The following is a 66,130-nucleotide window of genomic DNA, read 5'->3' as shown; positions in this document are numbered from 1 at the left end:
ATTACAGGCGTGAGCCACCATGCCCAGCCACAAACTCTCTCCTTTTGATCCTTGCCATTTTTGTTAGCTAGGAGTCTGTGCTTGGGGCAAATGGAAGTGATGATGACACTATTATATAATGCTGACGCTTACATAATAACTTAGTTGTGCAAGTTACCACAAAACTAGCAGCTTGAAACAACACAGACTTATTACCTCGTAATTCTGTGGAGTCAGAAATCCAGTGAGCTCAACTAGTTCCACACTCAGAGTCTTAAAAGTACAAAATCAAGTTGTCCATCTGCCTGGACTCTCCTCAGGAAGGCTTGGGGGGAAAATCCACTTCTAAGCTTCTTCAGGCCCGTTTCCTCACTGACTGCCAGACAGTGTTGCCTTTAGCTCCTGGGGACTCTCTAGTTCTCCTCCTCACACACAACAAGTAAGGCTTTTGTCACCATTAAAAGTCTGAATATTAAACAGGTTCTTGAACTGGAGGCTCATATCTCTCTGCTTGTTTAACTTCCCCGCCTGTCTCATCCCCAGTAGCTCTTCCAGGACTGCTCCCTTCACCATGAAGCTCCCTGAGTTTTCTCAATTCAAACTTGGGCTTCTTTTCTTTAGCATGTTTACTTTTCTTTTTTTCTTTTTCTTTTTTTTTGAGATGGAGTCTTGCTCCAGGCTGGAGTGCAGTGATGTGATCACTGCACTCTCTGCCTCCTGGGTTAAAGTGATTCTCCTGCCTCAGCCTCCCAAATAGCTGCGACTACAGGCACGTGCACCACACCCAACCAACTTTTTGTATTTTTAGTAGATACGGGGTTTCACCATGTTAGCCAGGATGGTCTCGATTACTTGACCTCATGATCTGCCCATCTTAGCCTCCCAAAGTGCTGAGGTTATAGGTGTGAGCCACTGCACCTGGCGCATGTTTACTTTTCTAATGAAGACATCATGAACAGGGTAACTAGACAGGAAAGGCTTTCTATGTCTTTTTGGTGCTGTCTAAAATCAATCAATTGATTGCACCTTTTAAGACATCTGTCTGCACCTCTGGGGTCATGATTGCCATAATCTTCCTCCGGGTTTGAAAAACCTGTTGGTGCTGAGCATAAGCATGATGCAAACCGATTGATGAGTCAACACAGAACAAATGAAGCAGATAACCACAGGTAGTCTGAACATCAACATGAGCTTCATTCATGAACTACCATGGAACACATTTTGTCCTGGATAAGATTCATGCCATGAAAGCTGGGCAGATGGTTTTTGCCCAGAACATTCTCAGTAGTTAGTTTGAATTTTCTAAATGCAGTTTCATCATTCTCCAACTCAGCAAGGCTTACCTCAATATCACAGCCCTTGAAGCCAACAGATGCAATTTTAGTTCCTTGTGTCCCTGGGACTAGAGTTTTACCAATATTTCTTAGGTTGAACATAGCTGGTGTTTCATATTGTACCAATCTTCTTAGAAAATGTTATCAACCTCTTTCTTCTTGCTGCCTTTTGTAAAGCATATTCTTGCCAACCACCATCGTGCTGCTCAGAGAGCCAAAAGCGGCCAGTCCTTGCACGTGGCTTCCTACATCTCAGGGCTAGCAGTGCTGACGCAAATGCTTCTCATGCTTGGAATCTGACTTCTCTTTCTGCTGCATCAAAAGTCTGGCTGGCAGCAAAAGTCTTCTGCTCTTAAGGGATCATATGATTAGACTGTGCCACCTGGACAATCTAGAGTAATATTCCCTGTCTTAAGGCCTACGACCTTGATTATAACTGCAAAGTCCCTTTTGCTGTGTAACATATATTCACAGACTCTAGGCTTAGGATGCAGGTGTCTTTGAGGGAACATCCTGTCCTGTCTACTATGCATAGTGTGTCCTGTGTTTGTGCCACATAGTCCTGGGTACTGTACATACGGCAACTGATTTAAACCTCACAAAAACCTTATGACTGGCACTTTGCATATCATAACCATCTTACAGATAGGGACCAAGGAAAAATGCTTAAATAACTTGCCCAAGGTCATGTAATTTTTAACTATCACTGGTGAGCTTCAAATGTAGGGTGAGAGAGGGAGACCCTGTCTCAAAAGTAAATAAACAAATAAATAATTAGCATACAGGCTTTTCCATCTATGTAGAAACAGGACACAGAACTTCAGTCAGCTGTATAGCATCTGTGCCCTTAAGAATGATGCATAATGGCTGGGTGTGGTGGCTCACACTTGTAATCCTACCACTTTGGGAGGCTAAGGAGAGCAGATTGCTCGAGTCCAAGAGTTTGAGACTAACCTGGGCAACACGACAAAACCCTATCTCTACAAAAAATAAAAAAATTAGCTAGTCATGGTGGTGCTGGCCTGTAGTGCCAGCTACTCAGGAGGCCGAGGTGGGAGGATCACCTGAGCCTGGGGAGGTCAAGGCTTCAGAAGGCCATGATCAGGCCACTGCACTACAGCCTAGGCAACAGAATGAGGCCCTGTGTCTAAATTTTTTTTTAAATAGAATGGTGCATGATTTTTTAATAATTTAAAAATTTTTGAATTTTTAAATTCAAGTTTAGAGACCAACCTGGGCAACATAGCAAAAAACTTTTAAAAATTAACTGGGCATGGTGGTACATACCTGCAGTCCTAGCTATTCAGGAGGCTGAGGTAGGAGGATTACTTGAGCCCAGGAGGTTAAGGCTGTGGTGACTCATGATCACATCATTGCACTTCAGCCTAGGTGACAGAGTGAAACCCCATCTCAAAAAAAAAAAAAAAAAGAAAAGAAAAGAAAGAAAAAAGAAAAAGAAAAAAAGGAGGAATCTCGGTTCCTGGTGACATGACTGAGTCATTGAATCTGACCAACCCTGAAGCCTGCCCTACCACTTACATAAGACAATAAATCTCCTTAGTCCATTTTCTGCTGCTATAACAGAATACTACTGACTGGGTAATTTATTTAAAAAAGAAGTCGGTCAAGCACAGTTGCTCATGCCTGTAATCTCAGTACTTTGGAAGGCTTGAGGTGGGAGGACTGCTTGAGCCCAGGAGTTTGAGAACAACCTGGGCAATGTGGTGAGACCCCAGTTCTACAAAATATTTTGTAAATAGTTGGGCACTGTGGCACATACATGTGGTCCCAGCTACTCAAGAGACTGAGATGGGAGAATCACTTGAGCCTAGAATGTTGAGGCTGCAGAGAGCCATGTTCACAGCACTGCACTCTAGCCTGGGTGACAGAACAAGACCCTGTCTAAATAAATAAATAAGAAGTTTATTTAGCTCACAATTCTGGAGACTGAGAAGTCCAAAAGCACAGCACCAGCATCTGGTGAGAGCCTTCTTGATGCATCATAAAATGACAGAAGACATCACATGGCAAGAGGGAAAATGCATGCATATCAAGCCAGATCTCCCTTCCTCTTATAAAGCCACCAGTCTCATTATGGGAGTCCTACCCTGACAGCCTTATCTAATTCTACACTCCTCCCAAAAGGCCTCACCTTCAATCAACCTATGAATTTTGAGATTAAGTTTCTAACACATGAAATTTGGCAGACACATTCAAATCATAACATTAATTAAGTCCATTTGAGTTGGGGTTTGTGTTACATTTGAACACATCCTAATACAAAAAGGAAAGGATATTTATTCTAGTTTAAAAAGAGCAAAGAGAGTAAAGGAAGAGAGTAACGAAACAGCATGACCCCTAGGTAGAGCTTCAATGCAATGACTTGCTTCAATTTTTATTTTAGACAGGTCACAAAAGTATTAGAATGGGTGAGAAATGACTGGGAGATGGGTTAGATCAGCAAAGAAATTGTGAAAACCTAAAAGACATTGAGAGTAGGAATAAAGAAAGGGGACAAATAGAAGAGACAGAGATTTCAGGAGGCTAAATCCACATGGCAAAGTCACATATCGAAAGTGAGGAGTGGAGTAGAGGAGGAGTCAGGGCTCATGCCCACCTTCCTAGCTTGGGTTCCTGGCAGTCTGTGGCACCACTTGCTGAAATAGGGACTACAGATGGAGTTCCATTTTCGACATGTGGAGTTTCAGGGGCTGTGGGATGTGCAAGGGTTGCTTGGCAGGTACAATAATGTCCCACATGGTGCTGTTAAACTTTTAAAATCAATTGCCAACATTTTATGATTAAGTTTTCACATAAATCTAATTTACCCCTTCTCTTGAAAAATCCAAAGATCAAACCAAGTAGGAACACCATCAAGTAGATTGTTTCCTTTGCTCACCTCCTTCAACTTCCGCCACCTTTCAATGGGTTTGTTATGAACGGTGTAAAAATGTGTCTTCACAGTCATCAGACCATATGGGCAATAATAAAAAATCGGTCAGGAAAACCTCATACACTGCTATCAAACAGTCTGGCACTATTTAGTGAAGATGAATATGTACATAACTTATGATCCAGCAATTCCACTCCTGGGTGTGTAATCCAGAGTAGTGGTTTATAACCTCCAGTACACAGATCCTGAGTGAATCTATGGATAGAATTCAGAGGGTCTAAGAAGTTGGATGGATAATAGTTCCATCCTCATTGGCACCAACTTCTAACTAAATTTAACCATTTCCTTTGTTTATGAAGGTAGGCAACAAACCACAATATTAGCAGGGCCTGTGACTTTGTAACCAATAAATATTATAGGTAATGTCAAATTCCATTTATAGTTGTTGCAAATACATAAAAATTTCTTCCACACTTATCACTACTTCAAAATTACATCTCTTACACCCTCCATTAGATATTGTTATTTAGTGCCCTAATAAAGAAGCATGTCTATTTCTTTATTTCTTTTTTAAAATGCTTTCTTTTATATTTAATTATTCTAGTTCAATTTTTCTTTCTTTTTTTTCCCCAAGACACCAACCAGGGATCTAGTTTAATTTTTTCATATTTGTTTTTTGTATTTTGATGATTCTAGTTAAATTTTTTCTCTGCATTTGTTTTCTTTGCAACCCTATGTATTTGCTTTAAAACATTTGGGGCCCATAGGCTCACAAGATTTTGAAAGGATTTTAAGATACAAAGAAAGGTTAGTAATTAGAGAAATTCTTCTGGCAGAACCAGGAGACATCTACAAATAAATTCAAACAGCTTTGTCTGTAATAGTCAGATGGACAAAAAAATCAAGGCATTTTCATGTAATAGAATAGCATACAAAAGGGAAGTGAATTGATTACTGCAACTGCATTAATGTGGGTGATTTTCAAAAACCTAAAGTTATAGCTAACAATTATGTAACAAAATAATAAAATTAGTTTAAAAAAAAAGAAAGGAAAAGAAAAATCAGAAGATCTGACAGCATTGGTTCAATATTCCCACATGGTGAATTTAAACTATGCCTGTGTTCTTCTCTTCACCACAATCATATCTCTCCTCACCTCCTACTCTGGCCCCCTTAGATCTGAACTTGCAGTCCCTCTGATGTATGCAATTGACATGTTAGAACTGAGCATCACCCCCTGAATCAAGTTCCCATCACTCACATATACCTTACTTCCTAGGTGCATTTCTAGTAGCATGTGGAGCTCCTGCCACCTGCCTACCAACACCAAAATCTCTAGTCACCATGCCACCACCAGGCCACAGTTCCCTTCTTCCATAGTTGGGCTTGCTTCTACAGCTCTGTCCCAAAAGGGGTCTCCAGTTTCCAGGTCTCATGCCTATAATACCTCAGACTTCATCTAGTATTTTTCTTCTCCTTTGTCTATTTTTCCTCTTCCTACTTCTAATAAGAGTAGGTCTATATTAAATGAGGAAATGAAGAGTCAGAAACAGAGCAGCCTAGACAAGTCCAACCAGGCTAAACCAGGGGAAGCTAAAGGTGACAGCCTTTGTCCAAGTGTCTGTGTGCACACAGGCTTGCGTGGCACCCTAACTGCAACTGTGATGGAGGCAGTTATGTCACACTTCTACTTTCTTTTCTTAGTCCCTGTTGCCTAGCACACCCACCAGCCCCTGTGGACCTCCCACATGCACACTCACGGCACGTGCTCACGTGCACAGTCCCCTCCTACTGACGAAAACCTTTCATCTACCAAAACCTCCTTCCCTTCTCCAAAATAACCTCTTCTCTCACCAACAATATTGCCAAATATTTTTCTTTTTCTATTTTTCCTTTCTTTTTTTGTGTTTTGCACCTTCAGCTGCACTAAACATCTATAGGAATATATGTTACTCATACAGGAGTTGAACTTGAAAATTCAGTAATTTGAATTAAGAAGTGAGTAAAATTGCCCGGACGCTGTGGTTCACAGCTGTAATCCCAGCACTTTGGGAGGCTGACGTGGGCAGATCACCTGAGACCAAGAGTTGGAGACCAGACTGACCAACATGGAGAAATCCCGTATCTACTAAAAATACAAAATTAGCCGGGCATGGTGGTGCATGCCTGTAATCCCAGCTACTGGGGAGGCTAAGGCAGGAGAATCACTTGAACCCGGGAGGCAGAGATTGCAGTGAGCCAAGATCATGCCATTGCACTCCAGCCTGGGCAACAAGGGTGAAACTCCATCTCAAGAAAAAAAAAAGTGAGCACAATTGAACCCCACTGTGTTAGTATGTATGGCCTAGTATGACAAGATACCATAGACTGGGTGGCTCAAGCAGTAGACATTTATTTCTCACAATTCTGGAGCTAGGAAGTCCAAGATCAAGGCACCAGCAAATTCAGTGTCTGTTGAAGTCCGACTGCCTCGTTCATAGACAGACAACTTCTCACTGCTGTGTCCTCATATGGTGGAAAGGAAAGGGCACTCTCTGAGGTCTCTTTTATAAGGCACTAATCCCATTCATAAAAGCTCCACCCTTACGACTTCATTACCACCGACAAAACACCAGCTCCTAATACCATCACAGTGGGGATTAGGATTGCAACATAGGAATTTGGGGGAAGTCACACAAATGAATTTGGGGATACATTCAGTCCATGGTACCTGCTAAAAATGTCAGCATCATGAAAGAGAAACATGCTAAACTAGACAATTACTAAGAAGTATATATGGATTGGAGGAACTACCTACCGTCAAATGCATCTCTGAGCAGCCACTGGACAATTTAAGAAGCTACTCTCAGTCTTTTATCTCATGCCCAAGTTACACCAAGAACAAAACGACTGAATTCTCTAGCACTAATCCTTGGTTGTCTGTACACCAAAGCCTGATGTGTACTTTTTTGCCTGAAAGCAGGCTGTTCTCATCAGCAGTTATATCCAGATCAGGCCAGCTTATGAACACTAAGGAAACAGAAGCTCTTCACTTCCCTTACCTTCAATTACTGCTTCCTCTCTTGGCTCTGAGAGTTAGAAATGAATCTTATACAGAAAAATGTGTCTTCCACCGATTGGCCATACTTCTGCTTATGTTTAGAACAATCCCATCTTCTTTCCTCCATTACCAATAGTATCTTACGGGTCTTAGATACTTTTTAACAGAGCATTGATAACAGGATTCGTGGTGGTAATTATGTTTTGGTAATGGTAATAGTGCTATAATTTCATTTAATTAGCAACAATATGAACGAGTTAAAAAAGAAATGCTAAAATGACAATAATAAAATTGAAAGCCCACCACCTTCACATACGATTTCCATTTTTCATATGCTTCATTAAGACAGTCCATATTAATTATTTTGTATTCTTTATATTCTTATTATTACAATATGATAATGATGAGCAAAACATCTGTACCTGGTGATGGATGGTGGAGTGGGTGGGTGGGTGGCTGTTATGGGTGAGGTGGCCATCATTCACACCACATCTTTTTTTTTTAATATTTTAATTTTTCCTTTTTTTTTTTTTTTTTTTTTTTGAGACAGAGTCTGGCTCTGTCACCCAGGCTGAAGTGCAGTGGTATGATCTCAGCTCACTGCAACTTCTGCCTCCCAGGTTCAAGCAATTCTCATGCCTCCGCCTCTTGAGTAGCTGGGATTACAGGCACCTGCCACCATGCCCAGCTAATTTTTGTATTTTTAGTAGAGACAGGGTTTCACCATGTTGGTCAGGCTGGTCTCGAACTCCTGACCTCAGGTGATCTGCCCGCCTCAGCCTTCCAAAGTGCTAGGATTACAGGCGTGAGCCACCACACCCAGCCGTACCTGATTTATTTAATTGCATTCATTTATTATTAGTTTATCAATACAATATTAATCTCTAGTGACTGCTAAAACTCATGGATATTCCATTAAAATAGCAACTTAAAATACCATCCTTCTAGATTCTAAACAGAGAATATAACATTTAAGTCTTTGCTTCCCAACTCTCATGGAAGGCTGAGGTTTGAGAAACAGCACTCATGCAGAATTGCATGAATGCCCTAATTCAAGTGTCTATTCCATGCCTCCGCAAGCAAGTTCCTGGGTGTGTTAGGCAAGTTCCTGCCTAACTTGGCCCTTTTTATTTGTTTGCTTGTTTTTGCTTTTTGCATCTTTTTTCCTTTGGCCCTTATTTTTTGACTGAAATCAGCTGCGTCAAGCTCTTCATGCACCTCAGGTGATGCTATCAGAAATTGTCACGTCAAATCTCAAAATGAGAAAAAAATAATAAAGACACGTGTGAAAATGTTTATCACTTGAAAACTCACCAAAGAAACGTAAGCAACAGCGAGATGACTGTTTTTGTTTACCGCGTTAGCAGCAATTTCTTTTTAATTGATAATGAATACATTGCTAGGCAATCACAAGTGGTGTGGTCGGGCTGGAGTGTCAAGCATGACAGGGATAGCAAGAGGTAGGGACCTGATCCGTTCACTCATGTATTCAACAAATATGTATTAAGGTCCTACTGTGTACCAGACACCAAAATAGATAGTAAGGAAATAATGGTGAGCAAAAATACATACGATTCCTGCTCTTGTGGAGATACAGTCTCGTGAAGTAGATGGCTGCTAATCAATAATTACACTAATTAATCTAAGCTGGGTGTTCTGCTCCAGGGACCACTAGGTGTCCTCATATCCATTCACTCTATCTACAATAACAGAGCTCAGGTACACAGCTAGGCAAAGGCAGCCAATATAAAGGCTACTTTTCTGAGCCTCCCTTACAGCTGAGTGTAGCCATGTGACCAAGTTCATTCATTCGTTCATTCTTTCTTTCCTTATTTTCCCTTTGCTTTCTCTCCTTTCCTTCTTTCCTTTGTTTCTCCTTCCTTCCTTCCGTTTCACAAATTTGCATGTCATCCTTGCACTAGGGCCATAGGTAATCTTCTCTGTATGATTCCAATTTTAGTATATGTGCTACAGAAGCTAGCACGAGACCAAGTTCTGATCAGTAAAGGGTGAGTAAAAGTAATGAGTTCAATTCCGGGGTCATGCTCCTATAAGAAGCGGCTGTTTCCTCCCTTTTCTCTTTCTTCTTTCCACTGGCTGAAATGTGGATGTGGCAGAGCATCCTCCCAAAGCCTGCTAGGGAGCCCAACAAGGCAGAAGGATCCTGGGTTCCCAACATCAGAGCCTCAGACAAGTCCTGGGCTGCTTAGGCCCACAGCGGATTGTGACAAAAACTAAATGTCTGTCATATTAAAGTCATCAGGTGCCTCTGTTTCAGCATCAGACCTATGTCCTAACAGATGTCCTGGAAAGAAGAGAGTTCTATGAGAAGGCACAGTGAAGGATCAGGGATGGGGTGAGCTTATCTGAAGAGTTGAGGCTAGAGCTCAGATTGATGGGTGGCTGTATTTAACTGGGCTGGAGTTTGCAGTGGGGTGGGGAGGAATGGCCTGGAGGAGGCTTGTTTAAAGAACTAAACGAAGAGGCCTGGAAGGGTGGCTCACACCTGTTTTCCCAGCACTTTGGGAGGCCGAGGCAGGTGGATCACTTGAGATCAGGAGTTCAAGATCAGCCTGGCCAACATGGCAAAACTCCATCTCTCCTAAAAATCCAAAAAATTAGCTGGTTGTGATGGCATGCACCTGTAGTCCCAGCTACTTGGGAGGTTGAGGCAGGAGAATCGCTTGAACCCAGGAGGCAGACGTTACAGTGACCTGAGATCACACCACTGCACTCCAGCCTGGGCAACAGAGCAAGACTCTGTCTCAAAAATAAATAAATAAATAAAAATTAATAAAAGTATAATACAAAATATAGTATTTAAAAAATATAGTACATTGCAGCAATGTTTGTAGCAGACAGCATGAACAAGCCGTAGCTGCTTGCCTCAATGAAGAGGATGCATGCCGTAAAGGAGAGAAGGATATGCCACCCCAAATATGCCAGTTTGGTATATTGATTATTTTGTTTGTCCTGCCATTTCCTCTCAAATTTGTTGTTCTTTGTCTAAAAAGTATAAAAGCATCTGGCTTTAGCCACCTGTTCAGACTTCAATCTCTTGTGAATGTCTCCATGTACATGTAAAGCTAACAAAATGTGTATGCATTTCTCTTGTTAATCTGCCTCATGTCAGTTTGGTTTCGAGAGCCAGCCAAAGAGCCACATAGAGCTAAAGGGGAATTGAAGGTGATCTGACTCCTCTACAGTCACAAACATGTTGACTAAAAAGAAGACAGATGTAAAAGAACACATACAGTGTACCTTTATTTATAAGGTTCAAAAACAAGCAAGAGCAGCCTGTATCAAACATATGTAAAACGTAACGTTCTGGCCAGGAGCAGCAGCACACACCTATAATCCCAGCACTTTTATCACAGGATCTCTGGGGTGTCGAATTTTCTGGCTGGAAACCTCCGTGGCCAGGGTGCCTTTGCCCAAATTTTTGCATGAGTTCTTGTCCTGCGTTCAGGTATGCAGACAAGTGAAGGGTGAAGAAAAAGAGTTTTGTTTAGTGTTAGAACACAGAGAAGTGGGTAGCTCCTCTCTGCAGGCAGGTCTTCCAGTGGAGTATTCAGCTCTTAGCAGAGAGGAGGCCCTGGAGAGGGTGGCTCCTCTCCACAGCCAAGTCATTCAGACGTCTCTGCAGGTCTCTGAAGCTCTCAGCAGAGAGGGTAGGTCCTCTCTGCCAGTCGGTCCTCTCTGCAGCTCTCAGCGGAAAGGATACTCCACTCTGCAGCTGGTCTCTGCCCTCTTTGTCCTCTGGCTGTCCTCAGCCCTGCTCTGGCTGAGCCCAAGTCTTTCATGGACTTCAGAGGGGAGGAAGTGTGTGCCAATTAGTCCATGGGTGGCCACAGGCCAGCTGGAAGAGGCACCACAAGTTTCTACTCCAGTCAATGGGACTGGCAGCCCTGCTCCTAGCCTCCAGGCCCTCTCTGGCCTCAGGGTGGGGCCTTACTGGGGACCCCACTCCCTTCCACCCAGGACTCTGCCTCCTGCTGTTATTCATGGCCCTGGTGCTTGGCCCCAACCCTGCTCTGAGCTCTGAGATCAGAACAGATATTGGAAGTAGAGAGAGGCCAGGCAGTGGGAACAGACACCCTTGAGCCTGCAGGGACAAGGGTCCTTCCTGGGGTGCCTGAGGGTGCAGGCTGCAGAGACACCTGGGTCCTGTGCCTGGGAGGGCAGCAGCAGCTGCACCCAGGAGCTCCCACTCCTCCAACTCAGAAGAGGCAGGGCTCCCGGTTGCCCCTGGCTCCCGCCTGCATCATGGAGCAGGAGGCCCAGGTCTGCAGCCTCAGGTCCTGCAGCTGCAGTAGCACCTGGGAGGAAGACCCTGCCTGTTCTCGGCTCCTCCAAGAGGACAGGGAGGCTCAGATCCGCAGCTGCAGTCTGGGCCACTGTAGCCTGCTCTGTAGAGCAGGAGGCCTGGGTCTGCAACTGTGATTTGGGTGGCTGCGGCGGCATAGAGAGCTCCAGTCCCACCTCAGAAAGGGGAGGGCTCCCACCGGCTCCATGGAGTGTGCAGCCCCAGCTGTGCTTTCCTGCTGCAGCAGGAATGATGGAAACAGCCACTGCCATCACTTTGGGAGGCCAAGGCGGGCAGATCACTTGACATCAGGAGTTTGAGACCAGCCTGGCCAACATGGTGAAACCCTGTCTCTACTAAAAATACAAAAATTAGCTGGGCAAGGCAGCGCATACCTGTAATCCCAGCTGCTGAGGAGGCTGTGACAGGAGAGCTTCTTGAACCCAGGAGGCAGAGGTTGCAGTGAGCCGACATCTCACCACTGCACTCCAGCCTGGGCAACCGAGCAAAACTCCATCTCAAAAATAATAATAATAATAATAATAACAACAACAACAACATTTTATGGTTTTCTAAGAAAGAAAAAAATGCTGCTAATTAAACCATGACAAACCATCAATTATGAGCACAACCCCAACTCAGACATGCTAAAATATGAAAAGAGAAGTTCTCAGGCTTAGTAAAATTAGGTATATCATTTGGAGATTCATACACAGGTGGTAAAACTTTTTTTAAAATACAAAAATATGGCCAGGCCCGGTGGCTCACTCTTGTAATTCCAGCACTTTGGGAAGCCAAGGCAGGCAGATCACGAGGTCAGGAGTTCGAGACCAGCCTGGCCAACACAGTGAAATCCCGTCTCTACTAAAAATACAAAAAAAAAAAATTAGCTGGGCATAGTGGCAGGTGCCTGTAATCCCCACTACTCAGGAGGCTGAGGCAGGACAATGGCTTGAACCCACAAGGCAAAGATTGCAGTGAGCTGAAATAGTGCTACTGCACTCCAGCTTGGGCAACAGAGTGAGACTCCGTCTCAAAAAAAAAAAAAAGAAAGAAAAAAATGCAAAAATATTATCATAGAAATCAGGATGGCCCTTTTCCGGTCGGCGTGGTTAAAAAAAAAAAAAAAAGATAAAAAAAGAAATCAGATGGGGCCACTTCTTGAAGCAAGGGCTGGATTGGCGTTGAGGAAGGGCAAACAGGAGGGGTGATGAAGGCCTCTAGAGAGGAACACTGCATAATTTCTGACCTACAGAATAGCTTATGATGATTCCTTAAGCTGTGTGTACTAGTACTGCACACTTTTCTGCATCCTGCTATCGAAAGAAGAGAAAAAAGAGAGGAAGGAAGGAAGGAGGGAAGGAGAGAGAGAGAGGGAGGGAGGGAGGGGAGAGGAGGAGAGAGAAGGGAAGAGGAGGGAAGAAAGGGAAGATAGGGAGAGGGAGTAAGGAAACTTGACCCAGTGAGAATGGTCAAAATGATCAAATGATCAAAATGGGAAAATGCTTGAGACTGCAGAGGGAAGAGCAGGTGCAAGGGAGCAAACCTGGAAGCTGGAAGACCAGTTAAGTGGCTGTGGCTTTAATCTAGGTGAATGGTCTGAACCTGACCTAGGTAGCAACATGAGAATAGAAGAAAGGGAGCAAATAAGGAAGATGCTTGAGATTTGAAATAGCATGAGCTTGGATCTGATTTGATAATATTGGTTGGTTGAATTATGGTTGCAATAATGTAAGTTTGATTATCATTACCATCTTCATAGAGTTTGTATATGGAGAGATTGCTATGTTATAGGCACTGGTGATTTACAGCATTGTATTGTTAATCTTCACAGCCACCTGAGATGGTAAGTATTAACTGTAGTTTAGAGATGTGGAAACTCTGAGCCAAGATCGCACCTCTGCACTCCAGCCTGGACAATAGAGCTAGTCACACAATTAGTGGCTGAGCCAGCATGCAAAGCCAGGTCAAAGAGTGTTCTATCAGCATTGCCATACTTTATTTGCCAGTCCCCAGATATTGCACTCAGGTAGCAGAATAGCTTTTCTCTGTATCTCGTGCACAAGGATTATATTACTGGGTATGATGCTTTACCCAACTTTCAAAGTAGGCAAACAACTTAATCTGCTAAGGTATTCTTCCTCCTGTACCCTGATTCTGGTGGAAAAATGTTCCTGAACCCTCTGCCTCCATGCTCACCATAAGCTGTGGGGACAGAAGCACAGTGTGAGACACAGACTCCATCACACCTTCTTGGCTGTGCAAAGAAGTCAGACAATGTTCGAGTCTGTACTATTGTGCCAGAAAGCTTATTAAGAAAGAAATGTCCCTCTAGTGCATAAAACTGGTTTCTCCCTGAATTCAGAACCAAATCTCTTCATGTAGAAAATCCATATAGAATGAATGGGTCAGGGCCAGGCGCAGTGGCTCACACCTGTAATCCCAGCACTTTGGGAGGCTGAGGCAGGCAGATCACTTGAGACCAGCCTGGCCAACATGGTGAAATTCCATCTTTACTAAAAATATAAAAATTATCTGGGTGTTGTGGCGTGCGCCTGTAATCCCAGCTACTCAGGAGTCTAAGGCAGGAGAATAGCTTGAACCTGGGAAATGGAGGTTGCGATGAGTCAAGATTGAACCTCTGCACTCCAGCCTGGGCGATAGAGTGAGACTCCGTTAAAAAAAAAAACAAAAAACAAAAAACAAAAAAAAAAACAAAGAATGAGAATGAGAATGAGAAAGATTGGGTCAGGAAAAACGCTCACCTCCCCTAAAAAGCCAGAAGAGATAAGTTCTAATTTAGAAAAACAAGCATGTAGGAAAGGAGAAGGGGGATTGCTGGAAGAGAAGGTGAAGGATTATGAAGATAAATTCATAGTTTACCCTTCACAATTAGCAGAGGCTGCGTTATTTAAGAATAGCCTTTGTTTCTTAGTATAGCTTTCTCGGTCTTTGTTATTGATCATATACCACCAAAAAACCAGTTCAGGAAGGCGTTCTGTTTATTGTTAATGTCAGAAAATGTTCATGTATACTGTCTAGGTTTTTTTTTGCGGGGGGGGCGTGCATATTTATATTCTGTTTTGGAAAAACATAGAAGAGTACTGTTTTGGTATGCAGAATTTTCTTCTTCAAATTACACTGCCATACTAACTTGAAAAATGTGTTCCTGATAAATAGCAAGATTTTTGGTGGGTATGCTGTTAAGCTTTTGCCATCCACATCCAGTAACCATTAAATTACTGGTTCTAGGAGTGTCAGATACTCACTGGGAAGGTGTCGCAAAGGTCCTTGTGAACACTTGACTTTCAGGTTCTTGGTAACTTAGTTGTTCTGGACTTTTTTTTTTTTTTTTTTTGAGGCGTCTCACTCTGTCACCCAAGCTGGAGCACAGTGGCACAATCTCAGCTCACTGCAACCTCTGCCTCCCGAGTTTAAGTGATTCTTGTGCATCACCCTCCCAAGTAGCTGGGACTACAAAAATTAGCTGGGTATAGACTATGCATGCCACCATACCCAGATAATTTTTGTATTTTTAGTAGAGACAGGATTTCACTGTGTTGTCCAGGCTGGTCTCAAACTCATGACCTCAGATGATCTACCCATCTCGACCTCTGAAAGTGTTGGGATTACAGGCGTGAGCCATCATGCCTGCATAATTCTGGATATCTTCCATTTACCCCTGCAGATGCTCTCTGCCCTTCTCCACCCTCCTCTGTGCTCTGGGAAGCTGACCATTGTACACTAGGTCAGCTGGCTCCCTTGTCTTCTGGTTCCATTGGGTCCAGCAATGGGGATCCTAGCAGGAGATCTGAGGGTGTAGCAGAGTGCAGTCCCTCCCTGCAGGGTTACTTCCAGCTGGTCTGGTTACATAAAGGAGGTGGGGGGTGGTCTTCCCTTCTGTCAGACAGGCCTCCTGTCTCCTGGTCCCCCACCCTTGACCCTTTAGACCTAGAGCAATAACGGAGCCCCTCTGCCACTAGCCCTGAAGGACTACACTATTCTTTATGGTTTCCCTACACCGGCTCCACACCTCTGTAAACACTCCCTTTATTAAACTCTCTTTAAGTAATCCCAATATAAATGTGTCTTCTGTTTTCTTCAAGGACTCTGACTGACACAATAATAATACCTTACAGCTAAAAGCTTTTACAGTGTCTTGTTAATGTATTCAGACTTGGATAACATTTTTTGGATTTTTTTAAACAGTAGACCTAGAACTTTAAAATGTGTCAGGGTTTGATTCCTAAGTCTGTCTGCTGTTGAGCAGAACTGAACAGCACCTTTGTTTTTGTCATTGGCATTTTTGTAACCTTTGTGTTTTTATTTTCATCTTTTGTTTTCCATATGGTTTTTATATTTATGTCATGTTAAGGCATGAAACAGCTTTTTCCCACTGATTATTTCTTGTTCACTTTTTATCCTCTCTAATGTCTGGACTGACAAGCCTGTGAATGCCCTGAAGACAGGGACCAAGTGTTTTTCTGTTTGTATCCTCTGCATCAAGCACAGGACAGACATTTTGAATGAATGGAGAATATCATCTATTCTGGATTTCAGTTATTAGGGAGAAAAGATGATCAGGCAGTGCTCTGCCCACCTGGGCACTACCCAGTCATGCTCTGAAGCCCCAGCAGTGACTGACAGGAATTTTATACATTCTCACAGCTTAACCACAGAGGCTGTATAATGTGAGTCAAAAATTAGAGATGAACCAAAACCTACTTTCCATTTCGAAGTAAAGTTTCGTTCCTAGAGAAAAAGGGATTCATAGGAATGTAAAAGAAATCCTTGAACTTGACAATCCACTGACAAGACAGCTGAAATGTATGAGAAAGAAACCATTTTTCTTCTTTGCATTGAAAGTAGGTTAATGTGGTTAATTCATGAATGTTTAAATGGGATAATTTGCTAGGGAAAAAAAATTGTTCGTCTTTGAATTTTTGAAGAAGAGAATGAAAAGGTGGCCTGGATCCATCCTGTCCCTTGGTGGGACTTACTATGGCCAAGGGACTTATAGCCAATTAAATGTCCAGATAGGAACGGACGTGGACAGGCATTCATTACTCCTTTAAAAAAAATGTTATTATGGCCAGGTGCGGTGGCTCATGCCTGTAATCCTAGCACTTTGGGAGCTGTGGCAGGTGGATCACCTGAGGTCAGGAGTTTGAGACCAGCCTGGCCAACATGGCGAAACTCTGTCTCTACTAGAAATACAAAAATTAGCTGGGCATGGTGGCCAACACTTGTAATCCCAGCTACTTAGGAGACTAAGGCAGGAGAATCACTTGAACCCAGGAGGTGGAGATTGCAGTGAGCCGAGATCATGCCACAGCACTCCAGCCTGGGTGACAGAGCAAGACTCCATCTAAAAAAAATGTTTTTACATAAAAAGCCAATAAACAGAAAGCTAAAGGGAAGGTTACAAAACTGACTTATTCTTTAACTTCTTTGCCTTGAGCTACAGTATCCAGCGTTTCATTACAGACTTTTAGCAACTAGCTATACAAAATATAAACATTGTTCTGAAACAAAAAGTTTTTAAATCTATTTCTATCTTCGCAACTCATAACTGGGATTTTTGTACCCAGGAGGTTTTGTCACCAGATATCTTTATCCTGTCAGTAATTATCTTCCTTTAACTCTACAGGAATTAGAAAAGGTGCCACATAACAGCTCAGAAGGCAACATCCCTTGTTTTACTGGCTGTTTAGGCATCTTTGTACCCATCCTTGATTTGGAGGGTCTGACCTTGACTTAATTCTATCCCTCAAAACTGGCCCTTACAATCTCACATGCTCACCTCTTCCATGACATCCCCAGACCTAGAGGGAAGGTGCTTGTATAGTCTTAGCAGCAGGACATTGGCAGTGAAAAACAAATTGGACCCAGTGTGATGCCAAATGAGGAAGATTCGCATCTCTAGGCTTCAGAATACCATGATGCTGGTTTCCTTGGAGGTAAAACAAGGAAAGATAAATAACAATATTTTTGATAATCAAAAGAGTATTTGTGTGTCAGAATAAAAAATGGAACCTATTCTGTTAGAGCACCAACTAAAAATATGAAGAAAAATGATAATCTGGCACTCTTTATAAGATCATATAATTCATGATTCAATCTGCAGTCAAAAACAAAAGTTGGGGCTGAAATCTAATAAAAAGTGTTACACTTCTTCTTTGAAATAATGCCTCTCTCTAGTTCTCCTTTTCTATTAAAGAAAAAAAGGTTTTTTTTTTTAGACACAGTCTCACTTTGTCACCCAGGCTGGAGTGCAGTGGTGTGATCTTGGCTCACTGCAACCTCCATCTCCCAGGCTCAAATGATTTTCATGCCTCAGCCTCCTGAGTAGCTGGGATTACAAGCGTGCACCAGCACACCTGGCTAATTTTTGTATTTTTTAGTAGAGATGAGGTTTCTCCATGTTGGCCAGGTTGATCAAACTCCTGGCCTCAAGTGATCCCACACACCTTGGCCTCCCAAAGTGCTGGGATTATAGGCATGAGTCACTGCACCCAGCCTAAAGAGAAATTATAGTAAGACCAATTTATGTACAAAATACGTTTTAGGCTTATTATACTTGTCCTGGTTATTCACATAGAGTGCAGCATGAATTAATTGGCCACATAAGCTCCTTTTAAGTTGGCTTTGCTGGAACTTTGCCTAAAAATATGCTATTCTAGTCAAAGCCCTGGTAAAATAACCAGTGTCTCCAATTGTCCTGTTTCAAAAGAAACAAATCTTGAGACATTGATCTCCACCTGTGGAGGTCTGTCCTGCAGACCGTGACTCAGGGACCGATGATGAATGAAATACACTCGCACACCCAGTACAGTGATTTGAGTGGGCTAGTGCTGGTCATCAGCTGCTCTCAGAGGGGAATTGCAGCTAATCAACCACTACTCCCTGTTCCTCCTTGCATTTATTCAGTATAGATTTAATAACAGAAGTTCTAAGTCAATACACTTGTGGATAATTAACATGGTTAAAAGAGTGGTTTTACAAATGACAAAAGGTTTTGGTTCTCGGGCCCAGAACAAACACCATTAATGGGTAAACCCCCTTCGACCTCCCCCTGAGAGGACCATCCAGCACAAAGTTTACATGAGTAAACAGTTAAGAGTAGAGACAAAGGAATGTGGGGTAAACAGACTTAACTGGGGAAGCTTTTATTATCCCTAATCTTCACCCTATGATCTAATGCTCTAATGTAGAAACTGGCTGCCTTCAGCCCATTCCATAAGTTAATAAAAAACTTTCAGCCTTCCAAAAGAAGGCTTATAATCTTACCACTTTCCCTAATATTTCCCTTAATATTTGCCAGCCACTTCAAGTGAATCTCAACAAATCTTACTAAACTTATGCGAATAACTATATTGTCATAAAATCAGAATACTCATAAACAGTTTGTGAATTCTGGAGAGAGCTCAGAAAGAAAAGTAAACTTGCTCACAAAAACATTCTTCACTTAATTGCTGTAAACTATAAACAATTCAAAAGAAAAGGATTTGCTTGACTCCTCTTTAACTGGCACCACCCTTCCAAACAAGATGTCCTTTGTTCACATTGGAACTTCACAAGTGAAACGGCTCTGGTTAGATGGGAACTATCAGGCTCTGTAGAATCCAGCAGCTCCTCACATAGAATCAGTTCTAGGGGAAAAAGAGGCCCCCTGCGTATGAATATTCTCCTCCTTGCATTCCTCAGGTAGCAAGACCCTATATCAAAAGGATATGGGCCCCTAGCAGGGGGTTGGGCCAAGGGACTCAGTCCCTTTTGTCAATTTTTATCTTAATTTGTCTCAGTATTGCCCCAGGCAATGTAGCATTCTCACTATATCCATTGTCTTTGGATTTTTCTTAAAATTTTCAATCTGGGGCAAATAATAGTGTTTTAAAGGCATTTGTTTTAGCTCCAATTTTCATTGTATTCATTTCATTTCTTAATAACCATCCAAAAATTTCTATCACCCTTCTGTGGCAGGCTCTTTTACTCCCTTTCTCCTTTCCCATCTCCTTGTTGTTGTTGTTGTTAATTACCCCTAATATTTTACTAAGTGTCTATAAGACCCACAAGAGACAGCAAATTTGTTAAGTCTTCTCAAATAGTCATATGATTTTGCAAGAGTATTGTCACCCAGGGTACCTATGTAAAAAGGGCTCCCTAAACCCCAAAATTTACCATGATGTAGGTAATAGGAATTTTCACTGGAAAATATCTGGGTCACTATAAAGCCAGTCCCACATGGCTTGCATATGAAGCATATCAACTGCTTCCTCTGGGGTGCTCCACTTGGCATTTTATAGGGAGAGTTGGGCAATCTCCTTCTCAGGATAAACATTAACAGTGGCCTTTATCTGGTCAACTAGGCTGGCTGTTCTCTCAGGAATAACCTCCTGTGTATTTGGATCACATATGTTCACCAGCAAGTGTTTAATAGTGAGCTGTGTTTCCTGCATCAACCCAAGCAAGCTCTTTCATTCTGTAGCATTTAAAATTAAAGATTCCATCCTTAAAGTAGTTATTTTTACAATTTATTGTAGTAAATGTTTCTCAGGGAGATGATGATACCAATCTACAAAATGGAACAATCCCTTTACATAAGACCTTGTGGTTTTTTTGGGTTTTTTGTTTGCTTGTTTGGTTGGTTGTTTTTTGTTTTTGTTTTTGAGGCAGAATCTTGCTCTGCCACCCACACTGGAGTGCAGTGGCATAATTTCGGCTCACTGCAACCTCCACCTCCCAGGTGCAAGACATTCTCATGCCTCAGCATCCAGAGAAGCTGGGATTACAGACACACACCACCACTCCCAGCTAATTTTTGTATTTTTGGTAGAGACGGGGTTTCACCATGTTGACCAGGCTGGTCTGGAACTCCTGATCTCAGGATCTCAGGTGATCCACCCACATTAGCCTCTCAAAGTGATGTGATTACAGGCAGAAGCTACAGTGCCCGGTTACTCTCTGGTTTTAATAGTTACTTCATTTTGCCCTTCCCTCACATTGACTGTCTTCCTGGTAAACATAGATCTCAGAGGTAACTTTGTTTCCCGGGCTTAATTTTTCTCTTTATCCATTTAGTTTTATCTGCATAACTTTTCCTTTACTCTAAAGCAATTCTTAAATAGCTGCTTAACTAAAAAAAAAAAAAAAAAAATTACCTTTTCTTTAGCAAAACACACATCCTTGTGTTTTTTTGTTTTTTGTTTTTTTTGGAGCAGAGGTTTAAAGAGAAACAGCTCTTCATAGAGAGAGAGAGGGGTCTCCAAGCAGAAAAGACCAGCAGGTGGCATATTCGCCAGATTTTACACAAAGAAGAGGAGAGATATGGTGGTCACAGACAGGATAGGAGGAAATTACAAAAGGGAAGGTGGAGATCCTGTTACTGACACCCCATCAGGTGGTCGGAAGCTGGGGCCAGTCCAGAAGCCTTAGGATAACACCACAGGTAGCCCCAGCCAGAAATCTTCAGTTGCTCCCAAACCTCTTCCAGCCCCATGCAACGGCTAAGTCCCCTGTGAAAGGAAGCTAGTTCAAACATGGCCAATATGCCCAGCAACCCATGAGTACTGGGTTGTATCCATAGGTTCTCCATGTTCTCTCCAGAAAGCCTGTCCTTTAAGTCTTATAAGGCTGGCATTCATGCTAATAGTTTTTAAATGGCCAAACGTGGCCCAGTAGTTTCTTAGATTTCATTCTTAAATGGAGGCTGAGAGCCTTGAAATGAAAGGATAGAGTTGGAGTTCGCTCCTCTTCTCACCGTTTCAATGAATGTTGTACCTTGGTGTCCCAGATGAGCCTCCAATATGAAGTGGCTATGTCGTCTGGGGCATAAACCTGGGATTTGTCATCTCATGCCAGAAACTCAGGACATGCCTAACACATGAGGAGTTTAGGAGTGGAGGTTTAATAGGTAGAAGAGAAGAGAAAGAGAAACAGCTCTCTCTATAGACAGAGAGGAGTTTCCAAACGGAAAAGATTCCCTCCTTTTGTTTTTATAAACTTCACCAAAAACACCTCTGTCACTCAGACTGGAGTGCAGTGGCACAATCTCGGTTCACTGCAACCTCAAGTGATTCTCATGCTTCAGGCCCCCAAGTAGCTGGAATTACAGGTGTGCGCCACCACGCCCAGTTAATTTTTATATTTTCAGTAGTGACTGGGTTTCACTATGTTGGCCAGGCTGGTCTTGAACTCTTGGACTCGAACTCCTGGCATCTAGTGATCCTCCTGCCTAGGCCTCCAAAAGTGCTAGGATTACAGGTGTGAGCCCCCACGCCCAGCCTATTTTAACTCTTAGTAACCCAAATTCCCAGTTTAAAAAGAAAAACAGGCTGGGTGTGGTGGCTCAGGCCTGTAATCTCAGCACTTTGGGAGGCCAAGGCAGGAGGATCACTTGAGGCCAGGAGTTCAAGGCCAGCCTGGCCAACATGCTGAAACCCATCTCTACTAAAAATACAAAAAAATTATGCAGGCATGGTAGCACACGCCTGTAATCCCAGCTACTCAGGAGGCTGAGACAAGAGAATTGCTTGAACCTGGGAAGCAGAGGTTGCAGTGAACTGAGATCATGCCATTGCACTTTAGCCTGGGCAACAGAGTGAGACTTCATCTAAAAAAAAAAAAAGAAAGAAAGAAAGAAAGAAAAAGAAAAGAGAAAAAAAAAACTCAAGGTTACTTACTTAACATAATGTGACTTTAAGATTGGGTACTGGAGAGAATTTTGAGATTAAATTTACCAAATTGATTTCACCAAAGATTACCAAGGTCAGGTGAATTAAAAGGCATCTGAGCTAGCTTCTATTGATCTGCTAAGCCCTTACTTTTCTTTAAGCCAATTGCTTAGAGCTCTTTCATACAGTTTAATAGTGAAATATTACTTCCACTTGTGACATATATAAACATATAGATATAACAGATATTATGATGGAATATATTTGCTGGGAAGAAAATAAAAGATAAAACAGATATGCAGACAAAAGGAGATCCAAAAGATTTTTCATTTGCCTGTTTCAAAAATTCTTTCCCTTACTTTAGACTATTATTTTTTTTAAAAAAAGTTACAAAAATTGAAGGAAGGAGTTATCAGCCCAGGCTTTCTCAAATGACAGAATGAGCTGAAGTAGCAAGGTACAGCTTCTGAGGTATCAATCTGAATAATTCTAAAAAGAAACAGATTATAGAATTTAAAAATTAAAAACTTCTTGCATTAAGAGTAACTCAATATTTTTAACAAAATCTTTTTCTAACCAATGTTTTAGTTTCATATATGTGTATTTTTAATATAAGTCCAATTTTTAGAAAAACTATTATAATTTCCTTTAATTATAGCCAATTAATCAAATAACATTTTCCTTTTTCTTTCTTTCTCTTTTTTTTTTTTTTGAGACAGGATCTCATTGTGTCTCCCAGGCTGAAGTGCAGGGGTGTGATCTCAGCTCACTGCAACTTCCGCCTCCCAGTTCAAGCGATTCTCCTGCCTCAGCCTCCCGAGTAGCTTGGACCACAGTCACACACCACCACAGTGGGCTGATTTTTGTATTTTTAGCAGAGACCAGGTTTTACCATGTTGGCTGGGCTCGTCTTGCACTCCTAACCTCAGTGCAAGGTTAGGAGATCTGCCCACCTTGGCCCCCCAAAGTGCCGGGATTACAGGCATGAGCCACCATGGCTGGCTATCACGTAACATTTTTATAAATTCCTTTTTTACTAACCTTATTACAACTTATACCATTTGTTTACAAGTACTTATTCCATTACATTTACCTAATTATTTTGTTTTGGTAGTTTACCTAGCTTATTTATGAAAACTGTGATAGTCATCATTTAAAGTTATTTCCCTGTCAACCATTTTTATAGCCTCTGAATTTCAAGTATTTGCCTAAGTAAGAAACTTCAGATTAAATATATGATTATTTTATTAATAATTCAAGATTTAGCTATTCTCATTAAGTCAACAATATTAATGTCTTATTTATCAAAAATTACAGAAGCAAAGATCATTCTGCTTTTGACTGGGTTTATAATTTTATAATCCTTGTGGTAAATTCTGACACCTTATAGTAGTTGGCAAGGATAAGTATGAAATTGCTGATCAATAAATGCAAACAAAAATATATGCTGACAATCCTTTAAATATGTCATATTACTTTACCAATAATTTTAAAGCCAACTTATTTATTAAATATTTTACTTAAGTCATCTGAATTTGAAAAGCATTTGTGCTTATTACTTAATTTATGAGTACTCTTTAACTTTAAGCCAATTAGGTAACTTGTAGTCAAAAACACACAACAAATTACATGTACATACACGTGAACACACACATACACATTCATACAAAGATCCTATAGCTTTAACTTCAAAACTCTAGCCATGAGACATTGATACAGATTCACGGGTTTGCAAAAACAGTAACAAAAAGAAATGGTTGAATGTAAACAATGAATTTTATCTCAGTAGAAAAATTACAGCAGACTTAGACAGAAGAGAAGAAAAAGATAAACAGAGAACTTAGGAACTTCATAGTTTCAGGCTGACCTCTGGGCTCTGAATTCTCTGTGATCTAATTTGTCCCTATGTTTAAAATGTGCACAAGAACAGACCTAATGTGTAACCATCTGGATTATTAGAAAACCCAGCATACCTTCCATTTATACAACCACTTGCAAGTAGAGGCGCCATAAAACCAAACGGAGTGCCTGACTTGTTTTTCCTCATTCTTAGATGATTTGTTTCCCTCATTTTTTTTTCCTTTTTTTTTCAAGACAGAGTCTTGCTCTGTCACCCAGGCTGGAGTGCAGTGGCATGATCTCAGCTCACTGCAACATCCACCTTCCTGGATCAAGCGATTCTCCTGCCTCAGCCTCCCAAGGAGCTAGGGTCACAGGTGCCTGCCACAATACCTGGCTAATTTTTTTGTATTTCTAACAGAGACAGGATTTCACCAAGTTGGTCAGGCTGGTCTCAAACTCCTGACTGTAAGGCCGGTTGCCTTGCTGGGAGCCGAATGGACACACCCTTCTCTCTCCACGCCTGAAAACTACGTCACCATTCTGAGCACATTACTCAGCATTTGCCCTCTCCACGCGGGCTCCCTGTACCCGTTTCTGCATTCCAATCTCAGCCCTGCACCCGCCAAAATTTTGAAAAAGCCCGCCAAAGACTTACCCTATGGCAGCTTCCCCCGTATGTCCTTGACCAGCCCCTCATCCGTGCCCAGTACCCTTCATATCCAATGAAATTACATCCTCTTTGTTTCCCCGCAGTCAATCAGTTACCTCCACTCCCTATAAAACCCCACGTCCCAAGAAGAGAAGCATGACTTCTCCGGCCCCTCCTGTCGGACCGTAGAACCTCTCCCAGGAGCTGATTAAATTTCTTTATTCCAATAACTGGCCTCAGTTGCCTCATTTAAACCTCAGTTGCTTCACTCAAACCTTACACTGACCTCAAGTGATCCATCCAGTTCAGCCTCCCAAATTTCTGGGATTAGAGGCATGAGCACAGCCTCCCAATTTTTTTTTTTTTTTTTTTATTAAAGAGAAAGAGAGAGAGAGAATGGGGAGGAGGAAAAAGGAAGAGAAAGAGAGAGAGAGAATGGGGAGGAGGAAAAAGGAAAAGAAAGAGGGAGAGAGAATGGGAGTATTGCTTTCTTGCCCAGGCTAGAATGCAATTTAGTAATGGGTATTGAAAACCTCTTGTATACTGATAATTATACTTAATGATGTAGTCAGGAAGGAATAAGGGAAGAAGATAACAAACAAACAGCCAACCAATATTTCATTTAAACCTATGAAATGCTATGTGATTACTGAGGAGTGATTTACTTCCAATTATATAGTCACTTTTGGAATAGGTGTGAGGTGGTAATGTATGTTTTGTGTATTTGAAGTGGAGAGTTCTATAAATGTTTATTAAGTTTACTTGTTCCGGGTCTAAGTTCAAGTCCTGAATATCCTTGTTAATTTTCTATCTCGTTGATCTATAGAATCGTTAGCTATTCTTGTTACATTGATCCTTTTACCATTATGTAATGTCCTTCTTTGCCTCTTTTGATCTTTGTTGCTTTAAAGTCTACTTTATCAGAGGCGAGAATTGCATCTCCTGCTTTTTGTTTATTTGTTTATTTTTACTCTCTGGTTGGTAAATCTTCCTCCTTCTCTTTGAGTCTTTGTGTATTGTTGCATATAAGATGGGTCTGGATGCAGCATACCGATGGGTTTTGGCTTTTTATCCAATTGAAATATATATAAGTTTAATACTGGCGTTTGATGCTCGCTGGCTGTTTTGCCCATTAGTTGATGTAAATTTTTCATTGTATTAATGTTCTTTGCTTTTTAATATATTTTTGGAAAGGCTGATATTGGTTGTTCCTTTATATGTATAGTGCTTCTTTCAGAAGTTCTTGTAAAGCAGGCCTGGTGGTGGTGAAGTCTCTAAGTACTTGTTTGTTCGCAAAAGATTTAATTTTTCCTTCGCTCATAAAGCTTAGTTTGGCTGAATAGGAAATTCTGGGTTGAAAGTTCTTTTCTTTAAGGATGTTAAATATTGGTCCCCACTCTTTTCTGGCTTGTAGGGTTTCTACTGAGAGATCTGCTGTGAGTCTGATAGATTTCCCTTTGTGGGTAACCTGACCTTTCTCTCTGGCTGCCCTTAGTATTTTCTCCTTCATTTCAACCCTAATAAATCTGGCAATTATGTGCCTTGGGGTTGGTCTTCTTGAAGAATATCTTTGTGGTGTTCTCTGTATTACCTGGAGTTGAATATTACCCTGCCTTGCTAAGTTGGGAAAGTTTTCCTGAATGATGTCCTGAAGAGTATTTTCCAACTTGGATTCATTCTCTTCATCACATTCAGGTACACCTATCAAAGGTAGATTAGGTCTTTTCACATAGTCCCATATTTCCTGGAGACTTTGCTCATTCCTTTTTATCCTTTTTTCTCCAATCTTGTCTTCTCGTTTCATTTCACTGAGCTGGTCCTCGACTTCTGATATCCTTTCTTCTGCTTGATCAATTCGACTGTTTAAGCTTGTGCATGCTTCGCGAAGTTCTCGTGTTGTGCTTTTCAGCTCCATCAATTCACTTATATTCCTCTCTAAATTGTCCATTCTCGTTAGCATTTCGTCAAACCTTTTTTTAAGGTTCTTGGTTTCTTTGCATTGGGTTAGAACAAGTTCTTTTAATTCACAGAAGTTTCTCATCACCCACATTTTGAAACCTGCTTCTGTTATTGGAACACACGTGTAATCTATTAAGCCTTGTTCCGTTACTGATGAGGAATTGCGATCCCCTGTAGAGGGAGAGGCATTCTGATTTTGAGTATTCTCTGCCTTTTTAGGCTGGTTTCTTCCCTTCATTATGTATGTATCCGTCTGTTGTCTTTGTAATTACCGACTTTCTAACTAGGTCTCTGAGCGGACGTCCAACTTTTTGATTCCCAGCGCCGAAATCTGAGCAATCCACTGCGCCGGCCAAGACAGCGGTGTTAAGATTGATGGTGCCTTTCTGCCCAGGAATCTCTGGACTCTGCACCAAGAACTGCTGCTTTAAGGCGCCAGCAAAACCGCCGCGCCAGCCACAAGAGTCGCTCTGGCGACCCGTGGAGCTCCTCCGCTGGGAATCTCCTGGTACGTGAGCTACAAATATTCATCTGAAAGTGTGGCGTCCTCTCGTTCTCTGCGCTTTCACTGGGAGCTACGTGCCCGAGCTGCTAGTGGTCAGCCATCTTGGATCTCTCTCCCAATTTTTTTTTTAAAAGGAGGAAATGAGACCAGGCACAGTAGCTCACGCCTATCATCCCAGCTCTTTAGGAGGCCGAGGTGGGAGGATTACTTGAGGTCAGGAGTTCAAGACCAGCCTGGCCAACATGGTGAAACCGTCTCTACTAAAAATATAAAAGATTAGCCAGGCATGGTGGCATGCACCTGTAACCCCAGCTACTTGGGAGGCTAAGACAAGAGAATCACTTGAACCCGGGAGGCATAGGTTGCAGCTCGTGAGATCCAAGAACTCTCTCTTGGGGTCTGGATCAGGACTCCTTTCCTGTAACATATTACTCTGTCCTGTAACATATTTCTGGTGACCACAGACGGGACTCTAGTGCAGAAACCCTGATCCAATGGCTACCATTGGGTAAGTGTCGTGGTCCTGTAATCTATTTCTGGTGACCACAGAAGCAACTATACTGCGGAAACCCTCAACCCAAAGGCTAACTTTGGGTAAGTGGTGGGATGCAGTAACATCTTCCTCATGAACCACAAAAGGGACAATACTGAGGAGACCCCCCGACCCAAAAGAAATAGGCTGCAGCACTGATTGGATAACTTTGATTAAGTGGTGGGGTACCCAGGTAAAGAAGGGAATTGGGTTAGAAGCCCAACTTAAGGGAGTTAGTCTCTCCAAAGACAGAGTGGGTTAGAGGCCCCTCTTAATAAAAGGCAAGGAAGCCAGGTGTGGTGGCTCACACCTGTAATCTCAGCACTTTGGGAGGCCAAGGTGGGCAGATCACCTGATGTCAGGAGTTCGAGACCTGCCTGACCAATATGGTGAAACCCGTCTCTACTAAAAATAAAAAATTAGCCAGGCATGGTGGCAGATGCCTGTAGTGTCAGCTACTCAGGAGGCTGAGACAGGAGAATTGTTTGACCCCAGGAGGCAGAGGTTGCAGTGAGCTAAGATTGTGCCTCTGCACTACAGCCTGGGCAACAGAGCGAGACCCCTTCTCAAAAAAAAAAAAATAATAAGGCAAGAACAATTAACTGACCTTGGGTTAGAGGCCCAACTTAGGAGGGTTAGAGTCCCTTCTAAGATTTAGGGGGTTAGAGGCCCCTCTCCGTAAAGTCACTCTCGGCTAAGAACAGGTTACTGCTAATTAATCTGCCTTGCACTCTTTACTGATGGCTGTGGGTGACAGGGTTAGGGATGCACAGGATTGTAGACATGGGGAGATTTCTCCTCCCTAAAAGGGGAAATTTGAGATCTAATAGGATTGCTGGAAAAGATCCCTTTGCTACTGCAGAAGCCGTCTGTTCCATTCTCATTCTGATGACATGACCAGATCTAGATTTTGAAAATATTATTGAAATTGCCCTTGTGGAGAAAAGCTTGAAGAGCCACCTGAGCAGATGTGGAAAGATAGGTCAGGAAGCTGTGGAGTAGTCCGGAGGAACAGCACTGGTAACCTGCCTTACAGTAGCAGCAGGCAAATGGCGAGAAGTCCAGGGCTTAGGAAACAATTATGGCAGATGGGGAAGAAAACATGTCCTTCTTCATGTAGCGGCAGCAAGGTGAAATAGAGAGCAAAGGGATGGGTGGGGAAAGCTCCTTATAAAACCATCAGATCTCATGAGAACTCACTCACTATTATGAAAACAGCATGCAGGTAACCAACCCCATGATTCAATTACCTCCCACTGGCCCCCTCTTCCCCCGCATGACACATGGGGATTATGGGAACTACAATTCAAGATAAGATTTGGGTGGGGACACAGCAAAACCATATCAATTGCTTACCCTATCTTGCCCATTGCTTCCTATGGAAAACATAATAAACACGCTTGCCCACATTTTTCCCCTCCCTCCGTTTCTTCACAGACCGTGGTGTCTCCCTGGGTGGCTGTGCACGGTGCACCGTGGCTCCTGTTTCTAGCGATCTGTGAGGATAAGCAACTTCCTTCATGACAGTCATTTCTGTGTCTTTCTATCTTACCATATCTGATTAAAACAAATCCTGGGCACCCTTAAAATAAGAAAAATACCTTTAAAAATTTTTTTAAATACTCAATTTATTCTAATTTGAATTAGGGTGGTGTATGATGGCAAACTCCAAGCAAAGGAGCATTTCTTCAGGACTCCCAGAAATAGCTTCAGCAACACATTTGTATCGTCCCTAAAATGAAGTATAAGAAATACAAATAATACAAAATATTAGATGCTACTCTTTCAGAGGCTTTCGTGAGAACGTTCTCTTACTAGCAGAAAGCCATTTAAATTGGATTGATTTTATTAGTTTTCCAATGAAATAAAATTTTCCATGTCTGAATTCAATAAGCATAGAGCCCATTTATTTCCCAATTATAAGATTATGTTATTTATGATTTTTAAAAACTAACCTAAGAGGTTTTAAAACATTAGATATTAGTTTGTAACAAAATAATGAAAGAATATGCATTATTAAAGTTTATTTTAAAATGGTCACCAAAAGTAAAATGCATAAAATTTCATTACTAGATATGTCATGCAAATATCTAAAATCACAATGGTAGTATTCATTAAGGCAGCAACTATTTTCACAAAGGCATGGATGTCCAGACTAAGTTCCAAGGAAAAATCTTGAATAAAATAAGTCTATAATTTATGTAATTTTTATTCTCCTAAACAATGCTCACATTATATTTAGTGTGTTTCATGAGTAGTTATAGAGATTTACTGGCTTATACACAGTGGTCATCCAGTGCTTTCATCTGAAGACTGTTCAACAGATTAATAATGAGCACTTGCATTCAAATTACTTTTAGCCATGTATGTTATAGGGGAAAAAAACGAAGGGAAAAAAGTGCTATCATTTGTGCAATTTTTCCATATTCTACAGAAAAAAGAAATACCAAAAGACTTAATACTAAGGCCAGTCGAGGTGGCTCACACCTATAATCCCAGCACTTTGGGAGGCCAAGGTGTGGCGGGCCAGGTTTCACTAATTGTTTCAGTACTGAGTAGTTAGGTTAAATATTAAAAGCCAGTGGCCTTATACAAAGGATGGGATGTAACAAAAGTCCATCAGGAGTTTTTCTCAGGCCTTTCCTGGGCCTTAAAGCATGACAAAATAAAGGAATTCTTAATAGGACCCATTTAGGATTAATCAAGTTTTATTCTGGGTCTGAACAAAGCTCCCAGGCCTTTACAAACAAGTGTATTGAGGGTCTGAAGGAACTCCTCAAATCTCCGTGATTTAGCAGGAGACAAGATAAAGGTAATCACCCCAGCACCCAGATCTATTTAGATTAAGTAAATTTACTGTGGCTCCAGAGGAAGGTCTTCAGGACTTTGACCTTAGTTAATAGATTAAAAGAAGTTAATCACTTATGTCCTTAGAATGTATATAAGCTCTGAAAACTTTGTAATTTTGAGTTGGTCTGCCAATAATTTCCAGACCTTCTCCCTGTAACCGGTTACAGAAATGAAAGCTCTCTTCCTCCCCAGTTCATCTGCATCTCGTTATTGGGCTGCAAGAAATAGCAGCCAACCTTCAGTTTGGTCCAGGAACAAAGGTGGGTGGATCACTTGAGGCCAGGAGTTTGAGACCAGCCTCACAACATGGTGAAACCCCATCTCTACTAAAAATTAAAAAAATTAGCTGGGCATGGTGGCATGCGCCTGTAATTCTAGCTACTCAGGTGATTGAGGCACAGAATCACTGGCATTTGGAAGGCAGAAGTTACAGGGAGCTCAGAACACACTTCACTCCAGGCTGGGCAAGAGAGCAAGATTCTGTCAAAAAAAAAAAAAGCAAATCCTAAATAAAAGTGAAGGAAAAAATCTTGAACATCTTAATCTTGAATTGCTATTCAAAAAATTCTCAGCTGGGAGCAATTGCCCATGCCTGTATTCCCAGCACTTTGGAAGGCGAAGCAGGGTGAATCACTTGAGCTCAGGAGTTCAGGACCAGCCTGGGAAACACATTGAAACCCCATCTCTTCCAAAAATACAAAAAATTAGCTATCATCATGGCATGCACCTGTAGTCCCAGCTTCTTAGGAGGCTGAGGCAGGAAGATTGCTTGGGGTGGGGGTTGGGCAGTGAGTGAAGATCATGCCACTGCACTCCAGCCTGAGTGACAGACTGAGATCCCCATTTCAAAAATAAATAAATAAGAAGAAGAAGTTGTGAACTGCCTGTTTCAAATACTTAACATGTCTATTACTGCTAAAGGTTAGTAAATTACAAAATAAATCTGGAACAATACCTTAGAAAATTTTATTCCCTTGAAGGAGAATGGTATTGTGATATTCAAAGTCTCTGCAAACAAAATATAAAATACAGGTCATCGTTAGGTGATTTTTTTCTTGGTAGCATAGAATATACCTTTATGGCATACAGTAACTACTGACAGATGCAGTCCCAAGCAAAACTGTAGAAAAATAATAAACCTTTTATACCCTGGCTACCATTCTCCTGTGGCTTCCTTTCCCCGCCTCTAGAACCTCTCTCTATCTCTGCCCCTATCTTATCCCTTAGGGGACACAAACTTTTAAGATCTACTGGTCTTAATAATGAATAAACAATGAACTAGCGCTAGGGCTAATATGCTTTGGACCAAGTTACACATATGCATTTTAAACTAGTTTTCAGACCAGGCGTAGTGGCTCACACTTGTAATCCCAGCACTTTGGGAGGCCGAGGTGGGCGGATCACGAGGTCAGGAGATCGAGACCATCCTGGCCAACATGGTGAAACCCCGTTTCTACTAAAAATACAAAAATTAGCTGGGTGTGGTGACGTGCATCTGTGATCCCAGCTACTGAGAAGGCTGAGGCAGGAGAATCGCTTGAACCTGGGAGGCGAAGTTTGCAGTGAGCCAAGATCATGCCACTGCACTTCAGCCTGGCAACAGAGCAAGACTCCATCTCAAAAAAAAAACTAGTTTTCAGAGATATTGATACACATTAGACTAGGTATAAAAGAGAAGAATCTTCCCAAAGACAGATGAGATATTTCGGAGGCAGCCAGAATACTGAATCTCCTCCCAATTACACCACTGAGAAGCTCAAGTTAGCTTCTGTTTAAGTGTATAGCCATGGGCCTGGCCCCACACAAGCCATGGAGCACAGAGTCAAAAGGGCAGGAAAAACCACACCCTGCTGTTCCAGTCAGAACAAAAAAGTGAATGTGGTGGGATAAAGATAGAAATATACGTTTTGAATCTTAAACAAGAGAAATAGTGACCAAAAATATTTTTAATCTAAGTAGTTAAATCTAAAACTATTTTTTTTTTTTTTGAGACAGTCTCACTCCATCACCAGGCGCCAGGCTGGAGTGCAGTGGCACCACCTCGGCTCACTGCAACCTCCGCCTCTCGGGTTCAAGCAATTCTCCTGCCTCAGCCTCCCGAGTAGCTGGGACTACAGGCACACACCACCACGCCCAGCTAATTTTTTTGTATTTTTAGTAGAGACAGGGTTTCACCATGTTAACCAGGATGGTCTCGATCTCTTGACCTCGTGATCCACCAGCCTCGGCCTCCCAAAGTGCAGGAATTACAGGCGTGAGCCACCGCGCCCGGCCAAATCTAAAACTATATTGTTCTTAGAAGTAAACAGATTATGTCTGCATGTATGCTTTTAGTCTCACAAATAAGCATTTATTTAATTACTTCTGGGTGTATCCTTTTTTTTTTTTTCTTTCCTTTTTGCTCTTTCTTTAAAGCAAATCAAGAGTGTATCTTTTTTTTTTTTTTTTTTTGAGACAGAGGCTCACTCTGTCACCCAGACTGGAGTGCAATGGCACAATCTTGGCTCACTGCAACCTCTGCCTCCAGGGTTCAAGTGATTCTCCTGCCTCAGCCTCCCCAGTAGCTGGGATTACAGATGCCCACCACCACTCCTGGCTAATTTTTGTATTTTTAGTAGAGACAGGGTTTTGCCATCTTGGCCAGACTGGTCTTGAACTTCTGAGCTCAGGTAATCTGGCCACCTCGGCCTCCCAAAATGCTGGGATTACAGGTGTGAGTCATCGCACGTGGCCGGGTGTATTCTTACTAAAGGAGTTGATAGCTGAGATGTTTCTTGAGCTCAGTAAAGTGATTATGTCTTCATAATTGTATGATCTTTCATTCAAGGCCAATCCAATTCACAATTTAACAGTTCAACAAATACTTTTGAAAGCCTACTACTCACCAGGGACTGGGAAGACAAGAGTAGTGCAACTCTGTCCCTTCTCTCAAAGAGCTAAAGTCTATTGGAGATGCAGATATGCAAAGAAACCATTCCAGTTGTGAGCTATGGCTCACGCCTGTAATTACAACACTTTGGAAGACCAAGGAGGGCAGACCCCTTGAGCCAAGAAGTTCAAGACCAACCTGGGCAATGCAGTAGAGCCTTGTCTGTGCAAAATATATGTATATATATGATGAGTGTGATGGCATGTTCCTGTAATCCCAGCTACTTGAGAGGCTGAGGTGGGAGAATCACTTGAGTCCAGTAGGTAGAGGCTACAGTGAGCTATGTTTGTACCACTGCACTCCAGCCTGGGAGACAGGGAGACTGTCTCAAAATTAATTAATTAATTAATTAATTAAATTTAAATTTAAATTTAAAGCAAAAAAGCCCCCAAAATAAGAAGAAACCATTCCAAATACAATGGGAAAGATATGGTAAGAATAAAGATAACATTTTTAGGCAGGGCACAATAGCTCACACCTGTAATCCCAGCACTTTGGGAGGCCGAGGCAGATGGATCCCCTGAGATCTAGAGTTTGAGACAGCCTGACCAAAACAGAGAAACCCCATCTCTACTAAAAATACAAACTTAGCCAGGCATGGTGGCTCAAGCCTGTAATCCCAGCTACTGGGAGGCTGAGGCAGGAGAATAGCTTGAACCCGGCAGGTGGAGGTTGCGGTGAGCCAAGATCGCGCCATTGCACTCCAGCCTAGGCAACGAGAGTGAAACTCTGTCTCAAAAAACAAAACAAAACAAAAGATAACATCTTTGTAAGAGTGATGACTCTGCGGCCAGAACTGCTTGGGTTTGAATCCTAGCTCCTCTACTTGGTCACTTAATTTTCCTATGCCTCAGTAAAACGGAGATGGATGATAACACCTACCTCATAGGATTATTACAAGGGCTATACCAGTTAATACATGTTAAGTGCTAAGAACAATGCCTGGGACATAGCACTTATTAAATATTATTACCATTAACTGTTACTTATGACATTTAATATTATTCCTTCTCCTTTCTAAACCCTCCTTCCAATGGCATCTTGTGAATATTAATGCATTAATATATTAGTCATATATTTATATATTATATAATAATAATAAGCTCTATCTTATTTAGTTGCTGATTTCTTTGAGAGTATTTATCACAAATTGAATCATATTTCATTTTTCTCCTTGTCTTTATCTTATTACTTCATTAGGATCTTGTTTTCTGTACTACTCTATAATCTCCATGAGCACAGGAGTTTTGCTTTGGACATTTTTGAATGTGGCTCCTAGTACCTAGTTCTCAGTACCCAGCTGCTTCAGGACCAACTATTAGGTTGGTATAAAAGTAATTGCAGTTTTTGTCATTGAAAGTAATGCAATACATCATTACATCATTAAACATATAATTTGCAAGGCCCAGCACAAAATGAAGATGTGAGGCTCCTTGTTCAAAAGATGGGGAAAATCTGTTAAAGTCACTGGAACGTAAAATGTTTTTCTTTTTCTTTTTCTTTTTTTTTTTGAGACGGAGTCACGCTTTGTTGCCCAGGCTGGAGCGCAGTGGCATGATCTCGGCTCACTGCAACCTCTGCCTCCCAGGTTCAAGTGATTCTCCTGCCTCAGCTTCCCAAGTAGCTGACATTACAGGCGCACACCCACCACGCTCAGCTAATTTTTTATATTTTTAGTAGAGATGGGGTTTTACCATGTTAGCCAGGTTGATCTCGATCTCCTCACCTCGTGATCAGCCCGCCTTGGCCTCCCAAAGTGCTCAGACTACAGTCATGAGCCACCATGAATTTTTTTTTTTTTAAACAGGATCTTGCTCTGTCACCCAGGCTGGAGTGCAGTGGTGCAATCACAGCTCACTAGAGCCTCCACTTCCCAGGCTCCAGTGATCTTCCCACCTCAACCTCTCAAGTAGCAGGGACCACAAGCATGCACCACCATGCCCAGCTAATTTTTGTATTTTTGGTACAGACAGCATTTCACCATATTATCCAGACTGTTCTCAAACTCCTGAGCTCAAGCAACTCACCTGCCTTGACCTCGCAAAGTGCTGGGATTGCAGGAGTGAGCCACAGTGCCCAGCTCAGGCTTATTAAATTTAAGATGGTTTGAAATATCCATCTATTGATTCATAAATGTTTTTTTGAAAGAAACAGGGGTGTGTGAGTGTGTGTGTGTGTGTGTGTGTAAAAACTGGTAAGATTATGGGTAACTTTTACTTTATAATTGCTTGTTCATATTTTCTAAATATCATACCATAAAGATGTATAACTTTCATAACAACAAAAAGGAAAGTTATTTTAAAAATAGATATGTATGGTATTTGCAAATTTGACTCCCAAATTTCAAGGGTCTCTTGATACGTCAATGCTTCTTAAATCAGAAAGTCCCAAGTTCTGGGCCCACATACTCAGCCACCAGATGGGCATGTTTATTTGAATGTTCCAAAATTACCTTGAGCTTAACATGCCCAAAACAGAACTCATTATGTTTCCCTTTAAAAACCTGCCTGTGGGCCGGGCGCGGTGGCTCACGCCTGTAATCCCAGCACTTTGAGAGGCCGAGGCAGGTGGATCACGAGGTCAAGAGATCAAGACCATCCTGGTCAACATGGTGAAACCCCGTCTCTACTAAAAATACAAAAAATTAGCTGGGCGTGGTGATGCGTGCCTGTAATCCCAGCTACTCAGGAGGCTGAGGCAGGAGAATTGCCTGAACCCAGGAGGCGGAGGTTGCGGTGAGCCAAGATCGCGCCATTGCACTCCAGCCTGGGTAACAAGAGCGAAACTCCGTCTCAAAAAAAAAAAAAAAAACCTGCCTGTTCTTTTGTACACATCATCTCAAATAATGCCACTTCCATACATCCAGTCACTGGCCCTCAAGTGGTGCTGTTTTTCTTTTTCTTTTTCTTTTTCTTTCCCAAGACAGAGAGCGCAGTGGTGGATCACAGTTCACTGCAGCCTGGACCTCTTAGGCGCAAGTGATCCTCCTGCCTCAGCCTCCCAAAGTGCTGGGATTACAGGCACCCAGCCCACAGGATTCGTAATTTTACCTAATCCTTGCCTGCCATATTAAATCAGTGTATCCTGCCTCTTTTGTCTCCCAAAAAGCTCTTTCATCTCCTCCCTGCTACTCCCCGGCCACCATCTCATTCAGCCCTCATGGACTCTCACAGAACCTCCTGGATGCTCTTCCTTCCACCCAAGTTTCTTGCCTCAGCCTACCCCCGCCTCCTGCCATATGGATGCTAGTTATCTTCAAAAATGGAAATCTCAGTGGGTCATCCCTGCCCACTGACTATAGGATACAGGCCAATATTTTGCGCATGACTTACATGCTCACACTACCGCCTTTTCTAGGCTTATCTCCAGCAATTCCCCACAAGCACATTCTGCTCCAACTACAAAAAAACTACTCTCCAAATAAACCATACTGTTTCATGACTAGATGTGTTTGCATATGCTGTTTCCTCTCCAGGGAATGTTTTCCCCCTCACTCTCTGATGTTCTCAGATTCAAGACTGTAATAAAATACTCTATGAAGATTTGTCTGATCAGCCTGGGCAACATAGTGAGACCCTACCTCTACAAAATATTTTAAAATGGCCAGGAGCAATGGTTCACTCCCATAATCTCAGCACTCTGGGAGGCTGAGGTAGGAGGATGGTTTGAGCCCAGGAATTCAAGACCAGTCTGAGCAAGATAATGAGACCCTATCTCTCTTTCTTAATTAAAATAAATTAAAATGAAAAATTAGGGCTGGGTGTGGTGGTTCACGCCTATAATTCCAGTACTTTGGGAGACTGAGTCAGATGGATTGCCTGAGGTCAGGAATTCAAGACCAGCCTAGCTAACATGGTGAAAAGCCATCTCCACTAAAAATACAAAAATTAGCTGGGCATGGTGGCTCACACCTACTACTATGGTGGCTCCCAGCTACTCGGGAGGCTGCGACAGGAGAATCATTTGAACCTGGGAGTCAGAGGTTATAGTGAGCTGAGATTGTGCCATTGCACTCTAGCCTGTGCAACAGAGTGAGATTCCAACTCAAAAAAAAAAAAAAATTAGCTGGGCATGGTGACCTGTGCCTGTAGTCCTTGCGACTCAGGAGTCTGTGACCAGAAGATGACTTGAGCCCAGGAGTTTGAGGCTGCAGTGAGCTACGATTGCATCACTGCACTCCAATCTGGGTGACAGAACAAGATCTTGTCTCAAAAAAAAAAAAAAATCTTAATACAGAGAACACCACAAAGATATTCCTCAAGAAGACCAACCCCAAGGCACATAATCGTCAGATTCACCAGGGTTGAAATGAAGGAGAAAATGCTAAGGGCAGCCAGAGAGAAAGGTCGGGTTACCCACAAAGGGAAGCCCATCAGACTCACAGCAGATCTCTCAGCAGAAACCCTACAAGCCAGAAGAGAGTGGGGGCCAATATTCAACATCCTTAAAGAAAAGAACTTTCAACCCAGAATTTCATATCCAGTCAAACTAAGCTTCATAAGTGAAGGAAAAATAAAATCCTCTGTGAACAAGCAAGTACTCAGAGATTTCATCACCACCAGATCTGCTTTACAAGAGCTCCTGAAAGAGGCACTACACATAGAAAAGAACAATCAGTACCAGCCACTCCAAAAACACACCAAATGATAAAGAGCATCAACACAATGAAGAATCTGCGTCAACCAACAGGCAAAACAGCCAGCTAGCATCAACATGGCAGGATCAAATTCACACATAACAATATTAACCCTAAATGTAAATGGACTAAATGCCCCAATCAAAAGACACAGACTGGCAAATTGGATAAAAACCCAAAACCCATCAGTGTGCTGTATCCAGGAAAACCATCTCATATGCAAGGATACACAAAGGCTCAAAATAAAGGGATGGAAGAAGATTTACCAAGCAAATGGAGAGCAAAAAAAAGCAGGAGTTGCAATTCTCATCTCTGATAAAATAGACTTTAAAGCAACAAAGATCAAAAGAGACAAAGAAGGACATTACATAATGGTAAAAGGATCAATGCAACAAGAAGAGCTAACGATCCTAAATATATATGCACCTAATACAGGAGCACCCAGATACATAAGGCAAGTTCTTAATGACTTACAAAGAGACTTAGACTCCCACACAATAATAGTTGGAGACTTCAACACCCCATTGTCAATATTAGACAGATCAACGAGACAGAAAATTATCAAGGATATCCAGGACTTGAACTCAGACCTGGACCAAGCAAACCTAATAGACATTTACAGAACTCTCCATCCCAAATCCACAGAATATACATTCTTCTCAGCACCACATCACACCTACTCTAAAATTGACCACATAATTGGAAGTAAATCACTCCTCAGCAAATGCAAAAGAAAGGAAACCATAAAAAACAGTCTCTCAGACCACAGTGCAATCAAGTTAGAACTCAGAATTCAGAAACCAACCCAGAACCGCACAGCTTCATGGAAACTGAACAACTTTCTCTTGAATGTTGACTGGATAAACAATGAAATGAAGGCAGAAATAAAGATGTTCTTCAAAACCAATGAGAACGAAGACACCACATACCAGAATCTCTGGGACACATTTAAAGCAGTCTCTAGAGGAAAATATATAGCAATAAGTGCCCACATGAAAAGCAAGGAGAGATCTAAAAGTGACACCCTATCGTCAAAATTGAAAGAGTTAGAGAAGCAAGATCAAAAACACTCAAAACCCAGCAGAAGACAAGAAATAACTAAGATCAAAGCAGAACTGAAGGAGATAGAGACATTAAAAAACCTTCAAAAAATCAATAAATCCAGGAGCTGGTTTTCTGAAAATATCAACAAAATAGACAGACCACTAGCCAGATTAATAAAAAAGAAAAGAGAGAATAACCAAATAGATGCAATAAAAAATGATAAAGGGGATATCACCACAGATTCCACAGAAATTCAAACCATCATCAGAGATTATTACAAACAACTCTATGCACATAAACTAGAAAACCTGGAAGAAATGGTTAAATTCCTGGACAGTTGCCTCCTCCCAAGCCTAAACCAGGAAGAAGTCGAAACCCTGAATAGACCAATAACAAGGTCTGAAGTTGAGGCAGCAATTAAGAGTCTACCACCCAAAAAAATCCCAGGTCCAGATGGGTTCACAGCCAAATTCTTCCAGACATACAAAGAGGAACTGGTACCATTCCTACTGAAGCTATTCCAAATAATCCAAAAAGAGGGAATCCTTCCCAAATCATTTTATGAGACCAACATCATCCTAATACCAAAACCCAGCAGAGACTCAACAAGAAAAGAAAACTACAGGCCAATATCCATGATGAACATAGATGCAAAAATCTTCAATAAAATACTGGCAAGCCGATTGCAACAGCACATCAAAAAGCTTATCCACCATGATCAAGTAGGATTCATCCCAGGGACGCAAGGCTGGTTCAATATACGCAAGTCTATAAATGTAATTCACCACATAAACAGAACCAAAGACAAAAACCACATGATTATCTCAATTGATGCAGAGAAGGCCTTCAACAAAATTCAGCAGCACTTTATGCTAAAAACTCTCAATAAACTAGGTATCGATGGAGCGTATCTCAAAATAATAAAAGCTATTTATGACAAACCGACAGCTAATATCATACTGAATGGGCAAAAACTGGAAGCATTCCCTTTGAAATCAGGCACTAGACAAGGATGCCCTCTCTCACCACTCCTATTCAATATAGTATTGGAAGTTCTAGCCAGAGCAATCAGGCAAGAAAAAGAAATAAAGGGTATTCAATTAGGAAAGGAGGAAGTCAAATTGTCTCTATTTGCAGACGACATGATTGTATATCTAAAAGACCCCATCATCTCAGCCCAAAATCTCCTGAAACTGATAAGCAACTTCAGCAAAGTCTCGGGATACAAAATCAATGTGCAAAAATCACAAGCATTCCTATATACCAATAACAGACTTAAAGAGAGCCAAATCAAGAAGGAACTGCCATTCACAATTGCTACAAAGAGAATAAAATACCTAGGAATACAACTAACAAGGAACGTAAAGGACCGCTTCAAGGGGAACTACAAACCACTGCTCAACGAAATAAGAGAGGACACAAACAGATGGAGACACATTCCATGTTCATGGTTAGGAAGAATCAATATCGTGAAAATGGCCATACTGCCCAAAGTAATTTACAGATTCAATGCTATCCCCATCAAGCTACCAGTGACCTTCTTCACAGAACTGGAAAAAACCACCTTAAACTTCATATGGAACCAAAAGAGAGCCCGCATAGCCAAGTCAATTCTAAGCAAAAAGAACAAAGTGAGGGGCATCACACTACCGGACATCAAACTATACTACAAGGCTACAGTAATCAAAACAGCATGGTACTGGTACCAAAACAGAGATATAGACCAATGGAACAGAACAGAGGCCTCGGAGGCAACACAACATATCTACAACCATCTGATCTTTGACAAACCTGATAAAAACAAGCAATGGGGAAAGGATTCCCTGTTTAATAAGTGGTGTTGGGAAAACTGGCTAGTCATATGCAGAAAGCAGAAACTGGACCCCTTCCTGACACCTTACACTAAAATTAACTCCAGATGGATTAAAGACTTAAACATAAGACCTAACACCATAAAAACCCTAGAAGAAAACCTAGGCAAAACCATTCAGGACATAGGCGTAGGCAAGGACTTCATGACCAAAACACCAAAAGCATTGGCTACAAAAGCCAAAATAGACAAATGGGACCTAATCAAACTCCACAGCTTCTGCACGGCAAAAGAAACAGTCATTAGAGTGAATCGGCAACCAACAGAATGGGAAAAAATTTTTGCAGCCTACCCATCTGCGCAAAGGGCTGATATCCAGAATTTACAATGAACTAAAACAGATTTACAAGAAAAAAACAAACAAGCCCATTCAAAAGTGGGTGAAGGATATGAACAGATACTTTACAAAAGAAGACATACATGAGGCCAACAAGCATATGAAAAAATGCTCATCATCACTGGTCATTAGAGAAATGCAAATCAAAACTACATTGAGATACCATCTCATGCCAGTTAGAATGACAATCATTAAAAAATCTGGAGACAACAGATGCTGGAGAGGATGTGGAGAAATAGGAACACTTTTACACTATTGGGAGTGTAAATTAGTTCAACCATTGTGGAAGACAGTGTGGCGATTCCTCAAGGACCTAGAAATGGAAATTCCATTTGACCCAGCAATCCCATTACTGGGTATTTATCCAAAGGATTATAAATCGTTCTACTTTAAGGACACATGCACACGAATGTTCATTGCAGCACAGTTTACAATAGCAAAGACCTGGAACCAACCCAAATGTCCATCGATGATAGACTGGACAGGGAAAATGTGGCACATATACACCATGGAATATCATGCAGCCATCAAAAACGATGAGTTCGCGTCCTTTGTAGGGACATGGATGAACCTGGAAACCATCATTCTCAGCAAACTGACACAAGAACACAAAATCAAACATCGCGTGTTCTCACTCATAGACGGGTGTTGAACAATGGGAACACATGGACACAGGGAGGGGAGCACTATACACTGGGGTCTGTTGTGGGGGAGTAGGAGGGACAGCGGGGGGTGGGGAGTTGGGGAGAGATAGCATGGGGAGAAATGCCACATATAGGTGAAGGGGAGGAAGGCAGCAAATCACACTGCCACGTATGCACCTATGCAACAATCTTGCATGTTTTTCACATGTACCCCAAAACCTAAAATGCAATTAAAAAAAAAAAGTAAAAAAAAAAAAAAATCTTGTCCCAGTTCTTCTGTCACAGTTATTTAGTGACTATATAGTTAGAACTAATAACATATAGTTCTATTGGTCATAGAATTATATGTTATTAACATATGCTTTTTTACAATAACATTACATATAATTTCATTGTAAATTTGTTCTTATGACTGTCTTTCCCAGAATGAAGTGACTTTTTTTTTTATTTATACTGATTTATCAGGTACATGTGCAATGTCATTACATGCATAGGTTGTGTAGTGGTTAAGTCAGGGCTTTTAGAGTGTCCATCACCCAAGTAACATATACCCATTAAGTGATTTCTCATCTCCACCTCTATCTCACCCCTCACCCTTCCAAGTCTTCACGGTCTATCATGTGTACACATTTTTTAATACCCACTTATGAGTGAGAACATGCAGTATTTGACTTTCTGTGCCTGTCTTGATTCACTTAAGATAATGGCCTCCAGTTCCATCTGTGTTGCTGAAAAATACACTATTTCATTCTTTTGACGGCTTACTAGTATTGTATTGTATGAATATACCACATTTTCTTTACCCATCCATCTGTTGATGTACACTTAGGTAAATTCCATATCTTTGCTATTGTGACTAGTGCTGCAATAAACATTAAGTACAGGTATCTTTTTGATATATTGACTTCTTTTCTTTTGGGTAGATACCTAGTAGTGAAATTGCTAGATGGAATGGTGGTCTGTTTTTAGTTCTTTGATAAATCTCCATACTGCTTTCCATAGAGGCTGTCCTAATTTACATTCCCATCAACAGTGGATGAGTTCTCTTTTCTCCATATTCTTGCCAACATCTGTTACTTTTTGTCTTTTTAGTAATAGCCATTATGGCTGAGGTAAGATGATATCTCATTGCAATTTTAATTTGCATTTCTCTGATAATTAGTGATGTTGAGCATGTTTTAATATAGCTGTTGGCCATTTCTATGTCTTCTTTTGAAAAGTGTCTATTCATGTCCTTTTCCCACTTTTTAATGAAGTTATTTGTTTTTGTTGTTGTTGTTGAGTAGTTTGAGTTCCTTGTACATTCTGAATATTAGTCCCCTGATGGATGAATAGTTTGCAAATATTTTCTCATGTACTATAGGTTGTCTGTTCGCTCTGTTGATTATTTCTTTTGCTATGCAGAAGCTTTTTGATGTAATTAAATCCCATTTGTCTACTTTTGTCTTTATTCCTGTGCTTTTGAGATCTTTGTCATAAATTATTTGCCTAGACCAATGTCCAGAAAAATCTCCCCAAGTTTCTTTTTTTTTGAGACCGAGTTTTGCTCTTGTTGTCCAGGCTGGAATGCAATAGTGGGATCTCAGTTCACTGCAACCTCCGCCTTCCAGGTTCAAGCAATTCTTCTGCCTCCACTTCCCAAGTAGCTGGAATTGCAGGCACCTGCCACCATGCCTGGCTAATTTTTTGTATTTTTAGTAGAGATGGGGTTTCACCATGTTGGCCAGGCTGGTCTCGAACTCCTGACCTCAGGTGATCCACCTGCCTTGGCCTCCCAAAGTGCTGGGATTACAGGCATGAGCCATCCGCCCAGTCCCCTAGGTTTCTTCTAGTATGTTTATAATTGCAGATCTTGTACTTAAGTTGTTAATCCATCTCGAGTCAATTTTTGTATGTGTGAGAGATAGGGGTCTAGTTTCATTCTTCTGCATATGGCAATCCAGTTTTCCCAGAGTGACCTTCTGAGGAAGGAGATCCTACCATTCAACTTCAGATAACCAGAACCTAAATCACGATTTGCTAAAATTAGGTTCAATAGATGTTTATGGAAGAAAGTGGGAGGAGGGAAAGAAAAAGCAGGCAAGTTGACTTGAGTCTGATACCTCTGAGATCTCAAGAAAGAGAAACTTTGAAGATTCAGATAAAATATCAATGTAACCCCACAGAGATTGTGTGAAATAATCATAAAACAGTTGCGCAAAAGAAATGCACGATTGGGTCAGGCACAGTGGCTCATGCCTGTAATCCCAGCACTTTGGGAGGCCAAAGCAGGTGGATCATGAGGTCAGAAGTTCGAGACCAGCCTGGCCAATATGGTGAAACCCCGTCTCTACTAAAAATACAAAAATTAGCCGGGTGTGGTGGTATGCGCCTGTAGTCCCAGCTACTTGGGAAGGCTAAGGGAGGAGAACCACATGAACCCGGAAGGCAGAGGCTGCAGTGGGCTTCAAGATTGTACCAATGCACTCTAGCCTGGGTGACACAGTGAGACTCCATCTAAAAAAAAAAAAAGGAAAAGAAAAGAAATGCACAATATTTAAAAAGCCAGTAATCTGCTAAGGGATTTTTTTTTTTTTTTTTTTCAAAGAGAAAGCATGGCACAGTAGAAGAGTGATGCCTTAGAGTTAGGAGACTGCTCTGTTACTAGTTCTCCAAATGACCATGGACACATGACTGAACCATTTCAGACATCAGTTCCTTCAATTACAAAAATGACAGGACTGGAAAAACAACAACAAAAGAAGGATTCTTATTTTGAATGCTGTTCTAGGGTTTTTTTAATACACATTCTCTAATTCTTAAAACTATGTATGATGTGTTTACTTTCCCATTTTACAGCTGAGGGGCCAAGAAAGGTTAAATATGAATAACATGCCGAAAGTCACATTGCTGGTAAATGGAAAAGCTGGAATATAGCTTTAAGGTGATTAATTTCTTTTTTTATTTTCTCTCTTTTTTTTTTTTTTTAGACGGAGTCTCACTCTGTCACCAGGCTGGAGTGCAGTGGCACATTCTCAGCTCACTGCAACCTCCGACTTCCTGGTTCAAGTGATTCTCCTGCCTCAGCCTCCTGCGTAGCTGGGACTACAGGTGTGCACCATCATGCCCAGCTAATTTCTGTATTTTTAGTAGAGACGGGGTTTCGTCATGTTGGCCAGGATGGTCTCGATCTCTTGACCTCGTGATCCACCCACCTTGGCCTCCCAAAGTGCCAGGATTACAGGTGTGAGCCCCCCTGTGAACCACCTCACCCGCTCACCTGGCCTTTTTTTTTTTTTTTTTTTTTTTGAGATGGAGCCTTGCTCTGTCACCGAGGCTGGAGTGCAGCGGCGCAATCTCGGCTCATTGCAAGCTCTTCCTCCGGGTTCAAGTGATTCCCCTGCCTCAGCCTCCTGAGTAGTTGGGACTACAGGCACGTGCCACCATGCCCAGCTAATTTTTTGTATTTTTAATAGAGACAGGGTTTCACCATGTTAGCCAGGATGATCTGGATCTCCTGACCTCATGATCTGCCCGCCTCAGCCTCCCAAAGTACTAGGATTACAGGTATGAGCCACCATGCCCAGCTGTTAGTTTTTTGTATTTTAGTAGAGACGGGGTTTCACTACATTGGCCAGGATGGTCTCGATCTCCTGATCTCAGGTGATCTGCCTGCCTTGGCCTCCCAAAGTGCTGGGATTACAGGCGTGAGCCACGAGCCCAGCCTCATTTTTATTTTTTTTAATTCCTTGGTGCAGATCTCTGTAAGGGTCCTAATTTCTGAATGTTATGATTCTGTAAATAATTTCAAGGAGGAACATAAAGGGAGAAGTCGTTGAAGAAACCAATGACTGCATAGAAAATCTGGTGGGTTACTATGAAAAATATTAATAACACAAATCATATAAGTGTCGTCTTAACAATTCAGGTACATAAGTGTGAAATGTTATTTAAACTGCTAAAAGTAAAAACTTTGACTGGAAAAAGAATTATTAGCAGAAAAGGAACTTCATATTTTCAATGTATATAATTTTTGTAACTTTTTTATAAAAAATTATTTCCTATTATAAAAGTAATATGAACTGAACACTTACCTCCCTTCAGAGCTCTGCAAAAAGAATAATCATCATCAGATCCTGGGCAAATAACTTCTTTTCGCTTTGGAAGATTCATGGAGTTGACAGTTATATAGAGATTGAAGTATAATTGCTTTAAATCTCTCCCTTAAAAAAGAAAAAATCCCATTAGGCCCTCAAATAACAAGATTCTTTTTTTTTTTTTCTTGGGGAGGGAGTTTCGCTCTTGTTGTCCAGGCTGTAGTGCAATGGCACGATCTCTGCTCACTGCAGCCTCTGCCTCCCGGGTTCAAGTGATTCTCCTGCCTCAGCCTCCTGAGTAGCTGGGACTACAGGTGTGCATCACCATGCCCAGCTAATTTTTGTATTTTTAGTAGAGACGGGGGTTTCACCATGTTGGCCAGGATGATCTTGATCTCTTGACCTCGTGATCCACCCACCTTGGCCTCCCAAAGTGCTGTGATTGCAGGCTTCAGCCACCGTGCCCAACCAACAGATTATTTTATACATAATAATTAACATTTATTGTATATTTAAAAGGGGCTCTGTGCTTTTCTTACATTATTTCATTTAATCATCACAATTATCTATAAGGTGGGTATTATTACTCTTCTGCAGATGAGAAAACGGAAGTTCTGAGAGGGCAAATACGCTTGACCATAATCAAATACAATGTTCCACAGTAAAACTATGTATGCTATGCCTAAAAATAGAAGAGCCTTCATAACTTCATTGAGAAAACTATCAAATAAAGACACAAAATATCTACTTCTAGTCACGATTCTGCTAGAAAATTCAAAAGAAACTAACAATAGTAAGGCAGTCACTCACTAGGAGTTCTGACGAAAGATTTTTTGAGAATAACATAGAATCTTTTGATGAAAAATTAAATATATGGCTATTTTTTATTTCCTTATGATCTCCCTATTTCTAATTAACATGAAAAATTCCAGTAATCAATGCATTTTTCTCAACTCTTCTGACTTATTCAATTGGCCCAAATGAAAAGATGCACAATCCTTTTTATAATGAAAACAATTTTGCAACCATTACCTCACTGGAAAATATTTTCTTAGTAAGATCACCATGACTCATTGTAGCTGTAATCAAAAGACAACTTTTCTAACTTTAATTTGAAATTGGCTATGTTTAACAGAACTTACTGCTCCTTTCCCTAAACCCTCTTTGGTGCTGGTCCAACCACTCTCTTCCAGGTGTCCTCCAACCTCTCTGACTCCTCCTCCTTAGCCTATTGCACTGACTCCTCTTCCTCAGGGTTCTGTCCTCAGTTCTCCTCAATTTTCACTCTGCATATTCTCTTGGGCCAAGTACCACATAAGATGACAATTCTCAAATCAACTTTAGACTCAACCTTTCTCCTGAGCACCTATCCCATGTATTTATTCAATATCTCTACCCAGTTACTTCACCCAACAGATCTAAAAAGTGATTTCCTCCTCTTCATCACCATATTGGCCCTAGAATTCCCAGTCCCAGTAAATCTTTCTAACTTCCTTTTCATCCCCATTACCACTGCCTTCATGCAGGCCCTCATTGCTCTGAGCCTGAAGCACCCCCAACCTTCCTAATTTGTCTTCACTTCTGGACTTTCAGAGTAGGGTGTGGAGAAGAATATCATGGTGTCTTTTTCAAACAGTGATCCCATGGCCTACTCCATGGACTTGGGCTGGAACTTCTCTAAAAGTAAGGCTGTGTGTAGAAATTGAAAGACGGTTTTCACAAGGAATTCCTGGAGACACAGAAGCAAAAAACAGAGCCACTGTGGTGTGCAGTGACAAGGCAGGGCAAAGGACCTTCTTTCATTTCTTCCTGAAACACAGCATGATTCCAGGCTTCAATGACTCCAGGGAAGGAAATCCTGCTTTGACAACTCTATAGTTTACATTGTGAGAGGCTCATTGGCCTTGGACACCACTGTGGTCATGTCATGTTAAGAACATGAACAATGGCAATAATGAGACACCACTTTCGTGGCTCAGCAGGCCAAGGATGTCAATGTGGGTGTTGGAGTGAGAGACCAGAAACATGGGCTGGGTGTGGTGGCTCACTCCTGTAATCCCAGCACTTTGAGAGGCTGAGGCGGGCACATCACCTGAGGTCAGAAGTTCAAGACCAGCCTGGCCAACATGGTGGAAACCCATCTCTACTAAAAATATGAAAATTAGCCAGGTGTGGTGGTGTGTGCATGTAATCCCAGCTACTCGGGAGACTGAGGCAAGAGAATTGCTAAAACCTAGGAGGCGTAGGCTGCAGTAAGCTGAGATCACGCCACTGCACTCCAGCCTAGGAGACAGTGAGACTCCATCTCAAAAAAACTAAAAAAACATGGTGGCTGTCATGTGGTATAAAAGAGGATTATTTTTTAGCTCACCTAAGACAATTCCAGGAACTTCCAGAAATAACCTCGAAGGAAGCTTATGCTCCAGTTTTATTTATCTGTCAATCAGTTCATAATATACAAACGATTAACTAGCAAGGCTATGACATCTCAAAATATATCATTTCCATTCCCAACCTATTTTTGGTTCCAGTTTGTACTTGTATCTCTTCCTGAATTCAAGCAGAAATAAGGTCATAAAAATAAGGTTGCTTTTCAGGAATATGGCCCCACACGTTATACCAACATTATAGTATATTCTATGGCAACTTGGGTCATAATTGCACGATAAATGTATGACTGAATAGTCTGCTAATGAATTAATATAATTTCTTATATAAATGTCATATTTAGTGAGAAATTATATAACATATGTGATGACCGTGGAGGTATGTCCCTCAAAGTTCCCTTCAAAAGCAGCTGCTGTGAGGAGAATAGCTGGCAGACAGCCTGCAGCTGTGGCACTTCCCATCTATCTCAGCACTCAGCCAGAGGCCACACTCTCATAGGCTGCTCCTATGATGATTGAGCACTGCAAGGACCCTAGAGCCAGGCCACTCCCGCCTATCATGGGACTCTTATGACAGGCATTCTGCTCTGGGGCTCCCCATTGCCCAGGCCAAGAATGTCTCAGGGATACATTCTGGTCTGAGGATTATCCTACTTAATTCTTTCTCCCTACTCTCTTTTTTTTTGGAGACGGAGTCTCGCTCTGTCACTCAGGCTGGAGTGCAGTGGTGCGATCTCGGCTCACTGCAACCTCCGCCTCCCAGGTTCAAGTGATTCTCCTGCCTCAGCCTCCCGAGTAGCTGGGACTACAGGTGTGTGCCACCACGCTCAGCTAATTTTTGTATTTTTAGTAAAGACAGGATTTCACCATGTTGGCCAGGATGGTCTTGATCTCTTGACCTCTTGACCTCGCGATCCACCCGCCTGAGCCTCCCAAAGCGCTGAGATTACAGGTGTGGGCCACTGCGCCCAGCATCCCTCCCTACTTACTCTCTTTTCAGAGGTATCAGACCTGCACCCCAGCCTGAATTTTCTCCCAGCCTACTTTGGCTTCCTCTCCCCTTTACCGTTCACAAGCATTTCCTCCAAGAAATCTCAAGCCTGTCTAATTCCTTCTTAGTGTCTGCTTTTCAGAGAACTCCAAATGATTTCGTACTGTCTTATTACTTTGGCATGGAAGGTTACAACTTGTTTCCTGTGTGTAACGGCAAGGAATTCACTTGAAAGTGAAATTATTCATTATGTAAACCATCCTTTATGCCAAAGGGGTAAAACCTGCCCACAGACCAGAAAACAGAACCTAGGAAAAAGGAAGAAACTGTAGAGCCTTAGCCAAGCAAAACTAGATTATTTATTTTATCCTTGGCCAGGAAGGTGGGGGAAATAGTCATCCTTTGCTCTGTGCTGTCACTAAACCCTATTGCTATCACTTCATTTATACTGTACTATCTGCAGATCTGTCTCTCCTATTGCACTGATGAATTCCTGAAGATGAGGAGAATATCTTATTGGCTGGGCGTGGTGGCTCACACCTGTAATCTCAGCACTTTGGGAGGCTGAGGCAGGTGGATCACTTGAGGTCAGGAGTTCAAGGCCAGCCTGGCCAACATGGTGAAGCCCCGTCTCTACTAAAAACACAAAAATTAGCAGGGCATTGTGGTGGGCACCTGTAATCCCAGCTACCCGGGAGGCTGAGGCAAGAGAATGGCTTGAACCCTGGAGGCAGAGGTTGCAGTGAGCCGAGATCTGGCCACTGCACTCCAGCCTGGGCAACAGAGAGAGACTCCATCTCCAGAAAAAAAAAGAAAAAAAATAATAATATCTTATCAATGAATTCACAGTGCCTAGCACAATACTTACAATATACTATATATTTACTATGCATTTTTTAGTGAATAAATGAATGCAGATACAGAGTGTCAAAAAAACAGGTTGAACAACTAGAATTATAAAAATTAAAACACAAGTTTATTATCTATCATTCCTGAGTTCTCAGTTTTGGGGATTTTGTTGCTATTTTTCATTTTTCTGGTAAGTCAGATAACTAAAATCAGGGGGAAAATGTTTAAGCTTATTTATGTAAAACTACTTTGTAAAGTATTAATATAAAACAAGCTCCAAATCTAAACTAGGATGTGAATTATGGTTGATAATGATGATGATAAAGACTAAAGTTTTCTGGGACTCCAGAGCTTACAGGCAGTAAGCAATGCTGGGTATCTGGCAGGAGAGGATAAAATTTTGTGTCTCCACAGAGACTCAGTTACAGCCCCATGCATTAGTTTTTAGTAAGTTGGTAACAAGGAAAGTCATAGACAGGAAAACTAAGACACAATACAAAGCAAAACAAAATACATTGCCTTCTGTCATCCTGTTATTACTGTATTTTTCTCTAGAAAGATCATCTTTAATAATTTTTAGGCTGGGCATGGTGGCTCATGCCTGTAATCTCAGCACTTTGGGAGGCTGAGGTGGGCGGATCACAAGGTCAGGAGTTTGAGACCAGCCTGGCCAACATGGTGAAACTCTATCTCTACTAAAAATACAAAAATTAGCCAGGCATGGTGGTGGCTGCCTGTAATCCCAGCTACTCGGGAGGCTGACGCAGGAGAATCACTTGAACCAGGGAGGCAGAGGCTGCAGTGAGCCGAGACCGCGCCATTGCACTCCAGCCTGGGTGACAGAGCAAGACTCTGCCTTAAAAAAGAAAAAAAAAAGTGAAGTGCCGGCTTGCTCACACACAGATCTTTGACTAATGAAAACCCAGTATTACTTATAGCTAATGATTGACAAAGGATATACCTGTAAGATCGTTGGACATCTTAAGTTATTTCCATTTCCACCCACATGTTCTTGTATAATCCTCTCCCAGTAGTATGGGCTGGCCTAGTGACTTGCTTCTAACCAATAGAACACAGCAAAGGTGATGGAGTGTTACTTCCATGATTATGCTACATAAGATTGTGACTTTTGTCTATTTAGCTGACTGTCCCCCTTGCTGGCTTTGAAGAAGCAAGCAGCCATGTTGAAAATGTTCATGTGGTAAGGAACTGAGGGGTGGTCAGCAGCCAGCAAGGGACTTAATACTGACAACTGAATACTGACAGCAGCCACATGAGCTTAGAAGTATATATTTCCTGCCGGGCGCAGTAGCTCACACCTATAATCCCAGCACTTTCGAAGGCCGAGATGGGCGAATCACTTGAGGTCAGGAGTTTGAGACCAGCCTGGCCTACATGGAGAAACCCTATCTTTATGAAAAATACAAAAAATTAGCCAGGCATGGTGGCAGGTGCCCCAGCTACTTGGGAGGCTGAGGCAGGAAAATCACCTGAACCCGGGAGGCGGAGGTTGCAGTGAGCTGAGATCGCTCCACTGCACTCCAGCCTGGGCGACAGAACAAGATTCTGTCTCAAAAAAAAAAAAGTATATATTTCCTCGTTGAGCCTCAGAAGGGACTCCAGTCCTGGCAAACACCTTGATTGTATAGCCTTATGGGAGACCTTGAAGCAGACACGGGTAAGCCATGCCCAGAATACTGATTGACAAAGATGATGAGATAATGTGTGCTGTGTTAAGCCACAAAGATTGTGGTAATTTGTTACATAGCAATAGATAATTAATACTAGTATATTTGGAACACAATCATTTATCATTGATATTTCTTTTTTTCTTTTTTTTTTTTTTAAGACGGGTTTTCACCATGTTGGTCAGGCTGGTCTTGAACTCCCGACCTCAGGTGATCCGCCTGCCTTGAACTCCAAAGTGCTTGGATTACAGGCGTGAGCCACCACGCCCAGCCATCATCGATATTTCTTAACTCCTTTAATTTGTCTATAAAAGCAAAATTTGGACTTACTTGGAATGTAGAAAATGTGCAACAATCCTCTGGTTCCCGTCAATTTTATACAGGGATCAATATTAATTGAAATTGGGTATTGCATTTTATCTAAAAGCAATAAAGACAATGTCAATAAATTATTACAAATCCCCTCCAATAAGTATAGTATTCTGAATATCAGTCTTTTAAGTTGAATTTTGCATTAAAACTATAACATGAGAAAAATTGACGGCACTTGAAAATATCTCCCCAGAGGAATGACATCAGCAATGTGGCAGAATCAGAAGCCCTGAACTCTCCTTGCCTCCACTAACACAACAATTTACGGACAAATTCCCTTTGTGAGAAATCAAACTAATCAAAAGACTCCTGCAGCCAAGGAGAACACAAAACCAGATTCAACAAAGCCAGTAGGAGACTTGGGACATTCTCTATCCAGAGATTATTACCCTGGTGTGGTGTCAGATAATCAGGAAGAGACCCTCCCTAGCTCCTAGATTTACCTAGGGAAGGAAAAAGGTTGTTTTACATGTCCAGCAACCCAGCTTTTTCACAAGGGCTCCCCAGAGGACTGGCTTCTGTCTTGCCAGTCTTGGAGCTCTGATGAGTCTGGCACAGTCTGCCACCAAGGGGAGAATAAAGACAGTGGCTTGAACAGATAGGCATCCTTGATCCTCCCCTCTGCTCAGCACAGAGTAAGCAGATGAAAAATCCTAGCTCTCAGCTTTCTCCTGGGGCAGGAAAGAGTTAATCCATGCATCCAGCACCCCAACTTCTCTGGGGATCCCCGCAAAGTTTACATCTTTCTCATCAGTCCTGGAACTCTGACAGGTCTGCCATAGTCTAGCTGCCTGGCAGGGGAATGGAGACAGCAGCTTGGGCTGGTAGATGCCACAGTTCCCTCCACCACCCCATCTCTGGCTCAGCACAGAATAAGAGGACAAAAAAACACAGCTGCCTGCTTCTCCCTGAAGTGAGAAAGAGTTGGTAGAGACTCCCAGGATCTCCAACCAGGCTAATAGATGAGGGTGTTTTCCTGTGTGAGGCCAACTTGTGAAGACTGAAAGAGATGTCTGCTTTGTAACGTGCAGATGCCAAACAGACAAGGGAAATGAAAAATCAGGCAAAGATGTTTCAAACAAAGAAGCAAGACAAATCTCCCTCGCTGACCCTAGGGAGATGAAGTTATATGATTTAGCTGACAGACAATGTAAAATACCTCTTATAAAGATGCTCCCTGAGGTCAAGAGAACAATACATGAATGCAGTGAGAATTTCAGCAAGAAGAAAGAAAACATTTTAAAGGACCACACAGAAATCATGGAACTGAAGACCGGGCACAGTGACTCATGCCTGTAATCTCAGCACTCTGGGAGGCCAAAGGGGAAGATCACCTGAGGTCAGGAGTTTGAGATGCCTGGCCAACATGGTGAAACCTCGTCTCTCCTAAAAAAAAAATACAAAAATTAGCTGGGCATAGTGGCATGTGCCTGTAATCCCAGCTACTTAGGAGGCTGAGGCTGGAGAACAGCTTGAACCCGGGAGGTGGAGTTTGCAGTGAGCTGAGATGGTACCACTACACTCCAGCCTGGGTGATGGAGCAAGACTCTATCTCAAAAGAAAAGAAAAAAAGGAAAGGAAAGGAAAGAAATCATGGAGCTGAAGAACACAATAACTGAACTAAAAAAGTTCATTAGAGGGGTTCAGCAGCAGACTAGACCAAGTGGATGAAAGGATCAGTGAACTCAGAGACAGGTCACTGGAAAAGAATTCAATCAGAGAATCAAAAAGAAAAAATAATTAAAAAGAGTGAAGAAAGCTTAAGGTACTGATAAGATACCACCAAGCAGAACCATATACGCATTATGAGAGTTCCAGAAGTGGAAGAAAAAAGAACAGACTACAGAAAGTTTATTCAAATAAATAATGGCTACAATCTCTGCTACTTGGGAGGCTGAGGCATGAGAATCACTTGAGCCTGGGAGACAGAGGTTGCAGTGAGCCAAGATCATGCCACTGCACTCCAGCCTGGATGAAAGAACAAGAGAAAGAGAGAAAGAAAGAAAAAGGGAGGAAGGAGGGAGGGAGGGAGAGAGAGAACGAGAGAGAGAAATAAAGAGAGAGAGAAAGAAAAGAAAAAAGAAAAGGAATGAAAGAAAGATTGAAAACTTCCCAAATCTAGGGAAGATAATGGAAATACAAACCCAAGAAGTCCAATGAAACAGTTTTGTTTGTTGGTTTGTTTGTTTTTAAATACAGGGGTCTGCTCTGTCACCCAGGCTGGAATGCAGTGATACAATGATATCTCATTGCAGCTTCTAACTCCTGGGCTCAAATGATCTTCTTGCCAATAGCTGAGACTACAGGTGCATACCACAATGCTCATCTATTTTTTTGTTTGTTTGTTTTTTGTAGAGATGAGGTCTCACTATGCTGCCCAGGCTAGTCTTGAATTCCTGGACTCCTGCCTCAGCCTCCCAAAGTGCTGGCATTACAGGCATAAGTCACGTCACGTGGCCTGTTTTATTTTATTTTGGTTTTGTTTTGTTTTGTTTTGTTTTGTTTAAAAGACGGGATTTCACCATGTTGGTCAGGTTGGTCTTGAACTCCCGACCTCAGGTGATCTGCCCGCCTTGGCCTCCAAAGTGCTTGGATTACAGGTGTGAGCCACCATGCCTGGCCTTGTTTTGTTTTGTTTTTAATTAAAAATTTTTTTTTGGAGAGGCCAGATGACTCATGCCTGTAATTCCAGCATTTTGGGAGGCCAAGGAGGACATATTGTTTGGGGTCAGGAGCTCAAGACCAGCCTGGCCAACAGAGCAAAACCCCATCTCTGCAAAAAATACAAAGATTAGCTGGGCATGTCGGCACAGCACGAGCCTGTCATCCCAGCTATTTGGGAGGCTGAGGTAGGAGAATCACTTGAACTTGTTGGGTAGAGGTTAAGGTGAGCTGAGATCGCACCTCTGCACTCCAACCTAGATGACTGTCACAAAAAACAAAACAAAAAAAATTATTTTTGTAGAGATAGGGTCTTTCTTTTTTCTTTTTTTTTTTTTTTCCTGAGGCACTGAGTTTGGTGTTAAATGAAGGATAGGGTCTTTCTTTGTTGCCCAGGCTGGTCTCCAACTCCTAAAGTATAGAGTTGTTATGTGATTGAATTTAAGTTATTATCAGCTTAAACCAGACTGTCATATCTATAAGATGTTGCTATGGTTTTAATGTATTCCCTAAAGTTCATGCATTGGAAATTTAATCCCCAATGCAAGAGTATTGAGGGGTGGAACCTCCAAGAGGTGATCAGTTCATGAGGGCTCTGCCCTTATGAATGAATTAATGCTGTTGTTGGAGGAGCTGATAAGTTATTGCGGGGGTGGGTTCCTGATAAAAGGATGAGTACAGCCTCCTTTCCCGTTCCTCACACGTGCTCTTTTGGCCTTCTGCCCTTCTGCCATGGATGATGCAGCAAGAAGACCCTTGCTAGATGCAATGCTTCAATGTTGTATTTCTCAACCACCAGAACCACGAGCCAAATAAATTCTGTTTGTTATAAATTGCCCAGTCTTATGTATTCTGTTATAGCAGCACAAAACAGATGAATATAGAAAATTGGTGCCAGAGAATTCGGGTGTTGCTATAAGAAGTACCTAAAAATGGGGCCGGGCGTGGTGGCTCAAGCCTGTAATCCCAGCACTTTGGGAGGCCGAGGCAGGTGGATCACGAGGTGAAGAGATCAAGACCATCCTGGTCAACATGGTGAAACCCCGTCTCTACTAATACAAAAAATTAGCTGGGCATGGCGGCGCATGCCTGTAATCCCAGCTACCCAGGAGGCTGAGGCAGGAGAATTGCCTGAGCCCAGGAGGCGGAGGTTGCAGTGAGCCGAGATTGCGCCATTGCACTCCAGCCTGGGTAACAAGAGCGAAACTCCGTCTCAAAAAAAAAAAAAAAAAAAAAAAAAAAAAGAAGTACCTAAAAATATGGAAGCAGCTTTGAAACTGGGTAACAGGTAGAGGCTGGAAGAGTTTGGAGGAACAGTCTAGAAAAAAGTCCATATTGCCATGAACAGTGTATTAAGGGCAATTCTGATGAGTGCTCAGAAGAAGGGAAGAAATGTAGGGAAAGTCTGGAAATTCTCAGCGATTACTTCAGTGGTCATAATCAGAATGTTGGTAGAAATATGGAAGGTAAAGGCAATTCTGATGAGGTCTCAGACACAAATGAAAAACAAGGTATTGGAAACTGCAATTAAGATCATCTTGCTACGTAGTTGCAAAGAATTGGATGGACTCGTGTCTGTGTCCTAAAACTATGTGAAAAGTAGAACTTAAGAACGTAGATCTATACTATCTCGTAGAAGAAACAGCCAAGCAGGAAAGTGCACAAGGTGCTGCATGGCTTCTTTTGGCCACGTGTAGTAAAATGAGGGAAGAGAGAAGTGACTTAAAAAACAAATTTATAATTCAAGGGAAATCAGAGGGAAAAGATTTGAAAAATTCACAGCCAAATGGCACCATTAGGAGAGCAAACCAAAGGTGTGGCCAAGTGGTCATTCGATAAAGAAAATTAGTATGGATAGAAGGGAGCCAGGTGTTCTTCTACATCAAGACAATGGGAGAATGACCGGAAAGGCATTTCAAAGATCATTGAGATAAGCTAGGACACACACAGAGGAAAGACCATGTGAGGACACAGTGAGAAAGCAGCCAGCTGCGAGTGTCTTAGTCCACTTTGTGCTGCTATAACAGAATACTGGTGTCTGGGTACTTCATAAAGAACAGAAATTTATTTCTCACAGTCTGGGGGCTGGTAAGTTCCATATCAAGGTGCTGGGATCTGACAAGGGCCTTCCTGCTGTCTCATCCCATGGTGGAAGAGCAGAAGGGCAAGAGAGGACAAAAGCAAGAGACAAAAGGGGGCTAAACTCATCCTTTTATAAGAAACTCACTCCCTTAAAAATGACATTAACTTATTCATGAGGGAAGAGCCTTCATGGCTTAACCACCTCTTAAAGGTCCCACCTCTTAACATCATCACAATGGCAATTAAATTCAACATGAGTTTGCAAGGGCACAAAATTCAAAACATAGCAGCAAACCAAGGAGAGTGGACTCAGAAGAACCCAATTATGCAGACACCTTCATCTTGGACTTCTAGCCTCCAGAACTATGAAAAAATAAATTTTTGTTGTTTAAGCCATCCAGTCTATTTTGTTACAGCACCTGAGCTAATTAAGACACTGTAGCCTGGAATCAGTGGCCGGAGCCTGTAATTCTAGCACTTTTGGAAGCTGAGGCAGGAAGATTGCTTAAGTCCAGGAGTTCAAAGCCAGCATGGACAACATGGCAAAACCCCATCACTACAAAACATTTAGAAATTAGCTGGACATGGTGGTGTACACCTGTAGTCCCAGCTACTTGGGAGGCTGAGGTGGGAGAATCACTTGAGCCTCAAAGGTTGAGGCTGCAGTGAGCCATGATTGCACCACTGCACTCCAGCCTCGGTGACAGAGCAAGACCCTGACTTCAAAAAAAAAAATACACTTATGCGCCCAGCAGCTTGGACAAATGGAAATTTATCTATTCTTTTTCATGGAAATCATCCTTACAGTGAATTAGAGGTTGTTGTCACCAACACCCTCACAATAGTACCTAGAAAAGTCAGTGCTTCCCACGGGTAATGCATTTTCGGACATGCAGGATGGATTCTCTCAGGCCAGGAAGGCAGTCACGTGGCAGTGGGGATGGCAGCAAGCAGCATCTTGCTGTAGATGTGTACCCCAGTGGCTTGCCACAGTCTTTTTGTCAGTGGGCAGCAGGAAAGGACCCCAGCGTTTCTCAGAGAGAAAGAGGTAAGATCATCCTTCAGTAAGTCAAATCAAATTAGCCATGCATAGTGGTGCATGCCTGTAATCCCAGCTATTTAGGAGGCCAAGGCACGAGAATTGCTTGAACCCAGGAGGCAGAGGTTGCAGTGAGCTGAGATCATACCACTGCATTCCAGCCTAGATGACAGAGTGAGACTCTGTCTCAAGAAAAAAAATTAGAAAGTCAAATCAAAAGACACACCCATGGTTATGGTTTCAAAGCAATCTGAATATACTTAATACAATTGAGTCAAACACTCAAAAATGATTAAAATGTGAAATCTTAGGCCAGGTGCAGTGGCTCACATCTGTAATCCCAGCACTTTGGGAGGCCAACGTGGGATGACCACTTGAGCCCAGGAGTTCCAGACCAGCCTGGGCAATATAGCAAGACTCCATCTCTAAAAAAATTTAATGATTAAGCCAGATGTGGTGGCTCACGCCTGTAATCCCAGAACTTTGGGAGGCCAAGGTAGGCAGATCACCTGAGGTCAGGAGTTTGAGGCCAGCCTGGCCAACATGGCAAAACCCCATTTCTACCAAAAACACAAAAATTAGCCAGACATGGCGACAGGAACCTATGATCTCAGCTACTCGGGAGGCTGAGGCAGGAGAATCACTTGAACTCAGGAGGTGGTTGTTGAGATGAGCCGAGATCACACCCTTGCACTTTAGCCTGGGCAACAAGAGTGAAACTCAAAAATAACAATAATAATAATAATAATTAGCCAAGTGTGGTGGCACGTGCCTGTAGCCCCAGCTACTTGGAAGGCTGAGCTGGGAGGATGGCTTGAGCCAGGGAGATGGAGGTTGCAGTGAGTAGAGATCAAGCCACTTGCTCCAGCCTGCATGACACAGCAAAACTCTGTCTCAATAATAAATAAAATAAGATAAAATGTGAAAATTTTAAAAAGACAAATTGTTATTGTTAAGAAAGATTAAGAGCTAAATAATAATACAAAATGTTATATCCGTAATGACCATATAAAGAATGGCATAATCCAGCCAGGCGCAGTGGCTCATGCCTATAATCCCAGCACTTTGGGAGGCTAAGCCGGGCAGATCACAAGGTCAGGAGTTCAAGCCAGCCTGGCCAACATGATGAAACCCTGACTCAACTAAAAGTACAAAAATTAGCCAGGCACGGTGGCACACGTCTGTAGTCCCAGCTACTCAGGAGGCTGAGTCAGGAGAATTACTTGAACCCTGGAGGCAGAGGTTGCAGTGAGCAGAGATCACACCACTGCACTCCAGCCTGAGTGATAGGGCAAGACTCCATCCCCCCCAAAAAAAGAGTGGCATAATCCACACATGGTACAAAAGGGCCAAAGGGGGAGAGGAAAGTGGGGGCCGTGTAGAGTAGAAGCCTTGCTCGAAGAGGGGAATGCAAACGGATCTTGTAGCATGGAGAGATTTTAGAGATACATTGAGAGGGAATTCAGTGCAAGCCACGAGGAGGAGAAGGGCCACAGTGTGTGACTGGCCGCACTCCTAAGTCTCCTCCTCATATGTGGCAATTATCCTAATTCCCTGAAAGTCACTTTACATCAGCATTGGCCAGAGCATGTTTTCAAGACAGTTAGTATACACTCCAGACTAAAAAACAAACAAAAAACAAATGGAATTGAAAATGTTGTGGTTAAACAGGTGCCTTTATTGCAGAACTTCTCCGAACTCAAAGTACATCTGTAAATCTCTCACGGATGATTAGGTCATAGATCCTATTTTCCCAAAATCATCTCAAAGAACTGGTATTTTGGGAAGCATCACTTTAAACCTTCCAGATATTGCTAGTGGGTGGAAAAGGGCAGCGCAGTGGAAAGTACCAAACCGAAACAGCTGTCAGGCCTGACACTGTGCCTTCAGACCCGAAGACGTTTGCTAACGAGCAGCTGGGGCAGGGGACAGTGATACAACCAGTGAATAGCATTAGGGTATGGCTGACTCAAAAAAAAGAAATTAATAGTATTGACTCTATGTTGACCCTATGCTAAAAAACTTCACCTCACAACACCCTGATCAAGTAGACGCAAAATCACTTTCGCTTTACAGCTAAAACAGCTAGAGTACTTTGCTTAAGGCCACAGAGCTAGGGACAGAACCAGGCTGACATCGTTAGTGAGATGATTCCAAGAGCCCTCAAAAGTCACAACTTGGAGCAGAAATCAACTCCAGGAAGCAGCTGGGATTGCTCTACCATCTCAAGAAGAACTAGTACAGATTGAGGCTGAGGCGAAAGCTCAGAAGCAGACGGTTCTACTGAAACTGGGCTGAGCATAGAGATAGATGACGCAGGTAGCAACAGAAGCATTTGGAGGTCAACCACAGCACCGTTTAGACACTCGTGAGCTCTGGGAGGTGTCGAGAAGATTCTCACGGGGCAGCTGCCAGCGATTGCTTTTCCTGCTGGCAGCGTCCGCCACAGCAGCTGGAACACACTGACGTTTCCTGTGTTCCAGCCACAACAGTGTAAAGATCTTGTGAAAACTTACCCTCTACATAGTTGATGCTACAATTATTTGTTGTTGATGTTTTACTTACCACAGTAGGTGTATGAAATACTTGCATCGGAGGAGTTGCAGATCCAGTGCTGCTTCTGAGCTTCAGTAAACATGGAAGAAAATAGAGTGGAAAAAAATATAAATGGTAGCATGATTCAGTGTCTCCAAAACTTTACAAATGCAAGAGAATCAGTAACTAATCATCAGACTCTTCCTTTTCAGTAAGCAGAAAAGATTTAACTTAGTCATCAGTCACGTGATTTCTGAGTTCCTACCCAACTGTTTCCTCTTTTTGTGTGTGTGTGTGTGCTTAACATTTGAGCACTTCCTGCAAGGTAAGAGAGGAAAATTATTCAGAATGTACTCTTTTCCAACATTTAATGTAAATGAGAGTGATCAAAGCTTTAAAAAGAAAACAAGACACTTTGGCCAGACACGGTGGCACACACCTGTAATCTCCGCATTTTGGGAGGCTGAGGCAGATGGGTCACTTGAGGTCAGGAGTTCAAGACCATCCTGGCTGACCTGGTGAAATTCCATCTCTACTGAAAATACAAAAATTAGCCAGGTGTGGTGGCGTACGCCTGTATTCCCAGCTACTCGGGAGGCTGAGGCAAGAAAACCACATGAACCTGAGAGGTGGAGGTTGCACTGAGCCGAGATGGCGCCACTGCACTCCAGCCTGGGTGACAGAGCAAGACTCCATTTTTAAAAAAATGTTTTAAATTAAAAAATAATAATAAACAAGACACTTCTCAGTCAACAGTGACAAAACCAGTCCCTAGGTCCCCCTGAAAGTCTCAACAGACAGGCACTCCTTTTCCCTCTGCATTGTTCTTCTCTCCCACAGCTCTGTATACCAGCAGTGTCCAACATTTTTGGTCTCAGGAACCAGTTTCATGGAAGACAATTTTTCCACAGACTGAGGAGATGGGGAGGAATGGTTTCGGGGTGAAACTGTTCCACCTTAGATCATCAGGCATTAGATTCTCATAAGGAGCATGCAACCTAGATCCCTCACATGCAGACTTCATAATAAGGTTCCTGCTCCCATGGGAATCTAATGCTGCCGCTGATCTGACAGGAACCGGAGCTCAGGTGGTAATGCTTGCTCACCTGCTGCTCACCATCTGCTGTGCAGCTTGGTTCCTAACACACCACAGTCAGATTCCTAACAGGTACTGGTCCACGGTCCCCAGGGAATGGGGACTCCTGCCTTATAAAACAAATTCTCAGCCAGGCACAGTGGCTTGTACCTGTAATTCCAGCATTTTGGGAGACCAAGGCAGGTGGATCACTTGAAGTCAGGAGTTTAAGACCAGCCTGGCCAATGTGGTGAAACTCCGTCTCTACTAAAAATACAAAAATCAGCCAGGCATGGTGGCACATGCCTATAGTCCCAGCTACTCAGGAGGCTGAGGCAGGAGAATCGCTTGAACCCAGGAGGCAGAGGTTGCAATGAGGAAAGATCGAGTCACTGCACTCCAGCCTGGGTGACAGAGTGACACTCGATCTCAAAAACAAACAGGCCGGGTGCAATGGCTCACGTCTTTAATCCCAGCACTTTGGAAAGCCGAGGTGGGCGGATCATCTGAGGTCAGGAGTTGGAAACCAGCCTGGCCAACATAGTGAAACCCTGTCTCTACTAAAAATACAAAAATTAGGTGTAGTGGCAAGTGCCTGTAGTCCCAGTTACTTGGGAGGCTGAGGCAAGAGAATCACTTGACTCCAGGAGGCAGAGATTGCAGTGCACCGAGATCATGCCACTGCACTCCAGCCTGGGCAACAGAGTGAAACTCCATCTCAAAAAACACCACCAACAACAAATCAAATTATCATGGCCAGAGAGCTGTACCTATAGATCTGAAGTGAACAGTCTCATGGAAACTATTTCTGTTCAGCAGCAGGTTTAGTTACAGGACAGAACAGGGCCAGATAAGACCCCAAACAGGGGACACCAGCTGTGATTCTGTGCTGTGGGCAGGGACTCCACCAGTATTAATAACGCATTCACCTACCACAAGCTAGAGCTCAAGAGAATATTTTGAGTCCTAACAATCAAATGTCGTCATTTTGTTGTGGCATGTATTTCATTTCAAAACTCTCCATTTTAGAAAGACAGCTATTACTTTAGACACTTTGCTACTTGAAATCCTTTATAGGATATAGTTTAGGATTAGTAGCCAAAAATGGCATAGAGTTTTGGCCTAAAAATCTGCACACTTAAGAAGAAAATAATTGGCCAGGCGCGGTGGCTCACACCTGTAATCCCAGCACTTTGGGAGGCCGAGGTGGGAGGATCATCTGAGGTTGGGAGTTCAAGACCAGCCTGACCAACATGGAGAAACCCCATCTCTACTAAAAATACAAAATTAGCTGGGTGTGGTGGCACATGCCTGTAATCCCAGCTACTTGGGAGGCGGAGACAGGAGAATTGCTTGAACTCGGGAGGCAGAGGTTGTGGTGAACCAAGATCGCACCATTGCACTCCAGCCTGGGCTACAAGAGTGAAACTCAGTCTCAAAAAAAAAAGAAAGAAAGAAAGAAAGAAAGAAAATAATGATATGTTGATAAAAAGATTTTACAACAGGATTGTGTTTCTTTCCATTTTTCTAGAGACAAGGTCTCGCTTTGCTGCCCAGGCTGGAGTGCAATGGCTATTCACAGGTGTAATCATAACGCACTGCAGCCTCAAATTCCTGGGCTCAGCTGGGACCACAGGTTTGAGCCATGGCTCTTGGCCTGGCCATTTTCAAAAAGGCAAAAGTCCAAGGGAGGAGGGGGATACAGGGAGTTGTTCAATGAGCATAGAGTCTCAGGTTGGCAAGATGAAAGAGTTCTAGAAACCTGTTGCACAACAATGTAAATATAATTAACACCACTGAACTCTACACTTAAAACTTGCTAAGATGGTTATTTATTTATTTATTTTAAATAAAGACGGGATTTCACCATATTGGTCAGGCTAGTCCTGAACTCCAGACCTCAGGTGATCCTCCCACCTTGGCCTCCAAAGTGCTTGGATTACAGGCATGAGCTACCACGCCTGGCCAAGATAGCAATTTAATATATATATATATATATATATATATATATACACACACACACACACACACATATATATAAAATATATTTTTTAAATGGATGGTTGGGCACAGTGGCTCACGCCTGTAATCCCAGCACTTTTGGAGGCCGAGGTGGGCGGATCACCTGAGGTCAGGAGTTCGAGACCAGTCAGACCAACATGGAGAAACCCCATCTCCACTAAAAAATACAAAAATTAGCCAGGCATGGTGTTGCATGCCTGAAATCCCAGCTGCTTGGGAGGCTGAGGCAGGAGAATCAGTTGAACCCAGGAGGTGGAGGTTGCAGTGAGCCAAGATCACACCATTGCGTTCCAACCTGGGCAACAAAAGCGAAACTCCACCTCAAATTAAAAAAAGATGGAAAAATAGGTAGAAACTCATGAATACTCCTAGAGGTCTCAAAATATCATTTCTCACTATAAGCAACCAGAAATCCTTGGAGTCTGGGGTAGAAACCATACAAAATGAGCCTAAAACATTTTGTTATATTAGATAACCAATTTGAAGACTGTTCCAAAGATAGGTGTCTCTAGTTTTCTGTAATGGCTGTAACAAATTGCCAAAAGATTTAGTGGCTTAAAGCAACATAAATTTATTCTCTCACACTTCTGGAAGTCTAAAGTCTGAAATCAGTTTCACATACTGAAGTCAAGGTGTCAACAGAGCTGGTTCCTTCCGGAGACTCTAGGGGAGAAACTGTTCCCTTGCCTTTTTCAGCTTTTAGAGCTACAATCCTTGTATTTCTCCATCTTCAAAATGCATCACTTCAATCTCTGCTTTTATCATCTCATCACCTTCTGCTCTGATCTCATGCCTCCTTCTTATCAAAGACCCCAGTGATGGCAATGGACCCAGCTGGTAATCCGGTACAATCCAAATTAAAATCCTCAGTTTCATCACATCTGCAAAATCCCTTTTCCTATGTAAGGTAACATTCACGGCTTCCAGTGATTAGGAGGTGAACATTTTGTGCCATTATCTAGCCTATCTATATGACTATGTGAACATTAATAAGATAGTAACTGCAACAAGTTGAAATAATTTAAGTATATTTAAATCCATAAGCTCATAACATTTTATTTATTTATAATTTTGTGAGACAGCATCTTTCTCTTTCAGCCAGGCTAGAGTGCAGTGGCATGTTCACAGCTCACTGCAACCTTAAACTCCTGGGCTCAAGAGATCCTCCCTCCTTAGCCTCCCAAGTAGCTGGGACTCCAGGCATATGCTACTTTTTTTAGTTTTTCTTAGAGACACGGTTTCCCTATGTTGCCAGGGCTGGCCGTGAACTTCTGGCCTTAATCCTTCCCTCAGCTTCTCAAAATGCTGGGATTACAGGAGTGAGACACTGTGTCCAGCCTCATAACATATTTTTTCAGTCTCCTTATCAACAAATGATGTTAGGAAACCAAATCTGTTTTTAAAATTGGCAAATAAAGGACAGAATCAAGCATTTATCCTGACTTTTCCATACAAACTGAATGACTGAGTTACCAAATAGTAGAGAGGGGCAAATTCCTCTTGCCTTCTTGTACTTTTAGCTCAATTTTTAGAAGTATTTTAGCTAATAAGTGAAAATGGAATGATAGAATGTAATCATTTTTCAACATCTAATGACTGGTGGCATTGAGCATCAATGACTGCTAACATCATAAAGAGACGAAACGACATTATATGCCTCTTAATGCGAGAACACTATGGTGACCAGCCTCAAAATGGCTCCCAATGAGCCTTACCTCCTGGTATGCATGTCCTTGTGAAACCCCTCTAACATCGAATAAGGCTGACTGTGCAACCAATAAAGTATTGTGCAGTGACTGTGTGCAAATTTCATGTAGGTCACACAACACATTATATGAGCTTACTCTCTTGGATCATTTACTCTGGGAGAAGCAAGCAGTGCTAAAGAGAGATCCATGTGGTGAGAAACAGAGGCCTCCTGCTGAAGAGCTAGCATCACACTGTCAGTCATGTAAGTGAGCCATATTGGAAGCAGGGGTTCCTCATACCCCAGTCCAGCCTTCAGATGACAGTAACTCCAGCTGACTTGACTGCTACCTCCTTAGAGAGCTTCTCAGCTAGGCCACATCTTATTTCCAGACCTACAGACACTGTGCAGTGTTAGAAAAGTTTATTGTGACTTTAAGCCTGTAACTTTTAGGGGTAATTTGTTATGCAGCAAGATAACTGCAAGGTTCTCTGAACTGGCTGCACCATAAGCCATACCCTAAGTCGAGCCATGGTTACCCCCATGACCTGCATGTACACCTCTGGATGGCCTCCCAGAATTAGAAAATCTGAAGTAACTGGAAGATCATGAAAAGGGGAAGAATAATGAACCCCTGTGGTACC

General features: G+C 42.2%; 1 protein-coding gene and 1 non-coding gene across 2 annotated transcripts; both read right to left on the bottom strand.

Moving 5' to 3' along the window:
- Positions 1-9,122: 9,122 nt before the first annotated feature.
- LOC135278141 (U6 spliceosomal RNA) lies at positions 9,123-9,230 on the bottom strand. The gene has a single exon (XR_010345698.1). It is a non-coding gene; the product is annotated as a U6 spliceosomal RNA (small nuclear RNA).
- Positions 9,231-29,300: 20,070 nt separating this feature from the next.
- LY96 (lymphocyte antigen 96) lies at positions 29,301-60,952 on the bottom strand. The gene is made up of 5 exons (XM_012450909.2): positions 60,733-60,952; positions 52,344-52,433; positions 46,096-46,224; positions 31,518-31,570; positions 29,301-29,444 (listed from the first exon to the last, which is right to left on the bottom strand). The coding sequence occupies exons 1-5, from the start codon at positions 60,842-60,844 to the stop codon at positions 29,346-29,348; spliced, it is 483 nt and encodes a 160-aa protein (XP_012306332.1). The 5' UTR covers positions 60,845-60,952; the 3' UTR covers positions 29,301-29,345.
- Positions 60,953-66,130: the final 5,178 nt, after the last annotated feature.

This window comes from Aotus nancymaae, unplaced genomic scaffold (assembly GCF_030222135.1).
Source record: "Aotus nancymaae isolate 86718 unplaced genomic scaffold, 86718_ANA_hifiasm-v0.15.2.pri h1tg000036l, whole genome shotgun sequence".
Classification (NCBI taxonomy): domain Eukaryota; kingdom Metazoa; phylum Chordata; class Mammalia; order Primates; family Aotidae; genus Aotus; species Aotus nancymaae.
The sequence above is the reverse complement of the archived record's forward strand: the minus strand, read 5'-3'. Positions and strand labels throughout refer to the sequence as shown.

What these genes read in the sequence shown, in the direction of transcription:
- LY96 (XM_012450909.2), bottom strand. Translation starts at nt 60,844, where the DNA reads ATGCTACCATTTATATTTTTTTCCACTCTATTTTCTTCCATGTTTACT. An exon ending in GCACATTTTCTACATTCCAA is followed by an intron (nt 46,225 to 52,343) that starts GTAAGTCCAAAT and finishes TTCTTTTTTAAG; the next exon opens with GGAGAGATTTAAAGCAATTA. An exon ending in AGGGAATAAAATTTTCTAAG is followed by an intron (nt 29,445 to 31,517) that starts GTATTGTTCCAG and finishes ACTTCATTTTAG; the next exon opens with GGACGATACAAATGTGTTGC.